Source organism: Chlorocebus sabaeus, chromosome 24, assembly GCF_047675955.1.
Source record: "Chlorocebus sabaeus isolate Y175 chromosome 24, mChlSab1.0.hap1, whole genome shotgun sequence".
Taxonomy (NCBI): Eukaryota; Metazoa; Chordata; class Mammalia; order Primates; family Cercopithecidae; genus Chlorocebus; species Chlorocebus sabaeus.
In genome coordinates this window covers 3,857,632-3,929,720 of record NC_132927.1, presented here as the reverse complement: position 1 = coordinate 3,929,720, position 72,089 = coordinate 3,857,632, and the positions used below count along the sequence as shown (strand labels likewise).

General features: G+C 34.6%; 1 long non-coding RNA gene across 1 annotated transcript; it reads right to left on the bottom strand.

The window, feature by feature from the left end:
- Window positions 1-28,582: 28,582 nt before the first annotated feature.
- Window positions 28,583-53,936, bottom strand: LOC140710025 (uncharacterized). The gene is made up of 5 exons (XR_012090900.1): window positions 53,850-53,936; window positions 53,034-53,109; window positions 49,398-49,448; window positions 33,823-33,923; window positions 28,583-31,785 (listed from the first exon to the last, which is right to left on the bottom strand). It is a non-coding gene; the product is annotated as an uncharacterized lncRNA (long non-coding RNA).
- Window positions 53,937-72,089: the final 18,153 nt, after the last annotated feature.

Below are 72,089 nucleotides of genomic sequence, written 5' to 3'. Positions count from 1 at the left end.
GAACTGGGTAACAGGCAGGGGTTGGAACAGTTTGGAGGGCTCAGCAGGAAAAAGGAAAATATGGGAAAGTTTGGAACTTCCTAGAGACTTGTTGAATAGCTTTGACCAAATGTTATTGGTGATACAGACAATAAAGTCCAGGCTGAGGTGGCCTGAGATGGAGATGAGAAACTTGTTGGGAAGTAGTGCAGAGGTGCCTCTTGTTATACTTTTGCAAACAGACTGGTGACATTTTGCCCCATCCTAGAAATCTGTGGAACTTTGAACTTGAGAGATGATTTGTGATATCTGGCAGAAGAAATTTCTAAGTGACAAAGCATTCAAGAGGAAGGAGAGCATATAAATTTGGAAAATTTGAAATCTGACAATGCAATAGAAAAGAAAAACCCATTTTACTGGAAGAAATTCAATCTGCTGCATAAATTTGCATAATTAATGAGGAGCCAAATATCGATCTCCAAGATAATAAGGAAAATGACTCCAAAGCATGTCAGAGACCCTTGAGGCAGCCCCTCCCATCACATGCCCGTGGGCCTACAAGGAAAAAATGGTTTAATTGGCCAGGCCAAGGGCCCCCCTGATGTGTACAGCCTAGGGACTTGGTGTCCTGCATCCCGGCCTCTCCAGCCATGGCTAAAATGGGTCATGATACAGCTCAGGCCAAGGCTTCAGAGGGTGCAAGCCCCAAACTATGGCACCTTACATGTGGTATTAAGCATGTGGGTACACAGAAGTCAAAAATTGAGGTAGGGGAACCTCTGTCTAGATTTCAGAGGATGTATGGAAATGCCTGGATATCAAGGCAGAAGTTTACTGCAGGGGTGGAGCCCTCATAGAGAACTTCCGTTAGGACAGTGTGGAAGGGAAATGTGGGGTGGAAACCACCACACAGTGTCACCACTGGGGCACTGCCTAGTGGAGCTGTGAGAAGGCGGCCATGGTCCTTCAGACCCCAGAATGGTAGAACTACTGGCAGCTTGCACCATGAGTCTGGAAAAACCACAGGCACTCAATGACAGACTATAAAAGCAGCCAGCTGGTGTAGGGGAGGGTGCCATATCCTGCAAAGCCACAGGGATGGAGCTGCCCAAGGCCAGGGGAGCCCACCTCTTGCCTCAGTGTGACTAGGAAGTGAGACATGGAGTCAAAAAAAGATGATTTTGGAGCTTTAAAATTTAATTACTGCCTCATTCAGTTTCAGACTTGTATGGGACCTGTAGCCCCTTTGCTTTGGCCAATTTCTTCCGTTTAGGAAGGGTGTATTTACCCATTGCCTATACCCTCACTGTATCTAGAAAGTAACTAACTTGCTTTTGATGTTACAGGCTCCTAGTCAGAAGGAACTTAATTTTGTGCCAGATGATACTTTGGACTTGACTTTTGGGTTAATGCTGAAATGAGTTAAGGCTTTGGGGGACTGTGGGGAAGACATAATTGTGTTTTGAAATGTGAGGACACGAGATTTGGGAGGGGCCATGGGCAGAATGATATGGTTTGGCTATGTCCCCACCCTAATGTCATCTCGAATTGTAGTTCCCATAATCCCCAGGTGTCATGGGAGGGACCCAGTGGGAGGTAATTGAATCATGGGGGTAGTTACCCACATGCTGCTGTTCTCATGATATTGAGTGAGTTCTCTTGAGATCCAATGGTTATATAAGGGACTTTTTTCTCTTTCTATGGCACTTCTCCTTCCTGCCATCATGATCTTGTGAAAAGGATATGTTTGCTTCCCTTCTACCATGATTGCCAGTTTCTTGAGGCTTCCTCAGCCATATAGAAATGTGAGTCGATTAAACCTCTTTTCTGTATAAATTACCCAGTCTCTAGAAGTTCTTTATAGCAGCATGAGAATGAACTAATACAGAGGCTTCATGTTTCCTGCCTTCAAACTTATAAAATTATATTATCAAAATATTGTGGTGCTGCCATGAACACATACGTATAAACTAATGAAAAAAAAAAAAAAAACAGAGAATACAAAAATAAACACTCACTTACGTGGTTAAAGAATTTTCAAGAGTGCAATTTAGTGGAGAAAGGACAGTCTCTTCAATACATGGTACTAGGAAAACTGGATATGCACTTGCAAGTAGAAAATGTGGTTAGAATTTTACCTTACAGAATATGCAAAAACTTAACTGAAAGTGAGTCAAAAATCTGATTGTAGATGCTAAGGCTAAAAATTATTATTATAATTTTTAATTTTTGTGGGTAAATAGGAGGTGTGTTTATGGGATACACAACCTATTATGATACAGGTATGGAATGCATAAAAACCATATCATGAAAAAATGAGGCATTCATCCTCTCAAGCACTTATCTTTTGTGTTAAAATCAATCCAATTACTCTTTTAGTTATTTTTAAATGTATAAGTAAATTATTTTATTAATTATAGTCTCCCTGTTGTGCTATCAAATAATACATCTTATTCATTCTTTCTAAATATTTTTCGTATCCATGAACCATTCCAACTGCCTTCCCTCCACCCCACCCCACCCCATAACCTTCCCAGCCTCTGGTAATCATCTTTCTACTCTCTATCTGCATGATGTCAATTATTTTGATTTGTAGATGCAGCAAATAAGTGCAAACATGTGATGTTTGTCATTCTCTGCCAGGCTTAATTCACTTAACATAGTGACCTCCAATTCCACCCACAGTGTTTCAAATAACAGAATCTCATTCTATTTTATGACTGAATAGTATTTCATTGTGTATATATACCACATTTTACTTATCTATTTATCTGTGAATGGACACTTAGTTTGTTTCCAAATCTTATCTATTGTGAACAGTACTGCAGAAAATATTGGAGTGCAGATATTTCTTTGATATGTTGATTTCCTTTCTTTTGAGTATATACCCAGCAGTGGGATGGCTGGGTTGTATGTTAGCTCCATTTTTACTGTTTTTAAAGAAACTCCAAACTACTCTTCATAGTGGTTGTACTAATGGACATACCTACCAAAAGTTGTACAAGGGTTCCCTTTTTTCCACATCCTCCTTAGCATTTGTCATTGCCTGTCTTTTGGATAAAGTCATTTTAACTGGGGTGAGATGATATCTCATTGTAGTTTTGATTTGCATTTCTCTGATGATCAATGATTTGGAGTACCTTTTCATACGCCTGTTTTCCATTTTTTAATATTTTTTCAAGAAATGTCTACTCAAAGCTTTTGCCCAATTTTTTATTTGATTATTATGGTTTTTTTTCCTATAGAGTTTTTAAGCCTGTTGTATATTCTGGTTATTAATCCCTTGTCAGGGGGTAGTTTATAAATATTTTCTCCCATTCTGTGGGTTGTCTTTTCACTTTGTGGATTTTATTTGTTGTGCAGAAGCTTTTTAACTTGATATGACCAAATTTGTTTATTTTGCTTTGGTTGCCTGTGCTTGTGTAGTAATACTTAAGACATTTTTGCCCAGTCTAAAATCCTGGAAAGCTTCCCCAATGATTTCTTTCTGTTGCATAGTATGAGGTCTTAAGTTTATGTCTTTAGCTTGAGTTTTGTGTATGGCAAGAGAGAGTGGTCCAGTTTCATTATTCTGCCTATGGATATCCAGTTTTCTCAGCCCTATTTATTGAAGAGACTACCTTTTCCCCAGTGTATATTTTTGGTAACTTTGTTTTAATTAATTCACTGTAGGTGTGTGGATTTCTTTCTTGGTTCTCTATTCTGTTCCAGTGGTGTATGTGTCTGTTTTTATGCCAGTAATATTCTTTTTTTGGTAACTGCAGCTCTGTAGTATAATTTGAAGTCAAGTAATGTGATTTCTCTAGTTTTGACCTTCTTTGTTCAGGATAACTTTGTCCATTTGGGGTCTTTTTTGGTTCCATATAAATTTTAGCATTGTTTTTCACATTTCAGTGGAGAATGTAATTGATAACCTGAGAGAGGTAGCACTGAATATGTAGATTTCTTCGGGAAGTGTGGACATTTCAACTATATTCATTCTTCCAGTCCATGAACATGGAATATATTTCCATTTTTTTGTCTTCTTCAATTTCATAGTTTTTATTGTAGGTATTTTTCACTTCTTTGATTAAGCTAATTCTAACTTATATGTGGGTATCGTATATGGAATTACTTTTTAAAATTCTTTTTCAGATTGTTCACTATTATCATATGGAAGTGTTGCTGAGTTTTGTATGTTGATTTTGGGTCCTGAAACTTTACCAAATTAGTTTATCCGTTCGACTAGTTTTTTGTTATTGTTGTTGGGGTCTTTAGGTTTTACTAATATAAAATCATATCATCTGCAAACAAGAGTAATTTGATTTCTTCCTTCCCAATTTAGATGCCTGTTATTTCTTTATCTTGCCTGATTGCTCTAGCTAGGTCTTCTAGATCTGCAGAGAAAACTCAAAGATACAATAATAGTAATTGATCAAATTTAGACACAGAAATACTAGACAAAATAAGAAATGAACAGAACCTTTGGCATATGTAGAGCTATGAAGAAAACTTCAAACATGTGTGTCTTTGGAAAGCTAGAAATAAAGCTAAAAGAGGGTGGAGCTGAAAAATTATTTTTAAAAATAATGGCTATCAAATTCCCATATTTGGAGAAACATATTAACCTTCAGTTTCAAAAACTGAGTAAGTACAAAGAGAATAAATTAAAAATAAAACTGATGCCAAGCTACATCACAGTCAAACTTCTGAAAACTAAAATTAAGAATATTTGGAAAGCAGACAGGGAAAAACAATGTATTACTAATAAGGGAAAACATTTGGAATGGCAGGGTCTTTTTTAATCAAAAATTCCAGAGACAAGAAGAAAGGTCCACAACATTTTTCTAGTGCCAAAACAAAACAAAACAACAAAAAGAAAATTAGCTATTCACAATTATTTATCCAGCAAAAGTTATCCTTCATATATAAATGAAAATCAATAAATAAACTTTTTCATTACATTTGTACCCTAAAAACTAGCCAAAGCGCATTTTAAATCAGAACAGAAATAAAATAGAATGAACCCTATGGTCAGGCATCATGGCTCATGCCTGTAATCCCAGAAGTTTGGGAGACTCAGGTGGGTGGATAACCTGAGGTCAGGAGTTTGAGAGCACCCTTGCTAACATGATGAATCCCTATCTCTACTAAAACTACAAAAAAATAGCCTGGTTTGGTGGCAGAGATCTGTAATCCCAGCTACTCAGGAGTCTGAGGCAGGAGAATTGCTTGAACCTTGGAGGCAGAGGTTGCAGTGAGCTGAGATCATGCCATTGCACTCCAGCCTGGGTGACAGAATGAGACTGTGCCTCAAAAAAAAAAAAAAAAAAAAAAAAGTAACATTGACAAAGAAGAAATAACAGAAGAAACAAAAATATAGGTAAATATAACAGATTTATCTTCTGTAGTTTTTAAAATTATGTTTGATAGTTGAAACAAAAATTTTAATGCTGTGTCATGTAATTATCAATGAATATAGAGTAAGTATTTAATGAATTGTATTATAAATAAAGAAGTACAAAATGACATAAAATGTTTAGGTTTTCTATACTTTATTTGCACTGGTAGATGCTATGCTGGCAAGTTATATTTAATATATAAATATATATTATATAACTATATATATTAACTAGAGCAGCTACTAAAAATGTTATACATAGAGATAAGTTCAAAAACACTATAGACAAACAAAAATAGAAATTTTAAAAAATTCCACAAAACCATAGGAAGGCAGAAAAAAGAAAACAGAAATAAAAATAGAGAATAAACAAAAAAAGGTAAACTTATATATAAACTTATCAATAAATACACTAAATATAAATTATCTAAATACATTATTTAAAAGATAGAGAGTAGTACAGTGGATAAAACAAAATGACCCAGCTATATGATGCTGTGCATTAGCTCTATAGGGATGCCAGAGCAAAGTACCACAAACTGGGTAGCTGAAAACAACAGACAGTTGTTCTCTCATGGTTCTGCAATGACGAAATCAACATTCAAGATGTAGGTAGGTCCATGCATATTTAGGAAAGAATGCATATTTTCCTCTACTAGCTTCCTGTGGTATTTGCCAATTGTTGGTGTTCTTTGACTTGCAGCAACAGCACTTCAAATTCTTATTCTTTAGTTTCATGACATTCTCCCCTCAAGTGTCTCTGTCCAAATTTCTCTCTTCTTACAAAGACACAAGTCATATTGGATTAGGGATCCATCATTCTTCAGTATGATCTCATCTTAACTAATTACACTGATGATGTCCTTATTTATAAATAGTATCACAATTTGTGTACTAGAGGTTAAGACATCAATGTATTTTGGAGTGGACAAAATTCAACTCATAACATATAGGAAGGCTAAAAGTTAAAGAACAACAAAAAAGATACAGTATGAAAACATCAATCAAAGGAAATTAGGCATGAGCACATTAGTATTAATAGACAAGGAAGATACCAGAGCAAAGTTAATTATTGGATAGATAGTTGTCAGTATGTAATGTTAAAGGGGTAAATCCACCAAGAAGACACAGCAATCCTAAAACTACGAAACAATTAAATCCAAAATATGTGAAGCAACATTGATAAAACTGAGAGAAGAAACAGACAAATCTACAATTTTGGTGATTGACAAATCAGCAAGATGCTAGAATAACTCAACACCATGAACTGATAGCATCTAAATGAGATTTACAAAATGCACCTTCCAACAACATAAGAATACACAATTTTTCTCAAGTCCTCATGGAACATATGCACTGAGAGACTATATCCTGGGCCATAAAATAACTTATAAAGAATTTGAATATAAGATATAAAAAGTGTTATTTAACCATAATGGAATTAGACTAGAATCAATAACAGAGAAACACCAGGAATGTTTTCAAACATTTGGAAAGTAGCTAGTGCATCTCTAAATAATCCAATGGTCACAGTCAAAGTCTAAAGAAATTTTATAGATAGATAGATAGACACATTACAGGTATAGATATATAATCAAAGGGAATATAAACACAAACAATTCATATATATCTAAATAAAACTGAAAACATAGCATATAAAAATTTGTAGAACACAACTAAAGTTATGCTGATAGTGAGGTTATAAACTGGATGCTTATAAAAGGAGAAAAGGTTTTAGATCAATAAGTTTCAACATCAAGAAATTATAAAAAGAACAAAATAAATCTAAGGGAAGAAGAAGAAGAAAGGAAATTGTAAAGAAAGAAGCACAAATCAGCAAGATTAAAATATAAAAATAGAGAAAGTCATTAAAACAAACATCAGGTTATTTCAAAAGATTATTAAAATAAATCTCTAGTAATTTGGACAAGGAAACACGGAGAAGATATAAATTACTAATATCAGTAAGAAAACAAGAGATGTCACTATAGTCGATGCAAATATCAGAATGAGTAATTATGAACAACTCTGTATAGATTAATTTGACCATTTGGAAGAATTGGACTAATTCCTTATGCAGTGAAAACTGGCAAAACTCCATGTGAAACAGAATATTTGAATAGTCCTATAACTATTAAGTGAACTGAATTTGTAATGGTAAACTTGAGGTAAAAGAAATCTCCAGGCCCAGGTAGTCTCACTGGAGAATTCTACCAAATGTTTAAAGAAAAATTAACACCAGTTAAAAAAAATATTTTACAGAAAATAGAAGAGTAATTTCTATCTCATTATATGGAGCAGAATAACCCTGATATCAAAACTAGATAATGAAATCTCTAGAGAAGAAAATTATATACCAATATTTCTCATGAATATTGATGACAAAATTCTTAATAAAATATTAGCAGATAGAATTCAACAATATCTAAGTACCATAACCAACTTGGATTTATTCCAAAGATAAAAGGCTGCTTCAATATTTGAAAATCAAACAATGTAATCTCTCTTTTTATCAGGCTAAAGAAAAATAAATCATATGATAATTGATGCAGAAGAAAATGAAAATATTCAACACCCATTAAAGACAAGAACTATCAGAAAAAAGGTAATAGTAATTTCCTCAGGTTGATAAAAACAATCTACTCCAAATCCCCATCTATATCTAAAGTCATATTTAATGGAAAGAAATTGAATGTTTTTCTTATGAGATTGGGAACAAGGCAAATACAGCTATTTTTGCCTTGCTATTCAATATAATACTGGAGGTTCTAGCCAGTACTACAAGACATACAAGGAAATGCAAGGCATAACAATTGGAAATAAAGAAATAAAATTATCTCTAGTAGCAGATGCTGGAATAGTCTATGCAGAAAATCTTGTGATGAGCAGGTGTACTTGTTCCCAAGGTCTTCAGTAATAAAGTGCCCAACTGGGTAGTTCAAAATAACAAAAATATATTGTCTCACAGTTCTGGAGTCTAGGAGTCTGAAATTAAGGTGTCACCAGAGCCGTGATCCCTCTGAAACCTGTCAGGCAGAGAATAGGCAGATACTTCTCTGCCTCTTATCCCTCTGGTGCTTGTTGGAAACCCTTCGTACTCCTTGGCTTGTAGGTACTTCACTTCAGTCTCTATCTGTTGTGGCATAGCCATCTTCTCTCTGGACATCTCCCTTCTCTTATAAAATCACAGGTCATATTGGAGTAAAGACTTACTCTATATCCAGTCATATTGGAGTAAAGACTTACTCTATATCCAATATGACCTCATCTTAGCTAATTACATTTAGAACAACTCTATTTTTTAAATAAGATCACATTGTGAGTTACTGGGAGTTAGGACTGCCACATACTATTTTGGGGGAACACAATTCAATGTTTAACTGCAGCAAAAGCCAAGTGAGGGATAGCTATTCAGAGAGCCAAGAAAAGAGAAAAACAGAGTTTAAAGAAGGAGGTAGTACCTTTATAGTTTTTAGTTTTGTTTATGTTTTCATTTTTGGGTCTCTCTCTGTCGCCCAGGCTGGACTGCAGTGGTTTGATGTCAGCTCACTGCAACTTCCGTCTACCTGGTGCAACCTCTGCCTCCCGGGCTCAAGCGATTCTCCTGTTTCCGCCTCCCAAGTAGCTGGGACTACAGGTATGCACCACCACAACCCGCTAATTCTCATATTTTTAATAAAGGCAGCCTTTCACCATGTTGCCCAGGCTGCTCTTGATCGCCTGGCCTCAAAGGATCTGCCTGTCTCAGCCTCTCAAAGTGCTGGAATTACACGCGTGAGCTACCATACCCAGCCTTTCACACTGTTTTAAGAGACTACCAATATTCTTTGTTTATTTATTTATTTATTTTTGCATAGCTGTATAGTCTCTGACTTACAGTGGTTTGGTTTATGACTTTTTTTTTGTTTGTTTTGCTTTTAGGATGTGTTTCTCAGGAGGTAATTCCATCATAAGTTGAGGCGCATCTGGATTTACAATGATTCAATTTATGTTTCTTAACTTTACGGTGGGTTTTGGGGTATCAATTGCATTTTCAATTTAGGAATTTTTTACTTATGATGAGATTATTGGGACCTAACCCTATCAAAAGTTTAAGAGAATCTGTGTTTATTTTTCTCTTAGACTCCCCATGGAATAGAAGTGTTGTTCAGTAGAAATAATCAGGAGTTGAAATCATACCAGGTAAAAAATAGAAGCAGTAATTTTGAAGGTGCTGTCAGGAGAGTTATTGAAGTGGTCATGAACTCTAAAGTTATAGAGGCAACTATGTAAAGATAAGAGATAAATGTATGTAGTATAAAATAGAGGATTCAAAGCGTTCATGAATGTAATGAGGTCAAAGACCAAGTCAGTGTAACTGAGAACTGGAAAATGAGGAAGTTGTGGTCCAGGAAGAGAGTGTTTGACTTTAATGCCTAACAGCTAGAATAGTTCTGTGATTATGGGCTCAGGACATGCATAGGAGGATCAGTATGTGAAAACAGCAGAGTTGCTTATTTTTATATCTGTGAAATGAAAGAATTTAGAGACAAGGGGAGTGGATTTATCATCTTTGTTATAGCATCACCTATGATGATGACACAACTTGACCTGAAAAAAGTGTTTCAGTCATATTCCAAAGTCTCCTTTAAAAAAGAGAATGACCAAGTAATCAGTATATAATAATAGACCAAGAAGGGTTAAATATGGTATGACTTGGATATATGAGCCCTTGTAATGGGTAAAAAAAAAAAAAGGGTTTGGAAAAAGCATTAGGGAACACTACACAAATGTGAATTACATGGAGTATGGAGCAATAATTAATGTTGAGTTGAATATTGCTGGTAATGTTAAGAAGCACAGGTAAGGAATTGAGGCTTGAGAAAGAAATCAATATGATGGGACTTTGAATAGCCCTTCTCTAATGCTTTAATTCTACATCCAATCTAGAGTCTTGAGATGTTCCTTTCTAATAAATATTAACATATTATTTTATTACTTAGGATGGAAGTTTTTCTCTACTTGGTTATATACTTCCCTGGCCATTTTCTAAAGTACACTACAAATATTTTAATAGTTTCTTGATAACCACTTATACATACCAAATTTACTTTCCCAGAATAAAATGCTAACCTAAGGATTTAGCTATTTGTATCAAATAGCACTTTCTGGGAAAGTGCTAACCTAAGGATTTAGCTATTTGATACAAACTGTATACTACAGTTTATTATTGGCATACTATTCCTTCAGAGTTAGTTTTTGTTATAGACTGCTGAGAAAGATGATACTTTTAATTTGTTGTAGCTTTAATTTCAATAAAGAAATATTAGTAAAACCTTACCTGTTTTACTGCTACCCATTTCCCAAATATCTGTTGATATGTTTGAAACTACTTGCCCTTGCACGAATGGCATTAAATCCAGCCTTTTTTAAAAAATTTCTTTTGATTGTGTGGATTTCAAAGGAGTATGGACATACAATCAATCCCCTACTAAGTACACAGAAAAAGAAAACTGGAATATTTAGGAACAAACTAGTAATCACTACATATAGTACTAATAAATCTGTAGAAAGAAATTTCTTAATAGGACCCATAAATCCCTAGGAAGTCTAGTAAATTACAGGTCTGTATAAACTCTTTGAAAATGTTATAAAATGATAAGTTTTGGGATATATCCATTGCCTTCGTCATATCATCAAAGGTTCATGAAGTTTTTTCATTAAAAAAGCATGTAGAAATCATATTATGTATCCAGAAAGTAAAAATATACTTGTAAATAGGAAAAGTACTGAAAATAACTGTGTAGCACTTTACCCATAAAAAGTAACTATATTTGAAGTATTCTAGAGTATTTTAGTTTGGACCATATTTCTTATCCCAAAATTTCTGTGTAATAATAGGCAATATTACTTCTTAGGAATTCTAGGTTGTTCCATCTCATCTTTGCAGCAGTAAAATCAGGACATATGCTGATTAAGGGAATTGCTTTAAATTCACTGGAACAAATACCATCTTGTCTTGTAACATTAATTTTAGAATGATTCTCTTTTTCCATTTAGCACATCTAGTTCTAGGTTAAATGATGTATCTGTGATCTCGGAAAAAAACCAAGGTAGATGAAGAGTTATATTCCATACTAAATTGAAAGTTTCATTCTCTTTTTTCAGGCTTTTAAAGCACAGGGCAAGTTTATATTGCTCTTTGCTATTTCTTCTCTTCAAGAAATAATCCACTTTGCCATCAAAATAGAGTAGATGAATCTGGCTCATTAAAAATGTTGTTATAAAAGTGGTTATGATGATGCAGATTAATTTCCAACCATTCAGTGCTTTAAAAACTTTAAAACGTTTATTATTGCCATGTTTATGTGCTGTGCTATTCAGTAAAATGACAGCAACATTTTATCTCAAGCAGATAGAGAATAATGTATTTTAAAAATACATTTATTGGACATTTTACTGAAAATACAGGGTTGTAATAATGCATACAACAGCATTATCATAAATAGTAGCTATAATAAACAGCAGTTAAAAAGATTTTATGGGAAAAATAGCTAAAAAACCGCTTTCTCTCCCAGTCTAGGATATGTATTTTGAAACTGTTAGAGAATTCTCCTAAGTCTATAGTTAATGGGATGTTTGCATTTTACTAACATAAGAAAAAAGTTGATAAAAAATTCTCACTGCGATTTTTGAATGTCAGAGGTTCATATATTTTTTCTAGCTTAATTTTGTAAGCAGCGCCTATACATTCAAATTAAAGTAAGAAATCAAAGACATTACCTAGAGTAAAACAAATCCTGTTATTTTTCCCTTAATTGCCTAGATTGTTTATGTACAGAAGTGTTCAGGCTTTAAAAAAATCTAGATTGTTGTGTGAATTTCTCACTCCCCATATTGTTAGTGAGATTGATTAATTTTTGATTACATAAACACGGTGGGATTAAACTGGAATTTTTGACCGGAAATGCATTATAAAACATAAGATTAGTTTCGTAAAGAACACAAAGAATTTGGAGAAGATTTTTTTAATTGAATGGATTTTTTAAATAAAAAGGATTGAGTAAACATTTATGTATTAGCAAATGTGAGTTTACAATCTTTCTTTTTATATTTCTTATAAAATAGACAAGAGATATTAACGTCACCTGTTATAAAGGGCAATCAGAAAAGCCACAAGGTTTAGGCTGGGAGAGAAGATATGTACTTCACAGCTCCCATGAGATTTATGCCACATAAAATAGACTTTTATGACCCTGGATGAGATTGTGTTTTAGTCTCAGACATATCCATTTTTTATGATCATTAAAAGTTATTGAGTTAACTGCTCATTATACAGTTTAATCTGCACCCTTACTTTTGATCTACTTTCAGGACATCTGAAGTATTTAAGTTAAATTAAGAGCTCTTCCAAAACTTTAAAAATGTGTACAATTTGACTTCAGGTATAAACGTGGTTGAAATTCAGAGAGATTTTGCTGACTTGATGAAGTGATCCTTCAGTTACATACATTACAAATATATTTTCCCAATCCATTGCTTCCATATTTATTATCCCTAATAATTTTTTGAGAAAAAGTTTCTAATTTAAAAGCAGTCCAGTATATTAATTCATTTACTTTATGAATTGTGTTTTATACATCCTTTTTAACAAAATTTTCTGTACCACAATTCAGGAATGTATTCTCTTAGTATTTTTTGGAAGCACTGGGGATCTATATTTCTTGTATATTTGTATCAGTGATCCACTTGGAATTGATGTTAGGTATAGGATTATGGTATGGTGGGGTCAAACTTCACTGAGGTAAATTCATAACAGAATTCTAATATTAAATAAACGTGTAATTAATGAACATATCAAAATTAAATTACAGAATATCTTGATAAAAATGTCCAATGTTGAGGCTACCTGTGTATTCTAGAGATGTCAAAGCCTTGATATGTATAATTCATTATGAAGAAAGGAATAAATTTTATACAATATGCTTTTCAGAATGGCCAGACAGTATGTAGCTAATTGAAACAAAAATTAAAATTAAAAAACCCCTTGACATCTAAAATGATTAACATGGAAGTTTGATGTTTAAAGTAAGTAATTCCCTCATTCCTTATGTTGGATTCAAATTTTGTGAAATGAAGAGGGCCTAACTGAATTCTGACTATCATGATTTGTTTTATATGCCATATTTCCTTACCGAACCTTCCTAGTGAATCCAAAATATTAAAGTGGATTTTGATAATTCTTCTGGATAGCAATTATTTCAGATTTGCTTAGGGCCTCCACTGATGCCTCCACACTATTTCTCTTCGTCTTTCGTGTAAAAACTCACTTGCATTTTGATCTTGTCATTTCTAGATTAGCTGTATTCAATTTCTAATTGTGTCTATCTCATATAATAATCACTTGATCACTCATTTTTTTTACTAAAAAAAGTTTGTATCTATCTTAAGACTTATTGTCAAAGGACAGTTGCATCACGTGAATATAATGACAATCTTTTTTTCTTCCTTCTATTTTTCTTCCTTCTGTCTCTTTCCTTCTGTCTTCCTTCTCCTTATTGCACTGTGAGTACAGTGTTAATTGATGTGGTGATAAACAAGCATCTTTTTCTCATTCCTAATCACAGGAGAAACTTCCAATATTTCAAAATTGAGTATGATTTTTGCAGAGATTTCTAGGTGCTGTTTATTGAATAAGAAACTTTTATTTCTGATTACTAGCTTCTGCAATGAATAGACATATAACTTTGAAAATTACTGTATTTTCCTGAATTTGAGTACATAAAACTTTCCTTTCTTATACTTTTAATATGGTAAATTACAGACATTTAATTTCTATTGTTAAGCCAATTCTAAAATCCTAGATTAAGTGTATTTGGTCTTGATTTTCATGTGTTACTGGATTTGTTTTACTAATATTTTGTTTGGGATTTTATTTTTCTGTATTCTTGATAGAAGTCGACTTAGAATTTATCTGGTTCACTGACTGTATCCTAGTCTGGTTTTGTTGTTAAAATAATAATGACCTGATTTTTTTTTTTAAGATGAGATTTATTTCTTATCTTATTGTTATTCTAACAATTTTATTTGAATAGTTTTATTTTTTCTTTAACTATTTGGAAGAAATTGCTGATAAAGTCAACCTAGACCTATAGATTACTTTTTTGAAATATTTAAAAATATGAATTCAATTTCTTTTACAAATACAGAACTGCTTAACTATACTATTTGTGTCAACTTTGAAAATTCTACTTTCTAGGAATTTTCTTTTATCTTCCAAAATATATGGGCAGTAAATTACTCAATGTCGAGTCCAGTTCCCGGTGACAAACCTATGAGTGATCTCTCAGACCTCACCATAGATAATTTCAGAGGTTTTAAATGAAAGGCAGGTAAAGCTAGGAAAGCTGCCCTTCCCACACCACAACTGGTGCAGCTAGTGCACTGCAACCTCTAAAGGAAGCTACAGTCAAGATATCAGCACCCTGGCCGATCACGGTCTTTCACATATTTACCTTCCTGGTCTGGTGGTGCTCTGATACCTAGGGCTCTTTATCCGAGGTATTTCTCAGGCTCTTCTGAGCAGGCCTCCTGATAGTAGGAGGAGAGGAAAACGTAAAAGGCGCTTTTTCTCACTGATGCAATCTCCAGTAGTTTTTTCACTCCTATTGCCCCCTGCACTCCAACGTACCTGCCATAGTCCATAATAGTGCTAGAGATTTTTCCTTGAAGATCTCCCCACAGTGAGACAAACTCCACATCTGCTCTCATCCACCCTATCCTGGAGTATGCATCATTTCATGTGGGAAGATGGAAATGGGGAAGTTGGAGCTTTCACTGGATTTAGGGTGTTGCTTATACCACCGCAGTAAGTGATAAAGGGCTTAACCCATTCACTTTTGGCTTATTGCTTTGTTGTGGTGGTTTTTTTTTTTTTTTTTTTTTGTATTATTTTTGTTTATTTTTTAAGTTGTACATTTATTTTTTATATTTTTATTTTTTTAAATTTTACTTTAAGTTCTGGGGTACATGTGCAGAACATGCAGGTTTGTTACATAGGTATACATATTCCATGCTGGTGTGCCGCACCTATGAACCCGTCATCTATGTGTTAAGCCTCTCATGCATTAGGTATTTGTCCTAGTGCTCTCCCTCCCTTGCTCCCCACCTCCCGACAGGCCCCAGTGTGTGATATTCCCCTCCCTGTGTCCATGTGTTCTCGAGTTCAACTCCTACTTATGAGTGAGAATATGGCAGTGTTTGGTTTTCTGTTCCTGTGTTAGTCCATGTCCCTGTGAAGGACATGAATTCGTCGTTTTTTATGGCTGCATAGTATTCTGTGGTATATATGTGCCACATTTTCTTTATTCAGTCTGTCATTGATGGGCATTTAGGTTGGTTCCAAGTCTTTGCTATTGTGAATAGTGCTGCAATAAATATATGCATTCATTTGTTTTTATAGTAGAATGATTTATAATCCTTTGGGTATATATCTAGTAATGGCATTGCTGGGTCAGATGGTATTTCTGGTTCTAGATCCTTGAGGAATTGCCACACTGTCTTCCACAATGGTTGAACTAATTTACACTCCCACCAAGAGCGTAAAAGCATTCCAGTTTCTCCGCAGTCTTGTCAGCATCTGTTGTTTCCTGACTTTTTAATAATCACCATTCTAACTGGTGTGAGGCAGTATCTCATTGTGATTTGATTTGCATTTCTCTAATGACCAGTGATGATGAGTTTTTTTTCATATGTTGACCTCATAAATGTCTTCTTTTGAGAAGTGTCTGTTCATATCCTTTGCCCACTTTTTGATAAGATTGTTTGTTTTTTCTTGTAAATTTTTTTAAGTTCCTTATAGATTCTGGATATTAGACCTTTGTCAGATGGGTAGATTACAAAAATTTTCTCCCATGGTGTAGGTTGCCTGTTCACTCTGATGATAGTTTCTTTTGATGTGCAGAAGCTCTTTCATTTGATTAGATCCCATTTGTCAATTTTGGCTTTTGGTACTGGTACCAAAACAGATATATAGCCCAATGGAACAGATCAGAGGCCTCAGAAATAACACCACACATTTACAACCATCTGATCTTCAACAAACCTGAGAAAAAAACAATCACTGGGGAGATAATTTCCTATTTAATAAATGGTGCTGGGAAAACTGGCTAGCCATATGCAGAAAACAGAACCTGGACTCCTTCCTTACACCTTAATACAAAAATTAACTCAAGATGGATTAAAGACTTAAATGTAAACCCAAAACCATAAAAACCCTAGAAGAAAACCTAGGCAATACCATTCAGAACATAGACATAGGCAAAGACTTCATGACTAAAACACTAAAAGCAATTACAACATAAGCTGTACATTTATTCTTTAAATTTTATTTGTATAAATTTATGGGGTACATGTGCCCTTTAGGCTTACTGCTGCAATGAGCTATTTCAGTCACCTGAGTTAGAGCTTAGCTGTAACTCTCCCAGCTCAACTGAACTCATGACAAATATATTAATAACATGTAATTACCATTATATATCATATAATCTATAATTATCATTATATATCATATAATCTATTGTATAATAAATAGATTAATAATAGTATTATTTGTTTGACGCCTCTAGAAGCCACAATACTTTTTTTGCATTAATGACATCCTCCTTTGAATCTTCTCTCTCACCCTTTCTCTTTCTAGATGAGTCTTTCTAGAGATTGCATTAATTTTTCAAATCCAAATTTGTTATCTATTTTCTCTTTTACACATTTGTTTTATTCACTTTTTTGATAATGATTTGCTTGACAGTTTTATCAATTTCTGTTACAATTCCATTACTATCTTCTGCCTGTTTCCTCTAGATGCATTCTTAACTCCTAAGGATGAATACATAATTGATTTTCAGCAAATTTTTTTCTTGATACACGTAGGAAAGGGTATAAATTTATCTTCTGAATGCCTTTGTCTGCATGACATCATTTATTATGCTTTATTTGTATAACTATCCAACTCAATTTTTCTTTCTTTTTTTTTTTTTTTTAAGAGGGAGTCTTGCTCTGTCGCCCAGGTTGGAGTGCAGAGGGGTGATCTCAGCTCACTGCAAGCTCCGCCTTCTGGGTTCACACCTTTCTCCTGCCTCAGCCTCCCGAGTAGCTGGGACTACAGGCGCCCGCTACCACGCCTGGCTAATTTTTGTATTTTTAGTGGGGACGGGGTTTCACTGTGTTAGCCAGGATGGTCTCGATCTCCTGACCTCGTGATCTGACCACCTCGGTCTCCCAAAGTGCTGGGATTACAGGCGTGAGCCACCGTGCCCGGTCTCAGCTCAATTTTTCTAATTTGTATTTTTTTTTATTTTGATCCATGGATTACGTCAAATGTTGCTACTTACATTTCAAATATCTGGAGGATTTTTAATTTTTTTATTTTTCTGTTTCTGTTTGTATTCTAGTTTAATTTTATTGTAGTCAAATAATTGCCTTTATTATTTAAAATTTAAAAATCTTGTTGAAGCTTTTTTATGGCCAAATATATGGTCAGCTCTGCTAAATGTTTGACGTGTAGACCAGAAAAAAAATGTGGATTCTGCATTGTCTTACATATATCAACAGTTTAATTTTGAACTGTATTCTGATTATTTTCTGTTTAGTTTTGTATCATTTATAGCCTACTTGTTCCTACAACTAGGAGGTGGTATCTCATTATAGATTTTATTTGCATTTACCTAATGTCTATGATGTTGAGCATCTATGTGTTTATTGTCCATTTGCATATCTTCCTTAGAAAATATCTTTCATGTCCTTTGTTCATTTTTAGATTGAGTTTTTGGTGGTTGTTGTGGAAATGTAAGAGATTTTAAAATATATATTCTAGATACTAGACCCTTATCAGAAATATAATTCATAATTTTTTCCATTCTGTTGTTGATTAATTGACTAGTTAGCTCAGGATATTAACATTTTATTCTATTTTTTAAGTCATAGTACCTGGAAAATAGTAGTCACTCAATAAATATTTGTTTAATTGATGTAATTAATTAGATGGTGACACTTTAGTAATCTTTTGATATGCATTATGACATGTGTGTTTTACTTTGCCCATTACCAGATATTTTGCCTTTCAAAATATATTTGGAGTTATATATTTTAAATATTTAAATACTTAATTGAAATATTTTAAAAGACACTTTAAGTCAGTAAAATCCATTGTTTGAGAATAATGACTTAAATTTCTACAAATCGTAGTATGCTTAGGTAGCATTTAACTTATAAATATCACCTACTAGGGAAAAATAATTTTTAAAATATAAAATTTTCCCGAGTTTCTCATCACACAGCTATGAGCTAAAAAAAGCTATTGTATTTGTCTTTAAATATAGTTGCTTTATTATTTCTTAAGTATCCTGTCATATTTCAATAATCACTTGCTAAAAACATATGAAACAAAATAAGGGAGTCAAAACAGGAAAGAAAATGAGACATTTTTCATAGATTGTACAGCTTAGATATTTCATTATTTGACCTAGTTAAAAAGTTGGAATAAGTCAGATAGGCATTATCTCATTAATTTCTACTGTTATATTTCATATATTCACAGAACAATAAATTCACTTTTTTTTATGTATTTCCTTTCAAACATACGAGATAATATCTAAACCAATTAAGTCAGTAATAATTGGACTCGTGTTTCTTAGAAAACGACAGATTGAAAATATGAACATTGATATTTGTAGATATAAAAAGTATAAAATACATAGTATAATGATGCCCTTTGAATTTTAGCTTTAGAGATAATTATTTCTTTAGCTTTATTTCTTGTCTTTTGTTTGTTTGCTTTTGATAAGAGGAATGAAGTATGAGAGCTTAAGAGACTTGTCCAAATTGACCCAATTAGAAAATAATGAAAGCCACAAAATAGAAAAGCATTTCCATGAATTTTGTCTTGTAAAGTGTATCTGACGAACCTCTGAACCAGCAATTCTAAGCCCAATAAGTTAAATATGCCATGCAAGATAATTATGTTCTCATGTGCCGAAATAAACTAATTATTCAGTGAAAATAAAATAGTCAAGAGTTTATAACAAAGAACAGAAGAAATAATCAAGTTGGTATTCAAATGAATAGAATACCATAGAATATGGTATATTGAAGGAATATATAGAAGGAACAATGTTAAATCACTTAGGTATTAGAAATATCTAATGACAATGTGGTTTTAATTTGTGGCTAATATTTCATGAGATAACTTTTTCAAGGTTCCGACAACATATTTATAAAGACTCAGAAGTAAATAAATAAATGCTCAGACAAATTTTTAAAAGATAGTTTACAAATCTACCTCTTGCCAATATCTTGAAGACATTTTGATAATTTGGCCAAGCCTAATTTATTATACTTGCTTTATTTTTGTAAAAGCTATCAATACTGATTTGAAGGACAGAAGTCCCAGTAAGCAACAATGAATGGAGAATAACTCCAACAAACAAGTGCGTAGCATTAATACAATTTATCTATGATGTCAAATAATATACTGATATATGCTGTGTTAAAAACATGGAAAACCTTATTGGTAGTGTATCATGTATATTTGAATTCTACATATACCCCACTTATTTCAGTTGTCAGGCAAGTATCAATAAAACTATGAGAAGATGCTTTTCAAATTCCCAGTGCTAGTGAATAGCCATATCATGAAACTCAAATAGTATCTTTGTTTCCTTCTCTCCCTCATCCCTTGCACACACACATAAATTCACACACACAAAGTTGGCAAGTACTAACAATTCTATAGTCTAAATAGTTGTAAAATCTCTTATGTCTGACCCTGCATCAGTTTTTACGTAAATTATGCTCACCTCCCAATGATCACCCTTCTCCAGTACTGTCAGTTTGAACAGGATAATTTACATAAAACATTAATTTGATTATATCACTCCCTTAGCTAACCTATTATTAAAAGGAGTTCTATTTATTTATTTTATTTATTTTATTTATTTATTATTATTATTATACTTTAAGTTCTAGGGTACATGTGCATAACGTGCAGGTTAGTTACATATGTATACTTGTGCCATGTTGCTGTGCTGCACCCATCAACTCGTCAGCACCCATCAACTCCTCATTTACATCAGGTATAACTCCCAATGCAATCCCTCCCCCCTCCCCCCTCCCCATGATAGGCCCCCGTGTGTGATGTTCCCCTTCCCGAGTCCAAGTGATCTCATTGTTCAGTTCCCACCTATGAGTGAGAACATGCGGTGTTTGGTTTTCTGTTCTTGTGATAGTTTGCTAAGAATGATGGTTTCCAGCTGCATCCATGTCCCTACAAAGGACACAAACTCATCCTTTCTTATGGCTGCATAGTATTCCATGGTGTATATGTGCCACATTTTCTTAATCCAGTCTGTCACTAATGGACATTTGGGTTGATTCCAAGTCTTTGCTATTGTGAATAGTGCCGCAATAAACATACGTGTGCATGTGTCTTTATAGCAGCATGATTTATAATCCTTTGGGTATATACCCAGTAATGGGATGGCTGGGTCATATGGTACATCTAGTTCTAGATCCTTGAGGACTCGCCATACTGTTTTCCATAATGGTTGAACTAGTTTACAATCCCACCAACAGTGTAAAAGAGTTCCTATTTCTCCACATCCTCTCCAGCACCTGTTGTTTCCTGACTTTTTAATGATCACCATTCTAACTGGTGTGAGATGGTATCTCATTGTGGTTTTGATTTGCATTTCTCTGATGGCCAGTGATGATGAGCATTTTTTCATGTGTCTGTTGGCTGTATGAATGTCTTCTTTTGAGAAATGTCTGTTCATATCCTTTGCCCACTTTTGGATGGGGTTGTTTGTTTTTTTCTTGTAAATTTGTTTGAGTTCTTTGTAGGTTCTGGATATTAGCCCTTTGTCAGATGAGTAGATTGCAAACATTTTCTCCCATTCTGTAGGTTGCCTGTTCACTCTGATGGCAGTTTCTTTTGCTGTGCAGAAGCTCTTTAGTTTAATGAGATCCCATTTGTCAATTTTGGATTTTGCTGCCGTTGCTTTTGGTGTTTTAGACATGAAGTCTTTGCCCATGCCTATGTCCTGAATGGTACTACCTAGGTTTTCCTCTAGGGTTTTTATGGTATTAGGTCTAACATTTAAGTCTCTAATCCATCTTGAATTAATTTTCGTATAAGGAGTAAGGAAAGGATCCAGTTTCAGCTTTCTACTTATGGCTAGCCAATTTTCCCAGCACCATTTATTAAATAGGGAATCCTTTCCCCATTTCTTGTTTCTCTCAGGTTTGTCAAAGATCAGATGGCTGTAGATGTGTGGTATTATTTCTGAGGACTCTGTTCTGTTCCATTGGTCTATATCTCTGTTTTGGTACCAGTACCATGCTGTTTTGGTTACTGTAGCCTTGTAGTAGAGTTTGAAGTCAGGTAGCGTGATGCCTCCAGCTTTGCTCTTTTGACTGAGGATTGTCTTGGAGATGCGGGCTCTTTTTTGGTTCCATATGAACCTTAAAGCAGTTTTTTCCAATTCTGTGAAGAAACTCATTGGTAGCTTGATGGGGATGGCATTGAATCTATAAATAACCTTGGGCAGTATGGCCATTTTCACGATATTGATTCTTCCTATCCATGAGCATGGTATGTTCTTCCATTTGTTCGTGTCCTCTTTTATTTCACTGAGCAGTGGTTTGTAGTTCTCCTTGAAGAGGTCCTTTACATCCCTTGTAAGTTGGATTCCTAGGTATTTTATTCTCTTTGAAGCAATTGTGAATGGAAGTTCATTCCTGATTTGGCACTCTGTTTGTCTGTTACTGGTGTATACAAATGCTTGTGATTTTTGCACATTAATTTTGTATCCTGAGACTTTGCTGAAGTTGCTTATCAGCTTAAGGAGATTTTGGGCTGAGACAATGGGGTTTTCTAAATATACAATCATGTTATCTGCAAAGAGGGACAATTTGACTTCTTCTTTTCCTAACTGAATCCCCTTGATTAATTTCTCTTGCCTGATTGCCCTAGGCAGAACTTCCAACACTATGTTGAATAGGAGTGGTGAGAGAGGGCATCCCTGTCCTGTGCCAGTTTTCACAGGGAATTTTTCCAGTTTTTGCCCATTCAGTATGATATTGGCTGTGGGTTTGTCATAAATAGCTCTTATTATTTTGAGGTACATTCCATCAATACCGAATTTATTGAGCTTTTTTAGCATGAAGGGCTGTTGAATTTTGTCAAAAGCCTTTTCTGCATCTATTGAGATAATGATGTGGTTCTTGTCTTTGGTTCTGTTTATATGCTGGATTATGTTTATTGATTTGCGAATGTTGAACCAGCCTTGCATCCCAGGGATGAAGCCCACTTGATCATGGTGGATAAGCTTTTTGATGTGCTGCTGAATGTGGTTTGCCAGTATTTGACTGAGGATTTTTGCATCGATGTTCATCAGGGACATTGGTCTAAAATTCTCTTTTTTGTTGTGTCTCTGCCAGGCTTTGGTATCAGGATGATGTTGGCCTCATAAAATGAGTTAGGGAGGATTCCCTCTTTTTCTATCGATTGGAATAGTTTCAGAAGGAATGGTACCAGCTCCTCCTTGTACCTCTGGTAGAATTCAGCTGTGAATCCATCTGGTCCTGGACTTTTTATCTTTGAGTTGTTTTACCTTATATCTTGTGATCTGACCTACTTGCTATATCTTCCTGACCTACTTGCTATATCTTTCTTTACTGTGAATTTTGACCCCATACTCCTCATAAGTCATTAAATAATTTATTCAAAATTATTTAAGAATGGATTATTTATTATTTATTGACTTCTATATCTTCATTAACTAAAATTATCTAATGACTTCTCATAGGTCATTAGATCATTTATTCGAAATTATTTAAGGAACAACTACTTTGCACATGGCACCATGCAGGAACTGGAAAGAAACTATGAGACAAATATTTAAATGAGAATATTTGGATATTTATATACAGGCGTATCTCATTTTACCGTACTTTGCAAACAGCACTTTTTAAATTGATAATTGTGGCAAGCCTACATTAAGCAAGACTTTTAGCATCATTTTACCAACAGCATGTGCTCACTTTGAGTCTCCTAGTCACATTTTGTTAATTTTCATAATATTTCAAACTTTTTAATTAGTATTATATCTGGCAGAGTGGTCTTGATTACTTATCTTTGTTATTCATATTGTAATTGTTTTAGGGCACCATGAAACATGTCTGTACGATACGGCAAACTTCATAAATGTTTTGTCTGCTCTGATTGCTCTTCAATCGGCCTTTTTTCTGTCTCTCTCTGCATTTCCTCATGATTCTGTATTTCCAGAGACACAGCAATATTTAAATTCAGGCAATTTAATTATTCCACAATGGCATCTAAGGATTCGAGTGAAAGAAAGAGTTGCATGTCTCAGTTTAAATCAAAAGCTGGAAATGATTGAGCTTAGTGAGGAAGGCATGTTGAAAGATGAGATAAGCCAAAAGCTAGGCCACTTGTTCCAAACATTTAACTAAGTTGTGAATGCAAGAAAATAGCTCATGAAGGAAATTAAATGTGATATTCCAGTTAACACATAAGTGATAAGAATGTGAAACATCCTTATTGCTGTTATGGGGAAAGTTTTAGTGGTCTGGATAGAGGATCAGTCAGTCACAACATTCTGTTAAGCCAATGCCTAGTCTAGAGCAAAGCCTTAAGTGTAACTTTATGAAGGCTGAGAGAGGTGAAGTAGCTGCAGAAGAAAAATCGGAGGTTAGCAGAGGTACATTCCTGAGGCTTAATCAAAGAAGTGATCTCCATAACATAAAGGTGCAAGGTGACATAGCGGGTGCTGATGTAAAGCTGCAGCAAGTTATTCACAGTATTTTACTAATATCATCATAACAGCGGCTACACTAACCAACAGATTTTCCATGTAGATAAAACATTCTCATACTGGAAGAAACTGCCGTCTAGAACTTTCATAGCTTGGAAGTAGAAGTCCATGCCTGGCTTCAGAGATTCAAAGGACAGTCTGACTCTTTGTTTATGGAATAATGCAGCTTTATTGACTTTAAAGCCAATGCTCATTAACCGTTCTGAAGTTCCTAAGGCCCTTAAGAATTACAATAAATCTTCTCTACCTATGCTCCATAAATGAAACAACAAGCCTAGATGACAGTACATCTGTTTGCAACATGGTTTACTGAATATTTTATGCTCTCTATTGAGACCTACTGTTCAGGAAAAAAGATTTCTTTAAAAATATTACTGCTCATTGACATGACCATCAGTGCACCTGGTCATCCAAGAGCTCTGATGTGAAAGTACAGATTAAGGTTGTTTTCATGCCTGCTAACAGAACACTCATCTGCAGTTCATGGATCAGGGAGTAATTTTCAACTTCAAGTCTTATAACTGTAGCCATGGATAAAGGATAAATTTCAAGTCTTGTTTTATTTAAGAAATATGTCCTGCAAGGCTATAGTTGCCATAGATTTTAATTTATCTGATAGATGTGGGAAAAGAAAATTGAAATCCTTCTGAAAAGGATTAATCATTTTTAGATGTCATTGAGAGCATTCAAGATTAATTGGTGGAGGACAGGATATTAACATAAATGGGAGTTTAGAAGAAGTCGACTCCAACCTTCATGGAGGACATTGAGGGATTCAAGACTTCAGCAGAGAAAGTAACTGCAAACATGGTAAAAATAAAAAGAGAACGATAATTAAATGGCATCTGAAGATATGACTAAATTAGTGCAATCTTATGAAATTTAAATGGATAAGGAGTTATTTTGAATGAACAAAAAACGTGGTATCTTGAAATGAAATCTATTCCTAGTAAAGATGTTATAAACATTGTCCAAATGAGAACAAAAGGTTTAGAACATGCCATAAACTTAGTTAATAAAGCTGTAGCAGGGTTTGAGAAGATTGACTCCCAATTTTGAAAGTTCGATTGTGGATGAAAATGTGATCAAACAGCATCATAAACTACACAAAAATCTCTCACAAAAAAAAGATGCAATCAATGCAGCAAACTGCATTGTTGTTTAAAGAAATTGCCACAGCCACCCAAAATTTAACAATCATCACCCTAATCAGTCAGCAGTCATGAACAAGGCAAAATCTGCCATCAACAAAAAAGATTATGACTCATTGAAGGCTCTGGTGATTAGTAGCATTTTTTTTTAAGCAATAAAGTAGTTTTAAATTATATACATTTTTAAGATAAAATGTTATTGCACACTTAATAGACTACATTATAGGGTAAATGTAACATTTATTGAACTGAGAAACCAAAAATACTGTGTGACTCACTTCATTACAATATTGACTTCAGTGGTCTTGAAGCAAACCCATAATATGCCTGCAATATGACAGTATTAATATTCCATATGGACAAAAGGGAAAATATAGTAACCCTTAACCCTATCTATTATAAAATATGCTCAGTATGGTATCATATTTTTAATTTCAGAAAATGATAACAGAAATACTAAAATGACATTAACCACAAAAATAAATGCCCACATTATATATATGTATATATATGTGTATATATATGATTTCTAAAATTTTGTGACAATATTAGACATATTTTTATTACCCAGAAAAAATATTGTGAAAATATTTTATCACAAATATATTATTTTACCAAACTTTTTAATAATTAAATGTTATATAAAGTATGTGGCCTCAACTTGGAGCAGAAAACACAGGAAAAACATAAAAACAAATAAAAAAGTAATGTTGACTTACATCAGAAATAATTTCAAGATAGTATAACAATTTTTATTGAAGAATTAAAATTTATGACTCTGTAACAGAAACCAGAATGAACAAAGTAAAATAAATTTAAAAGTGGTCCTACTGGAAAAGCACCAGTGGTAAATAAATACAAATTTCTTTGCTCCTAGGTAAATAAATGGAAAGGTGAAATGGATTTTAGTGCTTTATTTTTATTTTTTTTTAGGTCTCCCTAAAAGGTCTCCCTCTGTCACCCAGGCTGGAGTGTTGTGGTATGATCATAACTCTTAGAGCCTCAAACTTATGGGGTCAAGTGATCCTCCTGCATCAGTCTCCCAAGTGACTAGGAATACTACTTGCCTGCATGTATTATTGACACTATGTGCATGACACTATGCAAAGCCAATTTTTAAAAATTATTTTATTGTAGAGACAAGGTCTTGCTATGTTGCCCAGGCTGGTATTGAACCACTGGCCTCAAGCCATTCTCCCACCTTGGCCTTTCAAAGTACTGGTATTACAGCATAAGTTTCCACACCTGGTCTTCCTTTTTGAAAGGATAAAATAATGTAGAAATATGATGTAACGTATGATTTATAAAATATAAACCATGTTATATAAAACTTATGGTAATAGACTGAAATGTAATAGAATAATAAGGAATTAGAGAAAAACATGAAGAAAATAGTATGAAATTCTTTGTGAAAAATCACATTTTTTCATATGCTATTTTTTCATATGCTATTTTTAAAAAAAGAGATAATAAAATAAGTGGAAAACATACCAGAAACATTAAAATGTGCACAGTAAAAGGAAGAATACAGTAAGAAAGCATTAGCAAACTAACACAAGAACAAAACCAAATAGCACATGTTCTCACTCATAAGTTGGAGTTGAACAATGAGAACACATGGACATAGGGAGGGGAACATCACATACCGAGGCCTGTTAGGTGTGGGGGTCTAGGGGAGGGATAGCATTAGGAGAAATACCTAATGTAGGTGATGAGTTGATGGGTGCAGCAAACCACCATGGCACATGTATGCCTATGTAGTAGAAATACCTAATGTAGGTGACGGGTTGATGGGTGCAGCAAACCACCATGGCATGTGTATACCTATGTAACAAAACTGCACATTCTGTACATGTACCCCAGAACTTAAAGTATAATAAATAAATAAATAAGATAATTAAAACCAAAGTTAGCCTCATAACTATAAATGTAAATGGTTTAAATTATTTCAAAAGTAAATGACACTCAAAATTTGTGTGTGTGATGTGTTAAATAACCGTATGCTATTAAGATGAGGAAAATCTAAACTAAGCACATAAAATGCCTTATTGTCATCTACATCAAGATTTTCCAGATCAATATTCTTTGGTCCTTCGTAAGATATAGTTTCCCTTTTTCGTGTTAAAAACAAAACTATTGGTAGAATAAGCTGTATATTATCTTTTCAGGAAAAAAGCCTAAATTTCATATGCTCACCAAATTCAGCCATAATTTTGTGTTAATATAATGAGGCCATTATTATTTTTCCTGTTAATTTTTTATGTTACCACTCTTAAACATTTTTGAAAATTGTTGAAAAATAAAATGAGCACAGCCAACCAAAAGTACAGTATGAAATGTTTTTTAGTTTGCACTCTAAAGCAATTTCAAGTAAATTAAACTGAACTGAAATAGTAAGGAGAAAAATCACATAATGAAAATTCAAATTTTCCATATTTATTCTTGATGGGTGCAAACATATAACTATAGTGTGAAATCAATAAAAGAAAATATAGCAATAACATCACCTTGGTATAATACAATAATAAAATCTTAACATCTGATGTAAAAAGTTAGCTCCTTATGGCAATATCCACAGAGACATTAGGAAGCATAACTTAAAATTATATTTCTTGGGTATCAAATGCTTGAGGTCCCAGAATATGCCGATTTTCTGTCAATATCTGCAACCCAAAGATCTATTACTTACTTGGGAGAGCATCTCATCTTTCTACAGATCTCACTGTCACCCAGGCTGGAGTGCAGTGGCAAGAATTTGGCTCACTGGAGCCTCAACCCATCTGGGCGCAAGTGATGTTCTCTTCTCCATTCAGCCTCTGAGTAGCTGGGACCACAGGCACATGCCACCACATCCAACTAATTTTTTTTTTTGTATCTTTTGTAAAGATGAGTTCTATTTTGTCTAGGCTGAGAGAATTGCCTTTTTAAAAATGATAAATATTTTCATATAGGAGAATTGGAGCAAAATTCACCCCTAGTTATCTAAAAGATTATATCCTATAATCTAGTTATCAACTAGATTATAAAAATAAATTAAACGAATGTATCTCTTAAGAAAGGTTAAGTATATGGACATCACAGGCAATTGTACTTTTTAGATTGCATAGCGTGTGTATAAAATTAAAATAATGTTTATATAAAATAAAATATAGTAGAGGAAAATGAATTGGCTTTATAGAAAATACAGAAAAAATGTGCCCTTGTTCAACTGTTTATTACTTCGATATTTGTCAAAGTATATCACATATTTTAATTATTTCAAATTAGAAATTAGATTAATCTGAATAGAATACGATGTAGCTTGAGTAAAAAAGTCACCCATCATTCATCCTGAGTGAAAAAAAAGACAGTTATATAGGCCAGTCAAGTGAGTTTATTTTATACACAAGCCCACACATGCACACATACCTCATTTGCTTATCACAAAATGTCTGTAAAATGCATATTATACTTCAGTGTTTTGAGAAAATATTTCTCAGAGTTGTTAAGTAACCTGCTCCATTTTAAATGACTAACTGATGACAGTCTGAGATCCAAAACTAATTCTGTCCGATTCAGATATCTGTCTTTTGTTTATTTTGTTTTTGCTTGTAATTTTTTGGTTTGTTTTCAAAATACTTGAAGGTATGTACAGTTCCATTACCAGATGGGTTTTAGTGGGAAGCAGAGATGGGGAGAGAATGTCAGTTTTGGAGTGACCTTAACAGCTGCTACTAGATGCATAACCGTAAGTTATAAAGGAATGTAAAGGAGAATGCTTACAATCATATCCATGTCCAAATAAGGCCTTCATTCCCAAACTCAGGCCATTTTGAAAATAGTTGGGGATGTGAGACCGTATGATATTTCAGAGACCATATGACATTTGAGAGACCATATAACATTTATTTTTGTTTCCTAAAACAAAACACAGAAAGCATCTCATGAATAACTCAATTTAAAAACAGGTAAAATGAGGGTTTACATGGGTAGCCTGGGAGACACCTAATAATTCCCACAAAAATTAACTATTTCTTTTAAAAATGGGAAAATGGTTAAGGCTTATTGTTTTGATGTCTGTAACTTGAAAAGAAAGCAGAGGGGAAAAGAGGCACCATCATAAACACTCTTAAATTTATGTCTTGGCATAATGTAGAGAAAAAAGAAAATCCATAAAACTTTGAGTAAATACATTGTTTCAGTACACAAGATAAGACACCATATACTCCTTTACAGCCAAATATTGATTCCTCACTCAGTCTTAGAGTGAGGAATAGAGGGAGAAAGTGCCAGGAAAAGACTGGTGAAATGGGGGATGAAGGTACATGAGATGGCTCACTGATACAAGCAAAGCCTTGGTGGCTCCGTGCTGAGTTAAGGAAGAGATTTGAAAGCAAGGATATTTCCCTGGAGGCAGTAAAACTGCCTCCTGGAAAGAGAGCAAGCTATGGGGTTAGACGTTTAATAAAATTTTAGGTGAGAGAAAGAGTCCAAGTCTTTCACCTAAATTGCACACCAGTTGAGCTCATCTGCTTATTGTCCACATACTCAGGCTAGGGAAAAAGTGAGCATATTTCAAAACTCAATCCTTAAACTGTAGCTTGATGTGAAAAAGTAGAGACAAATTCGCCCATGCTACATCAAAGTGTAAGAAGTGTCCATCTTAAGCTGGGAAACCTGAAAGTCATGGCAAGTATAAAATCACTTTTTAGTAGTAAGACAAGGAAAAAAATAGCATAAAAGAACATGCAAACAAAGTATTAGGAATCCATCCTATGAAATGCAAGTTTTAAAAATGACACAGTGTCCAAGAATAATTATACAGAAAGATGCAATTAAAACAAAAATTCAAAGAATCCATCAAGGACAGACACACAAAATTAAAATGAAATGAGAAATTCAGAGCCAAAAAATACATATGTGGCTAAAATAACAGTTTACAAAATAACATAATTAGAAATAGCAAAGAAAAGAAAAGTATCTGTAATGTAAATAATTTTAAACCATTTTATAGAGTCAATGTTTGGCAAGGTTGTCCACAAGTAAATACTTTTTACTTTTGTTTGTGGCAACCCTACATTAAGGAAGTCTGTTAACATCATTTTACCAACAACATGTGCTCACTTTGAGTTTCCTAGTCATATTTTGTTAGTTGTCATTGTATTCAAACTTTTAAAAATTAGTATTATATCTGGCATGTGCTCTGTGATTACTTATCTTTGTTATTAACATTGTAATTGTTTTAGGGTACCATGAAACACATCTATACAATATGGCATTGTAAATTGGTGTCACTTTTGCACAGGAATGTGGTAATACGGAGCAAAATTTAAAGTGTTCGTATGATTTGACTCCACCATAATCTCAAAATTTAATCTAGAATATACTAACAAAAACATGTCAAGTTATGAATAAGAAGGCTTCTCATAACACTACTTGTTTAGCATCAAATTTCCAGTTTACAACAAATTGGAAACAACCAGGATGTCTCTAGCTAGTAACCTAGAAAAATATGTAACCGATTAAAAATTTAGATAAAACTATATCTTTTGTGTGTATTGGGGATATATGAATAATAGTCACACTTCTGAAGAAATAGATACAGATACCATAAATATGAACAGCTTTCTTATTGACAAAGATGACGCTAACAATGTGGCATAATCACTAGTCAGTTTAACTACTTTATTCCCAGAATTAAACATATCCATGTATCATTAAGGATCTCCACAGGGTAATAGTGAACCCTGCTTTAGTAAACTCATTAAATTGTGAAACAGAATTAAAATAAACTGAGAACAGCGTGCTCCCAAAAGAGGTAGCGACTTGAGACACAGGTTCAGACCTTTATTTCCTCTCTCTCACGAATCTGATAACTTTCTGCTTCCTGAGGGAGAAGGACACAGATGATAATGAAAAAAAAAGTTATCCTCTTGTTAACTATACTGTCTGAAGGAATGAGTGGAAGTTTTTTTTCCTTGAGCCGTGGCCAGAAACAACTAGAGGAATAAAATATTTCCTCTAATGATGTGAATAAAGCAAAGTGTGGAGCAATGTTATCTTACAAGCATCTTTATGCAAATTAATGCATTTTTTTGTTGTTATTTGACATCTCACTTCGTAAATGAAATTCAACCTGCATGTAGGAAATGAAAAAGATGATCTTGACTTAAAGAAAACTAACATTTCATCCATAAAAGTAATTTTTGATTTATGGGCTGAACTTGCCCATAAAAACGTTGTGAAAAAGAAAGTTTATCTTCAACTTTCTTCACCTTCCTGTTTCCTTTTCTATGTTTCCTTTTTGCTTCCAGATCCCACTATTTTTTTCTAACAATATTCTTTAGGCTATATGTGTCCATACATTTCCTGGATCTTCATCTCTTACCACAGAATGTGGAGTTAGTATCTTAAGTCATTACGTATCCTTAAAAAAACCAGGTAGATCCATATTAAACAGGGTTTCATAGAAAGGTATGGATTTGAATTCTCTTTCTTTCCTTAGTGTTCTAGGTATAATTTATTGAGCAAGTTACTTTAGGTCCATTAGCGCCGTTGTTTTTGTTTTTTCCCATACTTAAAATACAAATATCTATAATTAACTACAGTTTTTCTTATTAAGAAATTCCTAGATGAGTGGACATTTAATTAGATTTTAATTATTAAGCAAAAGCAGAAAATACCATGACATTTTTCCAATGGTGGCTATCAGGATTTAGAAATAGTCCATTAAAAGGCTTATTTTTAAGTGAATTTCTCTTCCTGGAATCCATGGGCTATGTATCTTTTTATATATATATATATATATATCTCACAGTTGTATGACTATAGACCTGACCACGTCATAATCAGGAGACCACAAGGTGAATTGGAGACATACTCAGTTAACATACGCAGTTCTAAAGTATTTTTAAATATCTGTATGATCGTTTGGTTTATTTGCCTAAAAACAACCATTAACACATGAAAGAATTTTGTGAAAAATCCCTTGTCAATGTGAATTAATTATTCTTGACCATTTAAGAGAAATACCTATATAATAGCTACCAAAACTGTTAGACTAAACCAATTAGTTGGAGTAAGGATGCTACATAAAAAGATTAATTCAGTTATAAATTAATTGGCCTAATACCAGTTAATATGGAATTTCCTTTATATAGAAACAGCCTAGAGTTCCAAATGAAAATGCACTATACTGTGCCAGAAAGAAAATAAAATGAATGCATAAAGTATTAGCAAAAATTGTTTTAAAATATGTAGTAACAGTTTATGACAGACTATCAGTAAGAGAATTGTAAATTTGGAAATAAAATCTCATTCTTCTCCACTTAATCTCTTCTTTTTCTTTTATTTTTTATTAAAATATTTCAAACATCTGGAACTTTAACATTTAGGAACTTTGTGGTTAATTTACCTGGTAAAGCACATTGATATGTAACTCTCAAAATTATTTGTTGTGAACTATGTCTGAAACCGTGCATTGCTGTTCTTGTATCTCTCTACTTCATAATCCTTTCACTCTCTCCCCTAAAATGTGCTGATAAAGCTAGCATTATGTAAATGTCACTAGTTACTATAATCAAAGAAATGCTTCTACGCAGGCATTTTCCCTTTCCATTCTATGAACACCCACATACAGTATGTGTGTATATGAACACACATATACATATGTGCACACACACATATTATTCATTTTTAGAAATGAGCCTAATCATATATAATATATATATATAATATATGCAAGAGACACAGCTTTAAATTATACAGAAAGACTAAGTTGTCATAGAGCCTGCTATCTGAGTGGAAGACTATCTCTTGGATTCTTTTTATAGCCCACCAAAAAAATAAAAACCAAAAAACAGCCCCTCCCTCCAATGTTTGTCATTTAAGTCCCAACTGTGCTGTAGCCTTTAACTGTGTAAGACAGCAAGACAGCACATTTTGTAGATTAAACCAATAAACTCACAAACATAAAAGAAACAAATCTCATAATTGCGGATTTCAATTAAAGGAAGGGGGATCAAAGCAAACATTCTGCTGGAAATTACACAGCTGCTATCTATACAAAATGAGAAAAACGTCTAGAGCCAGCCATAATTTTACAGAGGCAAAAAAAAAAAACCATGCAGCAAACCCTGCAGTAGGACAGATTGTCTATGCTCCTCACGTCCCAATCAGTAATACAGAAATATTGAGTAATAAATTCCTTGCCTCTCTCCATCTGAAAAGCTCCCACCATCTGTGAAAGACAATTTGTAACAGCCTCAATATTAAGATTCAGTAAACAGACAATCACTCCCCTTGTGCCAAGCCGTGGCTACATTTGGAGAAAAGCATAAAGCAAAACAATTAGTAACACCGAGACCCCTCTATTACAAATTATCCAGCCACCAAAACAACTAGTTTCAATTGCGGTTTCCCTTCAACTGGAGAGGAATGCAGGAGATCCTGCATATTTGGCTACCTCCGTGGCCCATGCGTAGGCCTCATTCTAATGCGTTGAATTATTATTGATGGCTGAGGCAGTTCTGCTCTGTTGGTGAACCAATAATGTCAAGGCACTACCTGCAAGATTAATTATAGGAGAGAATAGGCTGAGGTTTCTTGGGACTGAGACATTAATATAGACTGAGCATTAGTTTCAGGGGATTCAACAGACAGCTGAACTAACGCCTCAAACAACGTGACTCGCACTAAATCCCGGTAGCTGTATCTTAGCGGCATGTGGAAGCTTAGAACAATTGTTTTTAGCTATGAGGTACAGCGCATTCTGTATAATAATAATAATAATAATAATAATAAACCCTAAAATACAAAATCAACAGTTCTACCTGAGTTACAAATTCAACCTGAGCTTTGCAGAGAGCATAGATGATACTATTTATTTCACCACAAAGAAAAGGTGACACCACTTTCCTCATGCGTTTGTCCTTGGAACATGGAAAATATGTTCTTATTTACTGCATTTTCTAGGGTTTTGAGTAGGGTGACAAATCTTCCTGGTTTTCTTGAAAAAATCTCAATTCCCACTTGGTATCCTGGAGTGATTATTAAAAACACACACATTTTATTCTTAAACTGTCGTGGTTTGGATGATAAGTTATACAGTCACTTTAGTTCTAAGGCATATGGAGCCTGAAGCATTTTCTCACTGTGGCTATAGCCATCTTTTATGTAAATATTTTATTTGCTTATCATATGCAGGTATTTGTACACTTTCTTGGAAATAAAAATTTTAAAGAAGCTGAAGTGTGAAGTTAAATCGAAGGATATGCTACAGTTGTAATCTTAGTGAAATTTAACTTGGGGCTTCTGCTTCATTTTGCCAAATTCAAAGTTGTATGATATAAAATTATATTATATATGTGTGTGTGTATACATAAATGTATGTACAAATATTTAAATATATGTATATACCCATATGATATCAGGTAACATTCATTTGATTCTTAATTCTTAATCTGTACTAGACACTCATCAAATGATTTTATATATTGTAATTCTTGCTTTATAGATAAATAGATATGTGTGTGTAAATATTTATGCATATATATAGATGTATGGAATCTGTATATATCTATATGTATGTGTATATAAATATTCCATAAATCTATATATGTATGTGTATATATGTGTATGTATACATATACAACATATATGTGTATATATACATATATACATATACACCATATATGTGTATATATACACGCACATATATACACGTGTGTGTATATACATATATGTATGTATACATATATACACATATAAAATATGTATGGAATCTATACTCTCTATATTCTCTCTATATATTTTATTAATATTTTCAACTGAAAAAAGTGAGGCACGGATGGATGAATGATCATGTTCGTGGTTGCAGAGTGAGCAAATAGTAATGTTCAGATTCAAATTAAAGAGCTCTGTCCTTAGTGTACAGTCTGTAACCAGTTAACAAGCTCTTATAATTCATATGTGTATGCATTTAATACATGCATTGCGGAGGTTTCTGTATCAGTCTCACTATTTAAATCATCTGGAGTATACCAGAGAAAACAAACTATGGTAGCAAAACTAGTAAGGCTAAAGAATTACAACCATGCACTGCTGAATTTGTTATTGTAATTAGGAGGCCATTTTGTATTCTAACATGGAATAGTTATCTCGAAATAATTTATTTTACTTTGCAAGTTAATGCTATTCTCGACTATCTCTCTATTTTCCTCCCAGCAGCAATCAAAAGGAAATTGAAAAAAAAAAAAAATCCACGATAGATTTGATCTATTGTCTTAAAATGTCATGACTGTGGAGCGTATGATAGTTAGAAATAAGTTATCAGGCATCTCCACACGAGTAAAGACAAATGTCTTTGTCAGTTTTAAATAGACAGGGAGGAACACTCTGCTTGCGAAGGAAACTAAATTCCAAGTAACTGGAAGGACTGCCTTTATATATATGTATACATCACCTATCACCTGCACTTCTGTTTAGAGTGTTTCAATAGAAAATTTATAATTAAAAAGTCTTGTAATCTGAATACACTATATACAGTTATTCATGTTAAGAGTCTGTCTAATTTTATTGGTGTTATTACACATGAGGAAAACACAAGAATAGAGACAACACATTTTGCTAACCAGAGAGGATGAGGAGCAAGGGTCAACCTGTCTGTAAGATTCTTTCCATAGTGCCTCAGATCACATTTAAAAGACTAAGTTAAACAAAGTTTAGAAAGATTCTCTAGCTTTTCTAGCATTCCATAGTTCTACCTGCCTCCAGGAGATTTTCATGCTAGTTGATAAAATGGTCCTCTTTCTATGGCTGTCCATCCTAAATATACTCTTTAGTTATTAAATAAACATTATGTTTCAGGCACAGTTCAACACTGGGGTAGATGCTTGAGCAGTGAGGTGAATGAGACACACAAGGAATCTGCCCTCATAATGTGTAAAACCTTGTGGACAAGGTAAGTAATGAATATAGAAATGAAAAGAACTGGAATATTTGCTCACTCTTCTTTTTGCTGATAAAACCTTTAACACTTTTCTTCGTTTTATTTCAGTGTCACCTCTGACTTGTCTTATTTCTGTTATCAGTAACTCGCCAAATTCTTTTGATTTGATATTTCAGGGAATTTCCTTCTTGTTCCTCTTTTCCTTTCCATTCTTATGAGATCTTCAACCATAAAAGGCATGTTTAAAATTTATGATAGCAGCTATGAAGTCTTTAGCATTATTTCCTTGGGTTTATTGATTTTCTGTAATTATCTTTCTAAAATGAACTGCATCTTCTTTTCTTATATATTGTTTGGCTTGCTTGTCTTTAGTATTGAACATATATTATGTGTTTATATTTGTGACTGTCATAGATTTATTTAAAGTTTTTAGCTCAGAATTCTCCGTTTGAATTTTATTATTAAAATATGATTTATTATTAATTCATTATTAAAATGTGGAATTTGGGTGCCGTGTGTTGAATTCATAAAACTCCTTAGTTAATGGCACATCATCGTCACTGATCTGTGCCACAAAACTCTTGAAAAATGTTACTTACTTCATTCTGTATTCTTTATTCCTATTTTCCTCTCCCTTATACCACATGGAAAGACATTTTATAATATTTAACATGGGAAAAATTTTGGTATACTTTTTTTTAAAGTAGACATTTATATGCAGTGCTTGAATTTTAAGTTGCATAATAAAAGTGTTGGATATACGATTTTAGAGATTCGTCCATGTTGTTGTTTTCATATCTAGTCTTTTAACAGCTGGCCAGGGTTTCATGGTGCATGCTCATCAAAGCAAACTGCACACTTGCCTGCTGATGTTCAACTTGCCACAACAAATCTCACTGTAATACCATACTTGAATATATTCCCTTATACTTACCTATGAAATAAGGTCTTTGGTTATATACCAAGTCGATTTTCTGCATCATAGTTTATGAAAGGAAAGAGTTAACAGCAGGCCTGTGATCTGTTTTTTCCACCTCTTCTTTAGGAATGGAACAGGATGAAAGACTTCCCCGTCAAACCATCTTTTAAACATATGAATGTCAAGACTTCTACAAAACATATGTTGATATTTTCTAGTGGGTGAGTCCTTATCTTTGAAATATTGTGGCCAACTCTATGAGTTTGCCAGAACTACCACAACAGAATACCATAGACTGAGTGGCTTCGACAATAGAAATTTATTTTTTCACAGTTCTAGGGGCAAGAATTACAATACTGAGGTACCAACAGGTTTGATTTTCTCTGGTGTCTCTCTCCTTGGCTTGTGGATGTCCACTTTCATGCTGTGTGTTCACATGGTTTTTCCTCTGTGTAGGTACATCACTGGTGTCTCTTTGTATGTCAAAGTTTCCTCTTATGAGTACACAAATCCAATTGAATGAAGGTCCACTTTAACAGTCTCTTTTTAACTTAATTATCTCTTTAAAGGCCCTGTCTTCAAATACAGATACATTCTGGGATACTGGGGATTACAGCTTTGACATATGAATTTTGGGAGAACATGATTCAGCCTATGTACCTGGTTGGTCTGTGTTGCTTATTGTAAATTAACCTAGAATATCCCCTTAGAAAATGTCTTATAGACCAGATAATTTTCAGATCATAACATAAAAATATTTCATGACTTGCATAGCTCCCTTTTGTGTAAGTTATATCCTTCTAGCATAGGTGAGACCTGTATGTTAAATCTGTGTCTGACACACTGTAAAATAAAAACTTAGGACTCAAGAACAGTCCTGGATTTCTCCATGCCTCTTCTAGGCTTCGCAATTACCCAAGAGTTCTGTAAAAGGGCCATATATGCAAAGTGGCCTCCAAGTGCCAAAGGAGCAAAGAAGCTGCAGAAGGAGGCAGACAAATTCAGTTTGTTGGTTTTGAGTGATTTATTAAGGGAACTTGCAGAAAGAATAGTGGCCTTGGGCAACCACAACACAGGTAGATTTTTACACTGTGAACTCTCAGACCCACGGCTTATACCTTGGGGAAAAAGCCTATGTACGCTGGAGGAATGTGTAAGTCGTTGCAGACATTTCAGCCTATAATTTCCGGGACTATAAGGGTTGTTTCGGAGGAAACTTGCTGTGAATAGGTGTTCTTACATAGGAGCAATAATACATCAACTAGACATTTTGGCGGCATTCCTGAACTGGGGTTAGTCAGATGTTATATGGCAGATTAGCATTTAATAAAGTCACTCTTTTCCTTATACCATGGTCCTGAAATTATTAGTACATTTTGATATTTAATAAGATCTCAGATTCATGTGTGTCTTACTGAACAACTAACACTTTTTGTTGTGATATGCAGTTTTAGAAACTGATAGGGTTTTTTGTTCCTATGTCTACACATTATCAGTTCTTCTATCACTCTATTCATAAGGACTTTAGAATCATAACACTTAATTCACATTTTTAATTTTAAAACATATTGAGGATCTATTGATCATATTTTTCTACCATGTTATTAAACAACTCATTACTATGTATTGTTTTTCTATTAAAAAATGTTGAAAGGTATTCAAAAAGAGAAGCCAAAATACCTTGTAGTATAAGAAGGAATAAAAAAAATACAAAAATATATGATGACATGTATCTACCATTTTATTATCATCTTGAGTAAATTTATTGCCCCCAAAATTTTGTGTTCTGTTTATCCTTCCCTCTTGCAACTCCTGTCAACCACTAATCTCACTATTTCCATGGTTTTGCCTTTCCTACATGTCATATAGTTGAAATTATACAGTATACAGTCTTTCTAAATTGACCTCTTTCACTTAATAATATATGTTTAAGGCCCCTCCATGTCTTTTTGTAGCTTTATAGCTCTTTTTTTTTTAGGAGTGAATGATATTCTATTGTTTTAACACAGTTTATTTATCTATTCATATACCGAAAAACATCTTGATGGCTTCCAAGTTTTTGACAGTTATGAATAAAGTTGCTATAAACGTGTGTGTGTAAGTTTTTATAGACATAAGTTTTTAACTCCTTTGGGTGAATACCAAGAAATGTGATTACTGAATAGTATGAAAGGAGTATGTTTAGTTTTGCAAGAAACTGCCAAATTTTGTTCCAAAGAAACTGCACAATTTGCATTTTCACTAGCAATAAATGAGATTTCCTATTGCTCCATATCCTTGTCAGCATTTGATGTTGTCAATGTTTTAGACTGTGGCCAATTCTAATATGTATGTAGTAGTTTTTTATTATTGTTTTAATTTTCATTTTCCTCATGACATATAATGTGAAACATATTTTCATATGCTTATTTGCCATCTGTATGTTTTCTCTGGTGAGGTTCTGTTTAGGTCTTTCACTGATTTAAAACTCTAGTGTTTTTTTATTGTTGAGTTTTAAGGGTTCTTTGAATATTTTACCTAATAGGTTTTTTTTTTTTTAAATCAAATGTGTGTCCTGAAAATATCTTCTCTCATGCTTGTGTTTTCATTCTCTTGACAGTGTCTTTTTCAGGACAGACATTTTTAATTTGAATAACATCTATTTTATTAATTTTTTCTTTCATCAATCATGCCTTTGGTGTTGTATCTAAAATGTCATCACCAAATCAAAGGTCATCTATTTTTCCTTATGTAATCTGTAAGTGTTTTATGGTTTTTCAATTTAACATTTTAGGTCTGTAATTCATTTTCAGTTAATTTTTGTGAATGGAATGATCTGTGTCTAGAGTCATCTTTTTGAATGTGGATGTCCAAGTGTACAAGGACTGTTTGCTGAAAAGACTACAAAGGATCTTCAAACAGTTCATAAAAATTTTCTAAATTTTCCATGAATTTCAACTTTTCTCACAAAAATAAACTTGCATTGTCTTGTTGTAACATGTCTAAACAAGACCTAGTTTGAGGTACTAAGAAAAATATCACACCAGTTTGAAAATAACACCTATCAGAGCAACATGAATTCTGATAAAATGAAGCAAGAACAAGCATCAAATTTATGGTAAGGCTTGAGCAGAAACATAGAGAAATAATTGACCAAAAGCCTATGGGGACAATATCCAAAATAAATCGGCAGTTTACAAATTATAACTGATGTTAAGAAGGGATGAGATAATGTTGAAGCTGAAAGCTCAAAAGAGCAGACCATCCACATCAGTTTATGAGAAAAGAAAACAACAACAACAACAACAACAACAAAAACTTGTTTGTGCCCTAATTGAAGAGCAACAAAAATTAACAGCACAAATAGGTAACAATCTGGATATGTCAATTGGTCCAGTCTACAAAATTCTGATTGTAAAATCAAAGGTGAGCAAACTTTCCACTTTATGGGTGCCAAAACCATTGCACAGAGATGAGCTACAGATAAGAGTAGAGCTTTCAATTGAAATTTTAAACAAGTGGAATCAATATCATGAAACATTTCTTTGAAGAATTGTAACAAAAGATGGAACACGGCTTTAACAGCATGATCTTGAAGACAAAGAAGATTCAAAGCAATGGTACCAATATGTGGAAGTGGACTAGTCAAAGTAAAAGCAGATCAATCAAGAGCAAATATTATGGCAACAGTTTTTTAAGGATACTCAAAGGAATTTCGATTGTTGACTTTCTGGAGGGCCAAATAATGATAACATCTGCTTATTATAAGAGTGTTTTGAGAAAGCCACAGCTTTAGCGGAAAACACCTGAGAAAGCTTCACTAGAGTCTTTTCTCCACCATGACAAGGTTCCTGATCATGCCTCTCAAACAAGAGCAATTTTGCAAGAGTTTCAATGGAAAATCATTAGGCATCCCCCTTGCAGTTTTAATTTGGTTTCTTTTGATTTCTTTTTCTTCCTGATGTTAAAAAATCTAAAAAGGGCGGCCAGTTTTCTTCAGTTGATTATGTAAAAAAACATTGACATCATTAAATTCCCAAGACTCTCAGTTCTTTAGGGATTGACTCAATAATTGGTACCATCTCTTACATAATTGTCTTGAATTTGGTGGAGTTAATGTTAAAAGTTTTTATCTTTAATTTTTATCTTTAAATTCCAGTTTTCTACATATTTTTAAAATTTCCCTCATATCTTTCGGGCATCGTATTGCCTTTGTCCTTTGTGAAAGATCAATTGGCTATATTTATATGGGTTTATTCCTTCACTCTCTATTATTTTCCAATACACCTATTTGTGTATTTCTTTGTCAATACAACCCTGAATTGATTATCCTAGCTTTATAGAAAGTCTCAAAGCAGGGTAGTATCAGTCCTCCAACGTTATTCTTTTTCTTTAATATTGTGTTTGCTATTCTGCGTCTTTTGCCTATTCATATCAATATTAAAATCAATTTGTCATTATCCATAAGATAACTTGTTGGGATTTTATATTGGAGATTATATTGAACCTGTAGATTAAGTTGGAAAGAATAATATCTTTACAGTATTGAATCTTCCTGTTTATGAACATGAAATGTCTCTCCAAGTTTTTAGCTCTTCTTTAATTTCTTTCATCAGAGTTTTGTACTTTACTTCATATAAATCTTGAACATAGTTTGTTAGATTTATACATAAATATTTCTTTTCTGGGTGCTAATTAATGTAAAGGTTATTGCATTTTTTAATATGCAAAAGTTATCAATGTAAAACACAACAAAAAAGTGCTTGCATCATAAATACATTAGTTGCAAATAACAAAAAGCCCAAATATCAATGGCTTTAACATAAAATAGATTTACTGTTTCCTTATACTTACAAGATGCTCCTTCACGTAACAGACTGTATTCCAGGTACACAGAAGAAGGAATAAAAACCAAAGAAATTTATGAGACTTTTTTTTTAATCAAGAAGATACTAAAACTCTCACTGAAGCCTTTTATCAAATTCCTCTTACATATTATTGGCTAGAATTTTATCTCGTGATCAAATTTTGCTGCAAGAGAATATAAAAAGGTGTGTATTTTGAGCATTACATGTTGAAACTTCAATATGGATATTTTTACAGTGGGAAAAAAAAGTACAACAGATATTGAATAGACAACTAAGAGTTAGGGCTAAATTAATACTTCAGAAACTTACGTGTAGAACAGCTGAATATTTGAAAGAACAGGACAGCAAACATATTAGACTTGAGTTCTCTAATTTATGTATTTATTTTAAATTAATATAAAAATAACCATCTGTTTCTCTAAAGCATATGGTTGTTAAATAGATATTCAATAATAAAGTTTGCTTTGTTTATGAAAGAAATAGTTGCTTGGATTTTTTACAAGAGACATTAGCAAATGATGCTAGGAGTAAAAATTTTTTCATAATGTATCTATTTTGCAATACTGTGAACAAATAATCACCATTAGAAAATGTAAAAGGGACCTGGGGTTTTAGTAAATCTCTGACATATCCCTTGCCATGATCACAGAATCTGTATGTATATCATCTTCTTGTATAATCTGGCCAATCACTACTCTTTGAAGTAATCATTCCTTTGATTGAAATTGTAGCTTCTTTTGTTGCATGAAACTATTTTTAACAGATTGTATATTTACTTGAGAAGTTGCATTTTTTATATGACTACACTATACATATCAGAAATATGACTTATTCATTTATATATCCTTGTATTATCTAACCAATTTTTAGCAAAGTGGGTTCCTCACATACACTTGTAGAACAAACATTAATAAATTGAACGAATACTGATGGCCTCATGATTCCACAAATTTGTTGTGTTTAACAAATTTGTCTGAAACATAATTTCAGCCCTAAACAACATACAAACTAAACTTTATGCTCCTGAAGAGAGTGTGTGTGTGTGTGTGTGTGTGATTTTCACATTTTAGTAACAATCTATAAGCTAGGGATGCTGTGCAAAGTTCAGTAGATGTTTTTATGGGTTTCTGTTGTTGCTATTGGTGTATTTTATACCTTCATAATGTCATGAGAAAATTTATGAATTCACACATGTTGATTGATGTGATTTGGATGTGTCCCCACCCAAGTCTCACCTTGAATTGTAGCTCCCATAATTTCCATGTGTCATAGGAGAAACCTGCTGGGATGGAATTGAATCATGGGGATGGGTCTTTCATGTGCTGTTGTCATGATAGTGAGTTAATTTTCACAAGATCTGATGATTGTATAAGTGGCTTTTCCCCCTTTTGCACTGGAATTCTCTATTGCCTGCTGTCATTTAAGACACGACTTTGCTCCTCATTTGCCTATTGCCATAATTGTGAGGCCTCCCCAGCCATGTGGAACTGTGAGTGAATTAAACCTCTTTCCTTTGTAAATTACGCTGTCTTGGGTATGTCTTTATTAGCAGTGTGAGAATTAATAATACAATAAATTGTTACTGGGAGTGGGGTGCTGTTGTATAGATACCCAAAAATGTGAAAATGACTTTGGAACTGGGTCACAGTCAGAGGTTGGAACAGTTTGGAGGACTCAGAAGAAGATAGGGAAATGTGGGAAAGTTTGGAACTTCTGAGAGACTTCTTGATTGGCTTTGACCAAAAGGCTGATAGTGATATGGACAATAAAATCCAGGCTGAAATGGACTCAGATGGAGATGAAGAACTTGTTGAGAACTAGAGTAAAGGTCACTGTTGCTATACAAAGAGACTGGTGGCATTTTGCCCCTGCCCTGGAGATCTATGGAACTTTGAACTTGAGAGAGATGATTTGGGGTATCTTGTAGAAGAAATTTATAAGCAGCAAAGCATTCAAGAGGTGACAGAGCATAAAAGTTTGAAAAATTTGCAGCCTGATTCAGTAGAAAATAAAAAACTATTTTTTCTGCAAAGATATGCAAGCCAGCTACAGAAATTCATGTAATTAACAAGGAGCCAGATGCTAATTTCCAAAGCAATGGTGAAAATGTCTCCAGGGCATGTCAGAGACCTTCATGGCAGCCCCTGATATCACAGGCCTGAGGCCTAAGAGGAAAAAATGGTTTTGTGGACTGGGCCCAGAGTCCCCTTGCCTGCCCTGTGTAGTCTCCAAACATGGTGTTCTGCATCCCAGCTGTTTCAGCTCCAGTTGTGACTAAAAGGGGCTATCACACAGCTCAGTTTGTTCCTTCAGAGGATGCAAACTCCAAGCCTTGACAGCTTACATGTGATGTCGGGTCTGTGGGTGCACAGAAGTCAAGAATTGAGGTTTTGGAACCTGCATCTAGATTTCAGAGGATGTATGGAAATGCCTGGGTGTCCAAGCAGAAGTTTGCTGCAGGGTGGGGCCCTCATAAACAACCTCTGCTAGGGTAGTTCAGAAGGGAAATGTGGAGTTTGAGCCACCACACAGAGTCCCCACTGGAGCACTGCCTAGTAGAGCTGTGAGAAGAGGGCCACTGTCCCCTAGACCCCAGATGGTAGATCCATTCACAGCTTGCTCCACGTGCCTGGAAAAGCCACAGGAACAGAACTTCCCATGCCGTGGGAGCACACCTTTTGCTTTAGCATGAACCGAATATGAGACATGGAGTAAAAAGGAGATTATTTTGGAACTTTAAAGTTTAATGACTGCCCTATTGAATTTCAGACTTGCATGGGGCCTATAGCCCCTTTGTTTCTTCCATTGGATATTTACCCAATGCCTGTACCCCCATCATATCTGGGAAATAACTTGCTTTTGATTTTACATGCTCATAGGTGGAAGGGATTTGCTTTGTCTCAGATGAGAATTTTGACTGAGGACTTTTGAGTTAATACTGAAATAAGTTAAGACTTTGGACTATTGAGAAGGCATATTTGGTTTTGAAATGTGAGGACATGAGATTTGGGAGAAGCCAGGGGTAGAATGATATGGTTTGGCTCTGTCCCCACCCAAAAGTCTCATCTTGAATTGGGAGGAATCTGGTTGGAGGGAATTGAGTCATGGGGGTGGGTCTTTCCTGTGCTGTTCTCATGATAGTGAGTTAGTTCTCATGAGATCTGATAGTTTTATAAGGGGAATTTTCCCTCTTTTGCACTGCACTTCTCTTCTGCCTGTTGCCATGTAAGACATTACTGCTCCTCATTTGCTTCTTTCATAATTGTGAGGCCTCCCCAGTCATATGGTACTGTGAGTCCATTAAGCATCTTTTTCTTTATAAATTACCCAGTCTTGGGTACATCTTTATTAGGAGCATGAGAATGGACCAACATGTAGTTTCTCTATTTTATAAGATTTGTCTCATTTTTGCCTATTTTTTATAAGAAATTGTGTTTTGTATATATTTAATTTATTCCAACTTCAACACTTGTGGGAACCATTATAAGGTTCTTCCCTCAAAGTTGCTCATGTTTCATGCTGAGAACCTGTGAATATGTCAAGAGGGACTTTACAGATGCAGGTATGATTAAATTAAACATCTTGAGATGGAAGGATTATCCTGTATTATTTAATGGAACTAATATAATCACAAGGATGCTTATAAGACAGAGGCAGGAGAGCCAACCTCTGAGAGAGAGAGAGAGAGAGAGAGACTTCAAGATGTTACACTGTTGGCTTTGAAAATGGAACAAAGAGCCATGAGGAAACAAATGAAGGTGGCACCAGGAAGCTTGAAACACAGAGAGAGATTCTCCTCTAGAGCCTTCAGACTCTTTAGCCCAGTCAGACTCATCCTGGACTTCTCTCCTCCCAAAATTATGCTATTTTAAGCTACTATATTTTAGGTAACTGTAACAGCAGTAATAGGACACTAATACAACTCCCTACCACAATTAATGAAAACAGTCTCTTTTGGATGACACTTAAGAGTCTCTTTAAGTAAAATGTTCAATCCCTATGAATCCTGCTTAATCCTTCTTACGTACTCAAAATATAGGCAGTGACTTACAGTGTTTTTATATTACAGAGTTAAAGGGGACCCCAAAACTATGCAGAGACCATGGCTCCTATGTCTTCAGTCAACTTTGTTCTTTTCTGATTATGCTGCAAGTATTGATTTATCGGTCAGTCTTTTACCATTAAGTATAATTTTAGATGTAGGGTTTTTTGTAGATTATCTTTACCAAGCTGAAGGAGGATACCTCTCTATTCCTGTTTTCCTGAGAGTTTTTATAATAAATTATGTTGACATGTTTCACATTTTTTTCTGCATAGATTGTAATAATCAAGTGATTTTCATCTTCTAGGCTAAAATAATGTGTCGTGGAATTAATTAATTTGTGACCCTTGAACTAGTCATATGTTCCTAGTGTAACCTTTATTGGTCATGGTATATGACTGTTATTACTAAATTAGACTTGGTAATATTTAAAAAGTGATTTTGTGTTTATATTCACAAGTGATAGACTCCGTAATTTTTGTGCTTTTTTTTTTTGATATCAGATATCAGCACAATAGTAGTCTTATAAAATAAATTAAAGATTGTTATTGTGAATAGTGCCGCAATAAACATACGTGTGCATGTGTCTTTATAGCAGCATGATTTATAATCCTTTGGGTATATACCCAGTAATGGGATGACTGGGTCATATGGTACATCTAGTTCTAGATCCTTGAGGAATCGCCATACTGTTTTCCATAATGGTTGAACTAGTTTACAATCCCACCAACAGTGTAAAAGTGTTCCTATTTCTCCACATCCTCTCCAGCACCTGTTGTTTCCTGACTTTTGAATGATCGCCATTCTAACTGGTGTGAGATGGTATCTCATTGTGGTTTTGATTTGCATTTCTCTGATGGCCAGTGATGATGAGCATTTTTTCATGTGTCTGTTGGCTGTATGAATGTCTTCTTTTGAGAAATGTCTGTTCATATCCTTTGCCCACTTTTTAATGGGGTTGTTTGTTTTTTTCTTGTAAATTTGTTTGAGTTCTTTGTAGGTTCTGGATATTAGCCCTTTGTCAGATGAGTAGATTGCAAAAATTTTCTCCCATTCTGTAGGTTGCCTGTTCACTCTGATGGTAGTTTCTTTTGCTGTGCAGCAAAGACTTGGAATCAACCCAAATGTCCATCAGTGACAGACTGGATTAAGAAAATGTGGCACATATACACCATGGAATACTATGCAGCCATAAGAAAGGATGAGTTTGTGTCCTTTGTAGGGACATGGATGCAGCTGGAAACCATCATTCTTAGCAAACTATCACAAGAACAGAAAACCAAACACCGCATGTTCTCACTCATAGGTGGGAACTGAACAATGAGATCACTTGGACTCGGGAAGGGGAACATCACACACCGGGGCCTATCATGGGGAGAGGGGAGGGGGGAGGGATTACATTGGGAGTTATACCAGATGTAAATGACGAGTTGATGGGTGCTGATGAGTTGATAGGTGCAGCACAGTAACATGGCACAAGTATACATATGTAACAAACCTGCACGTTATGCACATGTACCCTAGAACTTAAAGTATACTAATAATAAAAAAAAAGATTGTTGCTTCCTCTTTACTTATCTGAAAGAGTTTGTAAACTCATATTAATACTTCAAAAGTTTGATATAATTCTTGATGAAAACCATTTGGGCATATAACTTTCTTTTTCAGGAGGTTTATAATTTAAAAATCCACTTGCTTAATAGCTTTAAGATTATTCGAATTACCTATTTCATCTTGGATGAGTTGTGAAAATATTTTCAAGACTTGGTCCAAGTTGTCTAAGTTGTCAAATTTATGTGTTTTAGAGTTGTATATAGTATTCTTTTTCGCCTTTTTTAATCTATAGGATTTATAATTGTATCCTATTTTTTCCTGATATTTATACTAATAATTTGGTTATTCTTTTTTCCTTACTCTTACTAGATACATATTAATATTATTGATTTTATCAAAGAATAAACTCAGTTGTTTTCCAATATTTATGTTTTTATTTTTTTATTTTATTCACTTATAGTCTTATTATTTTCTTTCTTATGCTTACTTTGCATTCATTTTACAGCTTTTTATATATGTTCTTTAAGTGGGAGAGTAGATGATTTATTTGATTCTTTTAATTTTTTTGGAAGTCTTTATTTATAGCTTTACATTTCTTTCTCAAAACTGATTTAGCTGTCTCCTACAAATTTTGGTAGGTTGTCTATTCCATTTTTTTATTTCAATGTATTTTCACAAATTCCTCTGAGACTCTTTTGACCCATAGATTATTCACAAGTGTCTAGATAATTTTCAAGGGTTTGAATATTTTTCTGTTATCTTTTTGTTGTTGATTTTTAGTTTGATACCTTTGTGATTAGAGAACATACTCTGTATGGTTTCTAGGGTTTTACATTTTTGAATTTTTTTTTTTAATGTTCCAGAACATTATCTTTCTTTGGTTATGTTCTGTGTGGGCATTTAAAATTAATGTGTATTCTCCTGTTGTTGCTTGGCATGTTCTAGAAATGTTGATTATATCTTGGTGGTTGATGGTGTTGCTGAGTTTTACTGAAATTCTGTTTAGTTGCTCTACTAATTCTTCAGAGAAGGGTGTTGAAGTCTCTGATCATTATTGTGGATTTGTCTATTTCTTCTTCAGTTTTTTCAGTTTTCACTTCACATATTTTATGGCTCTGGTGTTCAGTGCATGAGCTTTAAAATTGCCATGTCTTTTTGGTAGATTGCCCTTTCTATAATTATATAATGTCCCTCTCTGTCTCTAGTAATTGTCTTTGCTCTGAAGTCTACTTTATCTAATCTTTTATTCAGGCTTGTTTTCAAGTTAATATGATTCACATTTTCATGATTTGTCTTTATCCATCCTTTTACTGTCAACCTGCCTATAACATTATACTTGAAGTGAATTTCTTGTTGACCAAAAATAATAGAGTCATGTTATTTAATCCACTCTGCCAATATTTTTATTGGACAATTCAGATTATTTCCATTTAATATAAATATTGATGTTAGGTTTAAAGCCTATCATTTTATTTTTATTTTAGTTTATCACTTTTTCATTTTTTTTTATTTTTTCTGCTTTTATAATGAGTAGTTTAACTGTTTTTTGACTTGCATTTCTCTGTGTGTGTGTTTTTATGTATGTATCTATTTCCTTTTTTTATAAGCTTTGTTGGTGGTTGTGCCAAGTATTTATATATATATACACATATATACACACACACATAATTTATCATGGTATACTGGTGTTATCATTTTTATCAGTTCAAGTGAAATATAGAAATCTTACCTCTATTTACATTGTTACTGCTCCCTGCTATAACTGTCTTAAATACTTCCTCTACATATAATAAGAACAAAATAAATCAGTGATATAATTTTTGACTCAATGTCAGTAATAATTTAGATAATTCAAGAGGAGAAGAGTGTTTCATGTTAGCTGATTTTTTTCATTTGTTTCTTCATTTTTTGCTTTATTTTAAAATAATTTTTCCCTTTTATTTACTTTTTTTTTTTTCAATTTTTATAGATACATAACAGCTGTACATGTTTATGGGGTAAAAGTGGAATTTTGATCCAAGCATACAATGTGTAATAATCAAATCATGGTAATTGGGATATCCATTACTTAAAGGACTTTTTTTTTGTTAGAAACATTCCAGTTTCTTACTCTTACTAGATATATGTTAATATTAACAGTTTCACTTGTTTAGTTATTTTGAAATATACTGTAAGTTATTATTAACTATAGTCATTCTGTTGTGCTACTAAACACTAGATCTTATTCCTTCTACCTATATTTTTTATACCAATTAAGAATTCCCACTTATTCTGCCCCTACTCACCCTTACAATAGATTTACTGGCAACAAATTATCTTAATTCTCACTCCTGTGAGATCATCTTGATTTTCCTTTCATTCTTGAAGGCTATTTTCACTGTTTATAGGATTCTGAGCTTTCCTGGCCTTCATTGTTTGTGAAGAAAAATTTCTGTCATTATAATAGTTTTTTTTTTTTCCCCATAGTTTCAAAAGTATAATGAAGATGTATCTTAGTGACATCGATTTATTTAGTCTTACTCTGTTTGGTGTTCATTCAACTTCTTGAATTTGTATCTTTTATGTTTTTTGCCAAATTTAATTCCCCTATTATTACTTCAGGTAATTTTTTACCCCAGTCTTTTGTCTTATTCCAGTGCTTTGATGACAGAAAATGTAGATATTTCACTATATGATAGTTTGCTATGTAATGATATTTTGGTCAATGATGGGTCATATATGTTATGGTAGTCCCATAAGATCATAATAGCATGATTTAACTGTACCATTTCTATGTTTAGATAAGTTTAGATAAACAAAGACTTACCGTTTTGTTACAGTTGCCTACAGTATTACGTGTTGTACCAGTTTAGCCCAGGAGCAATAGGCTTTGTGGTATGGTAGGTTATACCACTGAGATGTGTGTAAATATACTCTATGATGTTTGCACAATGACAAAATCACCCGAGGATGTATTTCTCAGAATATATCCTCATTGTTAAATGATACATGGCTGTATTTTCACAGGTTGCTGGAGAATTTGTGTGTAATTTTCTCAGTTTTGCAGATTGTTTAATTTCTGCCTGCAGTCTCTCATTCGGTTTTTTTTTTTTCCCCCTCCCCTCTATTCTACCCATTCACTGAACTTTATATTTTGGTAATTGAATGTTTTAATTCTAAAATTCAATTTGGCTCCTGTTGATATGTTCTATTTCTCTGCTAAGATGTTTCAACTCTTTGTTGACATATCCTTTTATTTTTTAAGGACATTTGTTTGTAATTGCTTACTGAAGCATAATTATTATAACTGTTTAAAATATTTTTAGATGGTATGAACATCTCTGTCATCTCATTGTTGGCATCTATTGCTCACCTTTTTAATCAAGTCTGGTATCTTCCTACTTCTTGGTATGATAAGTGATTTATTATTGAAGACTTGACATTTTTGTGTTATTTTGTGGAACACTAAATTTTCTTTAAACTTTCTGTTTTAACTGGCTTTCTGTGACACTGCTCCAGCCGAGGAAGAAAAGTAGCTGGTTATAAATACAAGTCCGGGTTCCTTACTCATCCTTCATTGAAACCCAAGGGGAGTGGTCTTTTGATGCACTAGGTGAGTGCTGATGTGTTGGTGTCGCACATGAAATCTACTGATATTGTGGTGAGAGTGGGTTTGTTATCACTGGGTAATGGTGAAATTCCTGATTCTCCAGTAAGCTTTCTCTGATGCCACCTAGGCATCGAGGAGGAGGGGCACTACATTGCTGATGAGTGGGGTGAAAGTCCATGTTCTTCATGTGGTTTTCACTGACATTGCTGGACAGAGGACTTGTTACAGGCTGATGGTGATGTATTGGTTTCCTATTTGACTTTCTCTACCATCAGGACAGCAGTTATTTTTTAACAAACTTGTGATTGTGAAAATCAAGATTTCTAATTCAGTCTTTGCTGACTCAATTTGGAATGGGGCCACCATTTTTGTTGATGTTGTTTTCTTGATTTGTTTTTTGGTGTTTGCCAGGAGTAGAGTGGTTCTTAGGTAAAAGTTTTCTCTCTAGCTAGGCGGCTTTTCTCCTAATCCTTTCACTAGAGAAAACAGTCATTTTCTGGAGATTTTTTTGTCTGTGCCCATTGGCATTTTCAAGCAGACAGCTTTTTCGGCTCCAAGTCTAGTATACATGAAACAAAAACCAAACCCAGGAAACTATCATTATGTTGTTTTTTATTCCTGAGGTCCCTTGCTGGTCTGCTGTCTTCTTTATACCTATATAGATCTTTTTACGTTTATTTTATGTGTAATGTACAAGGTTTTAGCTATGATTAGTGAGAGGAATAGGAAAAAGTATTTCTCCTCCATCTTCCCAAAAGTGGAAGTCACTCCTAAAAATGTGGTTTCAAGTTTCTAATGTTAGGAATTTTATAGATGTCTGTTTTTCTTATTTCTGACTATATTCCACAGGAATAACAAAGCCAGATTATTTTATTCCTTTTAAACCAATTAAATCATACACACATCTTAATGAACATTCCATTTTCATCTGGAAAGAATGCATGCTCTTCTGTTTTGAAGTAGAATGTTCTATAAATGTAATTTAGAAAAAACTGGTTAACAATATAAACCTGCGCCTGTAGTCCCAGCTACTCGGGAGGCTGAGGCGGGAGAATGGCGGGAACCCGGGAGGCGGAGCTTGCAGTGAGCTGAGATTCGGCCACTGCACTCCAGCCTGGGCGACAGAGCGAGACTCCGTCTCACATAATAGCTCAGAAAACGAAGTCCTTTGTTTTACTAGCCATTTAGGCGTATTTGTACCCATCTTTGATTTGGAGTGTCTGACCTTGATCTACTTCTATCCCTCAAAACCAGCCCTTACAATCTTATGTGCCAACCTCTTCCATGATAGTCTCTGGGCCTAGAGGGAGGGGCTTCTGTAGCCTTAAACAGCAGGGCATTTGCAGTGAAAAACAGATCAGGCCCAGTGGAATGCCAAATGAGGCAAATTTACATCTTTCATGATTCAATCTGCACTCAAAAACAAAAGTCAGGGCTGAAATATAGTAAAAAGTGTTACAGTTTTACTTTGAAACAATTTCTTCCTCTCTCTAGCCCTCCTTTCCCATTGAAGAGAAATTATAGTAAGACAAATTTATGTGCAAAATAAGTTTTAGGCTTATTGTACTTTGCGTGATTATTTGCATAGATTGCAGCAAGAATTGATTGCCATATAGGCTCCTTTTAAGTTGGCTTTCTGAAACTTTACATAAAAATATATTATTCTAGTCAAACCTTGGTAAAATAACCAGTGTCTCAAATTGTCCTGTTTTAAAAGAAAAGACTCTTACTAAACTTATGTAAATAACTATATTTTCATAAAATCAGAATACTCACAGTTTCTGAATTTTGGAGAATTCAGAGAGAAAGGTAAATTTGCTCACAAAAACATACTTCGTCCAATTGCTCTAAACTATACAAAAACAGAAAAGAAAAAGATTTTCTAGAATTTTCCTTGGAGCAGCACAGTTCCAAACATCATGATGTTTGTTCACCTTGGAACTGCTATTCACATGCTAGTGGCTCTTCTTAGATGAGAGTTGTTTATTAGGTACTATAGAATCTAGCAGCTCCTTACATAAAGTTACTTCTAGGGCAAATGGAGGCTCTCTGCTCATGAGAATTTCCTTCTGCCATCTCTAGGTAGTAAGATTCTATTTAAACCATTTTTATTTTATTATAGAACTCTTTGGGGCACCATTACTTCCATTAGCATAGGGGTAGCTTCAGTTAACATTTCATAGCAAGGTGGTAAATGCCCCTCAGGTGGAAATTCTCTAGTCCAGTAGTTGTCATTGGGAAGTGCTCACAGTCTTTTGTCATAAGCTCCAATAAATGTTCCACAAAGGACTATGAAGTGGAGGATTTTTCCTGACTAGCACTCCAGCTTTTGCCCTATAGTCTGTGGGCTCAGGCAATCTTATTAGTTCCTATGTGTTTAGCATGTCCATGTTCTGTGCGGGGAACGCATGAGGGGAGAAGAAAAGACACACACACAATACCTTTAAGAGTAAACAAACTTTATCCCATGTAAATGGCAATATAGATGTAATAAGCAAATGATATAATAATAAGCAAATAATATAATAAGCAGATTGACATAATAAGCAAACTGAATGGGAAGGGGAGAAGGGAAAAGATTTTTACACTCACTAGACTATGGAGGATTCACCACCAGACTGGATAGCAACAGCCTGGGCTCCAGAGTCAGCTACTCGTCCATCCACAGAGGAGAAGTCTCATGACTTCAGCGCAGTCCAGGACCCTAACTCTTTTTGTAACAAGTTATTTGGCATGAGGCCCGGTCACGAGGGCCCTTATGACTGGGCTCAACAAACACAAAAATGTCAATTTGTTTTCCCGATTGTCTATTGTTTTTCAATAACTAACATATAGGAATAGATCAAAATAGAGATTTCTCTAAAATAGCACTGGAGAAACGCCTCAAGGGGTTCACACAACCTGTTCCAAGACTTGGTGACCATTGTTTGTGTCCATGTTCAATTGAGTTCAAATTCAATATTTAACTTTTTCTCCACAGTCCAATGAACACGTCTCATAGGATAGACTTACATGCCTTCGGCTTTATGGTACTAGATAGGGAAACCTTCCCACGTCAGATACAATAACTATTTTCATAGCCATTTATGTAAAGGAGTCACAACTACCTTTTATGAAATCTGTTTAAACATCTCAAATTTTATAACTCTAGTAATTTATACATTTTTATGCTTTGGTCCCAGAACCTTTTTTTTTTTTTTTCTTCCTACCCACAGTCTATTTTACCTTTTCCCTTGAAAGAGGATCTGGGTCCCCAGCCATGGGTTGAGCCAAGGAACTCAGTCTCTTTTGTCAATCTTTATCATAATTTGCCTTAGCCTTGCTTCACGAAATATTAGCTTCTTATTATAACCTTTGCCTTTTGATATTTCTTAAATTTCCCCAATTTGGGGTAAATGCAGAAAATGGATGCGGGGTCTTTTAATGTTAGAGAATGAACAGGATTCATAATGAACAGGATCATTATGATGCCAGAATGAACTGGCATCATAAAGCCAGTCCCACCGGGCTTTCAAATATGAAGCATATTAACTGCTTCATCTGGGGTGCTCTACTTGACATTTTTAGGGAGAGTTAGGCAGTTTCCTTCTTAGGGTAAACAGACCTTACAGTGGCATTTATCTGGTCACTGGGCTGGTTGTTTTCTCAGGAATAACCTCCTGTGCATTTGTTTTACATATACTCATCAGTAAATGTTTAATAGTAAGCTATGGGCCTTGCGTCAACTTAAACAAGCCCTTTCATTCTGTAGCATTTAAATTAAAGATTCTGTCCTTAAAGTAGTTATTTGTACAATTCACTACAGTAAAGATTTCTCAGGAAACTGATGATACCAATCTACAAAATGGAACAATTCCTTTACGTTATACACTCTTTTTAATAGTTGCTTGGTCTTGCCCTTCCCCTGCATTGACTAACTTCTTGGTAACCACAGGTCTAAGAGGTAAGTTTTATTGCCCTGGCTTAATTTTTCATTTTGTGTGTAGCTTTCAGGCTGGTGGCCTGACCTGAGACAGACCCACATCTAAGCTTGGCCCATCCTTAAGGCCAAACCCAGCACTCTTTTACTTTCAGTTAGCTGTTACAGATAACAATAACCAAGAGATTTAATATTTTGCTTTTTTCTTATTAATTTGCATTTCTGTAATTAATTAGTTCGGTGAACTAATTCCCTGGGACTATGAGTATGATCCATCTCTAAATTCCACTGTAGCTTTTACCTTTAGTAATTGAATGCAGCCCAGCTGCAGCTCTTTAAGATGGGTAACCACGTGGCCACTCAATAATCAAGTTTTCACGTCACCTGCCTTTTCATTTTTGTCTTTACTCATTTAGTTGTATTTATACGATCTTTTTCTTTATTTTAAAGCAACTCTGAAACAGTCTCCAAACTAGGAAAAAGAATTACATTTTCCTTAGCAAAAACCACATCATTGTGTTTTTACAAACTTCACCAAAAACACCTTTTATTGGCTATTATTTTAACTCTTAATAATCCAAATTGCCAGTGAAAAAAACTGAAGTTATGTAATGTAGCATAATATAACTTTAAATTTTAAACTACTAGAGATAATTTTGAGATTAAATTTATCAAATTAAGCTTACCAAAGATTACCAAGGTCATGTGAACTAAAAAGGATCTGAACTAGCTTCTATCAGTCTGATAGGCACTTTCTTTTCTTTAAACGAATTGATTAGAGCACTTTCATATAGTTTGGTAGTGAAATATCACTTCTACATGACACATACAAACATATAGATATAGCAGACATACCACAAGAGAAGATCCAAAAGATTTTTCTTTTGCTTATTTTCAAAAATTCTCTCCCTTACTTTAGATAATTAATTTAAAAAGTTACAGGAACCAACAAAAGGTGAAAGAGAGAGTTAACCATCCCAGGCCTTGCAAAAGAGAGAAAGAACTGAAGCAACAGGTTGTAGTTTCTGAGATATTAATCTGAATAATTTCAAAAAGAAACATTATAGAATTTAAAAATTAAAAACTTCTCACCGTAAGAGTAACTCAATATTTTTAATAAAATCTTCTAATCGGTTTTTTAGTTTTATATTTTACCGTTTTATATCAAATTTCAATTTTTGGAAAACCAATTATAATTTTAATTATAGTCAACTTAATCATATAACATTTCTATAATTTCCTTTTTTATTAGTATTATTATGACTTACACAGACCATTCACAACATTTTTGGACTTTCTGGTTTGTCTCAAATAGCCCTCTTTTTCAAACAATGAATCATTTCATTTTAGGACAAAAATTCGTCATGCAAGATTTTTTCTCATATGATATTGCTTTCAAGATTTCTTAGCAAAAATATCTCTTCATATCTGTAACTTTCTTTACATCTCTCTTATTTCTTGGTTTCTTTCATCTTGTTTTATATATAACCTTTAACCTTTGGATTAGACAAAATTTTACCTTTTAATAAAAATATATTTTAAAAATGTTTTTTCTATAATTTTTAATTTGGTAATTGCCCACTTAACTAATTAAAAATATTAATGAAAAGTAGCATCAGATATAAACCTGGCAGAAAAATATCTATTATTTAATATAAACTTAGATTCTAAATTATATGACAAGTTTGTTTACAAGCATTTTTTCTAGTACATTTACCTGGCTATTTAATAGTTTACCTAGATTATTTATAAAACTCTGCATATTATCATTTGAAATTATTTTGCTGTTAACCATGTTTAAACCTACGAATTTCAGTTGTTCACCTAAGTAAAACCTTAAGATTAAAAATACAGGTATTTTACCCATAACTCAGAATTTATCTGTTTTCATTAAACCAAAAAATAAATGTTTTTTTTTTATTAAAAATTACGCATGGAAAGACCATTCTGTTTTGGGATGGGATTATAATTTTATAAATGTTTTGGCAAATTTTGAAACCTTATAATAGTATTCTGCACCCATAAGTATAAAATAACTTGATTAATTAATGAAAATAAAAATGCTAACAATTCTTAAGACATTTCTAATACTACTTAACTAATATTTTTAAAGCCACCTTATTTACTAAAGATTTTACTTAAGTCACATGAACTTGAAAAGCATTTGGGCTTCTTATTTATGTGTACTCTTTAACTTTAAGCCAATTTGGTATCTAGTGGCCAAAAACACATAACGAAATACGTGTATGTACACATAAAACACACATATACATTCATACAAACAGAGATCCTATAGCTTTTGCTTCAGAACCATAGCTATGAGATATTCATAGAAACACACCAGTTTGGGGGTGGCGTGGAAAAGGTTGTTTCTAAACTGGTTTTTATCTCAATAGAAAAGTAACATCAGATGTAAAGCAGGCAGAAAAGAAATAAATAGAGAACTTAAGAACTTTATAGTTGCAGGTGGACTTTGGGGCTCTGAATTTTTTCTTGATGTAATTTGTCCACCAGTTTTAAATGTACACAAAGATTATAATATATAGAACAGCTGGAGTACTAGAAAAACATGACATGCCTTTGAAATTTCTCATTTTACACAAACACTTGCAAGTATAGGCGCCGTAAAACTAACGGGGTACCCAAAAGGAAGCCATTCTCTTCTGACTTTTCTCATTCTTAGACTATTTGTCTCCTTCTTCTTCTCCTTCTTCTTCTCTTCTTCTTCTTCTTCTTCTTCTTCTTCTTCTTCTTCTTCTTCTTCTTCTTCTTCTTCTGCTTCTGCTTCTGCTTCTGCTTCTGCTTCTGCTTCTGCTTCTGCTTCTGCTTCTGCTTCTGCTTCTGCTTCTGCTTCTGCTTCTGCCTCTGCTGCTTCTCCTGCGTCTGCTTCTGCTTCTGCTTCTGCCTCTGCTTCTTCTCCTGCGTCTGCTTCTGCTTCTGCTTCTGCTTCTGCTTCTGCCACTGCTTCTTCTCCTGCGTCTGCTTCTGCTTCTGCCTCTGCTTCTTCTCCTGTGTCTGCTTCTGCTTCATTTTTCCAACTGTGACCTAGGGTTTAGTATAGTAGATTGAAATGTGCTGGTTGTAGGTGGGACTCCACATTGTGTCACCATTGAGTTGCTTCTGTCCTCTTACATGTCTCAGTTATTCTCTATAGAGGTATTGCACTTTCAAAAAACCTCAAAATATTGAGCACCCAGCTCCTATATGCATTACTTGACTGATCCCTTTTAAACTAATGTTGTTTAGGGCTCCCTGTAGGACTGCTGTATATCATGGGGTGTCAAACCCCCAGACATTTCCAGTTGGCCCTTGATCACCCAGGGACACCTTTTGGCTGAGAAGTGCAAAATGCCTTGCCTCTTTGGAGCTGAGGAAACTCAGTCTCTCATTTAACTATAAAAATGATAGTTCAGTTTCTCACGCAAATGCAAATACAAGCCAAACAAGCTTAATTTGGAGAGAAAAAGTGATGGAGAAAATCCTCCAGAATGCACTTCCAAATTGGAATTAAGATCCTAAATGACGACTTCTTAGTGGGGAGGGGGGAACCCACAGCTAAGACCACTTTAGCTAGACTGTCCTCAGCCACCCCTAACTCTCTTTTGCCAAAGTCAAATCTTCTTACATTACAAGGTGATCTCTGGTACCCAAAAGCCAAAGAGGTCAGGTAATGTGATACAAGAAAGCAGGGCTGTAGACCCAAGAGGAATCTGTCCATGACTCTTGAAACTCAACAAACTAAAAAGAACACCCCCTAAAGGAGTGAGCAGTGCCTTTGTTCTGTGTTCTTTAAGGGGTTTGAGTCATTAGAAGCCTTCTCTAGATTTTCCTTGGTACCAAAGATGGCAAAGGGGGAAGGCGGAATAAAGTGGAGGAAAAGGAAACAGAACAATGTTTTTAAGACAAGAAGCAAACACAGAAACCAAATGCGTGTCTTCGTTGTTGTCACTGCTGTTGTTGTTGCAGCTGTGAGGAATTTTAGCCAATTCAGAGGTCTTGTTCCCTACAATTCGAAATTCTTACTCGGATTAGATCAAGTCAGGTAACGTTGGTCAAATTTGATGAGAGAAAGACTGGAACAACAACAAAAAACCCAACAATATGATTAATGAGCACTCTAAATTAAGACCAGTTGGTTGTCAATTTTAACTTTTAGTCATTGAGGACAATTTCTAAGACAAAAATCCCCAATTCAGCTACTTACCTAGAAATGGGGCCCCAGCTTAAGATTGCTCTTTACCATCTTAGAAGCAAGAAGTAGAAAACCTCTCAAAATCACCTTCCCTGATGGAAATTAGCTGAAACTCTGGAAAGGAGTTATTTGCTTTCCATTGTCATTTAAGCAGAAAAACTAGCCTTTCTTGTTGGTAGCAAGTAAAACTTCAGAAAAGGAGTTGTACAGCAAAATAAACCACTGATCTCAATCAAATTTGGAAAGACCACGAATTCTCTGGAGGTAGGGGAGCTCCCAGACCTCAGCAAATTGTCCTATTGGTTTGAGCTTTAAGGATAACTCAAGCTGGTACCAAGTACCAGTAGGAGATTTGTTAAAAGTCAGGGACACCTCTACTCAGAATTCTTCTGTGGTTACCAATTTGTAAACACAAAATTACCTGAGACAGGTCTCAATCAATTTTAAAAGTTTATTTTTCCAAGGTTAAGAGTGTGCCCATCACACAGCTTCAGGAGGTCTTGATGGTATGTGTCCAAGGTGGTCAGAGAACAGCTTGCTTTTATACATTTTAGGGAGACATAATGCATCAATTAATACATGTAAGATTTACATTGGTTGTATCTGAAAGGATGGAACAAATAGAAAGGGAGGGGGCTTCCACGTCATAGGTGGATTTAAAAATTGTCTGATTGGCAATTGGTTAAAAGAGTTATTATCAATAGAAATAAATGTCTGGGTAATAATAAGAGGTAGTGGAGGCCAAGGTTTCATCATGCAGATGAGACCTCCAGGTAGCAAGCTTCAGAGAGAATAGATTGCAAATATTTCTTATCAGACTTAAAGTCTATGTTGATACTAATGCTGGTTGGCTTTTCCTGAATTCCAAAAGGGAGAAGGGGTCCATTCATATATTTGGGGAGACCTAATTTTATTTTGGTTTAAAAACTGACATTCCGTTTTGTATATTTATGATGTTTTAAGAAACTAATTTTAAAGTTTGAATGGGTTAAGACTAATAGGGAGTCAAAACACATAAGTAATCACAGAGAAACTAATATATGAATTAATAGCTATAATTTGAGATTAGAGTAATGAAGAATTAGCAAAGGTAACACAAAAAGAATAGACAAAAGAGGCAGTAGATGAAGCACGTAAATAAGACTCCTCTTGAGGCTGAGTTCCAGACCCTGTTGCAGATGGCTTGACTGTTGATCAATAAGTGGCAAGGAAATTGCTGTAATCTTGTGCCAGTGGAATTTATTTTTGTTCCAATGCTGCATATCATTTATTAGCATCTATAGTAAAAGATAAGTACTTGGGTATTATCTTGCACCTACTCCAACTAACATACAAATAATAATTTTCCTCCCCATTGTTCAAATATAGGTATAAATAAATTTTTGATTCTCATAATTTGATGTTTATATTATACATCAACATAAAAGTTAGGCCAAGCCTTGTAGTACACGATTAATATTTCTTATTTCTTTGGAAAATTTTACTTTTTTAAGAGTTAATCATTAATGTTTTCATTTGCTTTGTTTTCTGTAAGCTCAATGGATCAATTTTCTAAAAAATCTTTTAACTGTTTTCATACAACATAATTTTTTTTATATTAATTATTTTTTCCTGGAAGATATCAGTGCTGCATCATTATGACCTTGGCATCACCACCAACCCTTCAACATTTTCTTCTGCAGTTTAGAAGAGAATGTAGCACCTACAATTCTCAACATATATTTACTGTTACAGTTTTAAATTAGAGTTAGCTTGTGAGAGACACTGCTGAAGATTTAAAAGGCAGATGAAAAGGTGAAGATTTTAACTGGAGAAGGTGGTTGTAGCCAGATGCTTGGGTCTGTCTGAAAAAAACAGTAGTGTCCATAAAACCAGCATTCCTGCAGCTGTAGCTGAAACTGGAAAGAACTTCCTTGAGTTTCTAGAAAATTTCAGTTGTTTCCTGTTTAGGCAGTATTTCAAAACCACTTGCCCTGGTGCCTCAGGCTATCACTTTAAGTGGTAATTTCCCTGACTGGAATTCCTTCCTTCTCATCTTGGGAAATCCCTTTCTGTCTCTAAATATTTGAGTCCCCTTTTCCTTGCTTTACACATTTAAGTACTTTCCTGTATACTCAATCTGTTTTATTGCAGTACATTCGCCAGTATCGTTCTGGAAATTAGTGAACGGGAACTTCTTTTGGTCTTTGTTGTTGTTGTTGTTTGTTTTTGCCCTTTGCAAGCCAGGAAGCACATACAGTTTGTATTTATACTGATAAATCATTCAGTTACTAAATTCAATGTAGAAAACGTATTGCTGCACAGCATTCTAAATTTTTGTTTATGCAGTGCCTTGTATGGCTCCCTTTTACTTTGTTTCTCGTTCCGGAAGTTTTTTGGCATTTTCTCTTTGTTCCTAGAATTCTAAGATTGCACAGTGACATGTCTTGGTGCATATTCACTTTTTTGAGGTGAAATGTATATTTAGTAAAATTCTCTACTTTTAATTAAATAATTGATGAGATTAGGGAAATGTGTAAATTAATGTAACTACCCCTGCAATCAACAGCTAGAATATTTCAATCATCCTGTTACATAGTTTAGACTTCTCTAGAATTTCATATAAGCACACAGTCTTTAGTGTCTTTTTTCTTTAACTTAGCATACTACTTTTGAGATTCATCCATACTGTTGTTTTGTCAGTACTTTATTTCTTGTTGTTGATGAGTAGTATTACATTTTATGAAGATACCATAATTTGCTTATTTATTTTAGTTGATGTATCTTTGGGTGTGTTTGGAGAAAACACTTAGACTGTGTTTTTTCTCTGCTCTCACACCACCACAACAATAATCAACACAGAAGACTTCTGTGACCAGATGTGGGTGGTGGTTCTCTCTACCACTAAGCAAGCAGTCTGTGCTGCAATGGACACGAATAGGTGTCCTTCAATACAATTGTGACACTGTCTACCCAGAGATAGTGTCAGATCCTGCACATTTGTTAGAGGCGTTAGAACCAGAGCAACTCCATTTTGAATAGGAGCTGGGTGAAATGAGGCTGAGACCTACAGGGCTGCATTCACAGGCGGTTAAGGCATTCTAAGTCACAACATGAGATAGGAGGTTGGCACAAGACGCAGGTCATAAAGACCTTCCTGATAAAAACAGGTTGCAGTAAAGAAGCCAGCCAAAACCAAGATGGCAATGAGACTGACCTCTGGTCGTCCTCACTGTTACACTCCCACCAGTGCAATGGTAGTTTACAAATGCCATGGCAATGTCAGGAAGTTGATGTTTAGCTCTATCTGGTAAAGAAAATGAGAGGCATGAATAATCCACCTCTTGTTTAGCATAGTATCAAGAAATAACCATAAAAATGGGCAACCAGCAGTCCTTGGTGCATCTCTGTCTATGGAGTAGCCATTCTTTTATTCCCGTTACTTTCCTAATAAACTTGCCTTCACTTTATGGACTCACCCTGAATTGTTTCTTGTCCAAGATCCAAGAATTCTCTTGGGGTCTGGACTCCAGACACGACACACTGAGGGCTCAGTCTTACCAAATTGTTCCTCTTTTCCACCAGTTGCAAATCCAGGCCCCTGGAACTTCTCACTACTAACTTCAAGTTCAGATTCCCATGATCCTCTCTTCAGGTTTGACTAATTTGCTGGAGTGGTTCACAGAACTTGGGGTTGCACTTAACATTTACTGATTTATTACAAAAGATAACAGATGAAGCGATGCATAGGGAAAGTCATCTGAGAAGGGGAATAGAGCTTCCGTCTTCCCCTCTCCCCACCACCAGGCTCATCACTCTCCAGGAATTCCCACTGACTCAACTATTCTGAGCTTCTCAGAACCCTGCTCTCTTGGGTTTTTATGGAGACTTCATTAAGTAGACATGATTAACTAAACTACTTACCATTGGTGAACAACTTGGCTTTAGGCCCCGTCTGAGAGTTGTAACCCTCTAATCCTACCTTTGTCTTTCTCCTGAGAAGCTCCATTCTGAATCTATCAGTCAACATTTGGATATGAAAAGACAGTACTTTGGAGATTCCAAGGATTTTAGGAATTGTATGCCAGGAAACAGGAAAGAACACTAAATATATATTTCACAATATCACATGGTGGTTTGGGATATTTGTCATTTTGAATACAGTTGCCATGAACATTTACAAACATGTCTTTGTGCAGACATATATTTCCCTTTCTATTGCATAGTTACCCAGGAGTGGATGGATTACCTAGGAGTGGACTTAATAAGATGCTGCCATTCAGTTTTCTAATGTTGTGGTATAATTTTTATTCCCACCATTGTGCTGGTAACCGATGGTGGAAACCCATGCCATTTTATTTTTGGGAGTTTTGTTATAGCATGTCTTTGATAATTTCTTTCTCTTTTTGCCAAAATCATTAATTACGTTTAAGATATTCTGTGTAGAGATTTTAATTTTATAAATTTTATGATAAAGCAGAAATCCATAATATTTTTCCTGCTTTGGGGCCAAAAAGAGTGAGACTAACGTGTGTCAAATCTAAATTTTTCCTTTTTTGTAAAGACGACATTAAGTCTCCAGAGCACAAAAATTCTACAAAATGAAAGAAAACAAAACATACTATTTTGATGTTTGTAGTGACATGAATATGTTAGTATTGAGCGATACACAAACATACATTTGCAAGTAACATCTTTATTATATTTTATTGGATCTTCAACATTCTAATTGTTATTCTATAATGGTATTTGCTTTTCTTGATGTTTTTCTTTAAAGACATTTGCTTAAAATGTGACTAGAATGGCTATGCTCTGCTTCTTCAGAATGAATAAAAACAACTTAGTAGGAAAGTCATTTTCAAAGAAGAAATATCAAACTTCAAAAACAATTAAATAGATTAAAGCATTTTCTTAAAAGATGTACTTATTGAGAGCTTGGGAAGTTAAACACAGAATTTTCATTAGAATGACTGAGAAATTGTGCATGAATTTTCTTACTTGCTTTGATGAGCATTCTGCTTTTCCTATTGAATTTGAAGAAAGCAAGTAATTCCATAGTTTAAAGGGTACCTGGCAATCTTCTCAACACAGACATTCTCTCATTTTAAGTATAAAGTATTTATGAGTGTTTTTGAAGTTCAAGCTGAATAACAGGTATACCTGTTTTACATTTCACTCCTATATGCCTTCTTACTCTAGTGCAAAATATTACATCTATTTCTATTTTTTAAATATAATTCTGACCATTCTATTATAATAAAACTTAACCCTAAGAATTTTTAAATTAAATTTTAAAAAATTCAGTTGAGATATTCAACATTGAATTTTTTACTTCCTTCGTGAAAAGAGTCAAGGTTTTCTAACACAAAGATGATTTCTGGCAAATGATGTGCTAGACACTTATAACACAAAAAGAATTAGGGACAAACATTTACTTGTATTCATTTTTTTCTTTAGCTTTTTTGTAAGAACATTTAAAAATTTCTGGCACCCCAGTCTCACAGAGCAGCATTTACTGGATCCACAAATTTATCCAAGACTACTCTGTATACCTTGCATTTCCAGGTCTGTTGTAATATGTGGTCAGATTATTTTTGACTTTTTGCCCACACAGTGATAAAAAAAAAAAATCCATACACTTAGTCAATTTATCACAGGTTTTATAGATGACATAATTAAATTAAACTATTTACATGAAGAAGCAAGATAGAGTATTTCTGACACTTGGTGACACTACATAGATCTAAAATGCAAATTCAAAATCATCAATTGCAGCAGATCCTGTTGATGCCCTGTCTGATATCCCCTTGGTCCATTTGCATAACCTGAAGTTGTGCCAGATCATTTCAGTATATTGGTGGCTTCCTATTCAAATGCCTGAATGGCTCAGCTTCTCTGCTAGGAATCTGGGCAGGGGCTTTCTCAGGTACTGCGTGAGATTGTTGAAGCCTAGAAGAGTGAAGAAGTAACTGTCCCTGGAGCAAACCTCACCACATACTCATCCATCCTTTTGTAGAACAATTCAGAGGTATGTTACAGATAGTCACTTAGGCTCCCAGTGTGTTTCATCCCTGTTTCTCACAAGGACGTTCCACTCATTAATACATGTTCCTGGCTTTTCTCCATTCCCTCTCTCATTTACTACTCTTTAACTGTACACCCTTAAATTACATTATAGATAAACTTCTTGTACCCAGTCCTTGTTTCAGTATTTGCTTTAGGAGGAACCAATTTAGAGCAACAGATAATTATTTCACGTTATTATCCCCAACTACTAAAACAGAAAAAAATCTTCCTAATAGAAATAATATGATTTTTTTGAGTAGAAGAAATTTGAAATATCTGGATATTCATTTCAATCTTTTATTTTTACATGATAATATCATAGATTATTAATTTTAATGACATTATCCATACATTTCGTGTTTTGTGGAAGACAGTATCGAAGAATCTGTGTAAAAATGTCCTAAACATCATTTTTTTCTAGATCCACACATTTATCCAAGGCTATTCTGTGTATCTTGCATTTCCAGGTCTATTGTTATTTCCTTCTTATTCATTATGTTCAATCCATATGTTCTAAATTAATTTTCTCAGCTGTTTTACATTTAATTCTACTACCAAACCTTACATTTTCATATATAAAACTTCTTAAGGCTAGATTGTATTCTATAAATTGGTCTTTAGTATGTGTCTGATATATCACTGTTTCCAGCAAATAGAAATGAAGTAACATGTATTCTCAATTGAAATCCAGGCCTTCAAAAGCATGTTGCTAAATTTGCATTCAATAAAATGTTTATGAATGTATTTCCATTTATTTATTTATTTATTTATTTATTTATTTATTTTTTGAGAGGGAGTCTCACTCTGTTGCCTAGGCTGGAGTGCAGTGGCCAGATCTTGGCTCACTGCCACCTCCACCCTCCAAGTTCAAGTGATTCTCTTGCCTCAGCCTCCCGAGTAGCTGGGACTACAGGCACCTGCCACTGCGCCCGGCTAATTTTTGTATTTTTAATACAGACGGGGTTTCACCATCTTGGCCAGGCTGGGCTTGAACTCCTGATCTTATAATTCACCCACCTCGGCCTCCCAAAGTGCTGGGATTACAGGCGTGAGCCACTGCGCCCGAACATGAATGTATTTCTTTTGGTAACATTCTAAACTTGTTTGTAAATGTTACATTGGTAACTAATATCTTATAACTACTGCCTCCCACAAAGTTCATTTATTTAATAATAAACATCATGATGGAAAATATTATAAAATTTAACTTGGTCTATTGAGGGGCCTGTAGTGCATTACCAATTAGACAATAAAAACAAGCAGAAGAGAAGTTGACAACTTTTAAAGGGTTTCAGTTTCCACATAGGTGGCATTTATATCTTTTATTCTTTAGGTATTAAAAAAAGTAATATCACAGTTTTGATGGAAGTAATCACGAGATACGTGACATCTCGGTGCGTAGGTGCTGCTATAAGAAAATACCACAGACTGGAAAATTTGTAAACAATAGAAATTGACTTCTCACACTTCTGAATGTGGGAAAGTCTAGTACACCAATCACAGGTCGATTGTGAATTTACATGTTAAAGGCAAGTTTATATAGACATTTAAGAGTTTAAGATCAGTACTTAGTAGAGAGTATATCGGGGTACATCAAGAACATACCTACATTATGCTTTAAGTATAATATTTTAGAAAAAATTTAGCATTCTTTGTAAAATAAATTTTTGTTATAAAGAAATATCTTTAGCTATGTTCTCAAGTTTTAAAAAATACAATTTTCTATAGCAATTGAGCTTACTAAAGTTACAGCAATCAAAGTCTTGAAGTTATTTTCCTTATGGAATCAAAGAGAAGAAAATCAAAGTTCTTGTAAGTATAGATTACATCGTTGAGTCCAAATAATGTCTGTAACACCCTCATTAATTTAGTCTGTATAAAAATGTTTAATATCTGAGTCATAAGTTCAAAATCCTTGTATATATTAGGGTTTGTTGTTTCAAATCAACTGTGCAATGTGCCAAAAATATCCTTTGTTTATAGGGATCTTCCTTATCAAATGGAAGCTGTTATTTATAGCCTAAAACCTCTATTACCTTTCTATTCAGTGCCAAAGAGATGTGCAATTTATAATTTTATGTTTCTATAAGTATAAATTCCAGATATATCGACAATAAATAATACATAAATACAATGTCTAAATGCAAACTATTAATAAGTGAATCTTAACTTCATTTTACAAATTCAATGTTTTAAAAATTTTTTGGTGAAATTTATAAGTATTATCACATTGTATATCTATTACAATATGTGAAGAGAAAAGAATAGTAGCTAAATTTTATGGAAATGTTAATTTATTTATCATGTTAGATTACAAACTAGCTTTATCTTTATATGGCTTAACATCTTACACTGTTTCTTAGAATTTTTCTTCCACTGTCACATAGTAATAAGTTATTATTTGGGAAATAAAACAAATTTCATTAGATCTCATAATTTAGTTTTCATAAGATAACACCTAATGAACTATTAAAATATAGAATTTGAGTTCTGGGGACCAGAAATAAAAGTTTTAATAGAGACCTAAATTGTTTCTAATATAAGTTGTTTATTAGTTCTTGCTCTCTTTTTGTTTCTCTTGTCAAACCTTTAGAGACACATTTCACAAACTGTAGTACAGTACAGTTGTGTACAGTTTTTACTATTGTTTGTGAAATGTGTTCCTAGAGGGTTGAGGGGAGGAAAAAAAAAAAAAGAGACCAGGGACTCCTACAGATCAGTTTGTGTAAGAAAAATACACAAACTGGCAAAGTGGAATGGAGTATGTCGATAAATATGCACAGGCGTAAACCTAAAAGCAGAAGAAGATGTAAAGAGAGTCAAATTCATTATGGGGGGAGGGGCGGAGCAAGATGGCCGAATAGGAACAGCTCCAGTCTCCAACTCCCAGCGCCAGCGACACAGAAGACCGGTGATTTCTGCATTTTCAACTGAGGTACTGGGTTCATCTCACTAGGGAGTGCCAGACAATCGGTGCTGGTCAGCTGCTGCAGCCCGACCAGCGAGAGCTGAAGCAGGGCGAGGCATCCCCTCACCTGGGAAGCGCAAGGGGGAAGGGAATCCCTTTTCCTAGCCAGAGGAACTGAGACACACAACACCTGGAAAATCGGGCAACTCCCACTCCAATACTGCGCACGTGGACACACCAGGAGATTATATCCCACACCTGGCCGGGTGGGTCCCACGCCCATGGAGCCTCCCTCATTGCTAGCACAGCAGTCTGCGATCTAACCCCAAGGCAGCAGCCAGGCTGGGGGAGGAGCGCCTGCCATTGCTGAGGCTTAAGTAGGTAAACAAAGCCGCTGGGAAGCTCCAACTGGGTGGAGCTCACAGCAGCTCAAGGAAACCTGCCTGTCTCTGTAGACTCCACCTCTGGGGACAGGGCACAGATAAACAAAAGCAGCAGAAACCTCTGCAGATGCAAACGACTCTGTCTGACAGCTTTGAAGAGAGCAGTGGATCTCCCAACACAGAGGTTGAGATCTGAGAAGGGACAGACTGCCTGCTCAAGTGGGTCCCTGACCCCTGAGTAGCCTAACAGGGAGACATCCCCCACTAGGGGCAGTCTGACACCCCACACCTCACAGGGTGGAGTACACCTCTGAGAGGAAGCTTCCAAAGCAAGAATCAGACAGGTACACTCGCTGTTCAGAAATATTCTAGCTTCTGCAGCCTCTGCTGCTGATACCCAGGCAAACAGGGTCTGGAGTGGACCTCAAGCAATCTCCAACAGACCTACAGCTGAGGGTCCTGACTGTTAGAAGGAAAATTATCAAACAGGAAGGACACCTACACCAAAACTCCATCAGTACGTCACCATCATCAAAGACCAGAGGCAGATAAAACCACAAAGATGGGGAAAAAGCAGGGCAGAAAAGCTGGAAATTCAAAAAATAAGAGCGCATCTCCCCCGGCAAAGGAGCGCAGCTCATCGCCAGCAACAGTTCAAAGCTGGACAGAGAATGACTTTGACTAGATGAGAGAAGAAGGCTTCAGTCCATCAAACTTCTCAGAGCTAAAGGAGGAATTACGTACCCAGCGCAAAGAAACTAAAAATCTTGAAAAAAAAGTGGAAGAATTGATGGCTAGAGTAATTAATGCAGAGAAGGTCATAAACAAAATGAAAGAGATGAAAACCATGACACGAGAAATACGTGACAAATGCACAAGTATCAGTAACCGACTCGATCAACTGGAAGAAAGAGTATCAGCGATTGAGGATCAAATGAATGAAATGAAGCGAGAAGAGAAGCCAAAAGAAAAAAGAAGAAAAAGAAATGAACAAAGCCTGCAAGAAGTATGGGATTATGTAAAAAGACCAAATCTACGTCTGATTGGGGTGCCTGAAAGTGAGGGGGAAAATGGAACCAAGTTGGAAAACACTCTTCAGGATATCATCCAGGAGAACTTCCCCAACCTAGTAGGGCAGGCCAACATTCAAATCCAGGAAATACAGAGAATGCCACAAAGATACTCCTCGAGAAGAGCAACTCCAAGACACATAATTGCCAGATTCACCAAAGTTGAAATGAAGGAAAAAATCTTAAGGGCAGCCAGAGAGAAAGGTCGGGTTACCCACAAAGGGAAGCCCATCAGACTAACAGCAGATCTCTCAGCAGAAACTCTCCAAGCCAGAAGAGAGTGGGGGCCAATATTCAACATTCTTAAAGAAAAGAATTTTCAACCTAGAATTTCATATCCAGCCAAACTAAGTTTCATAAGTGAAGGAGAAATAAAATCCTTTACAGATAAGCAAATGCTTAGAGATTTTGTCACCACTAGGCCTGCCTTACAAGAGACCCTGAAGGAAGCACTAAACATGGAAAGGAACAACCGGTACCAGCCATTGCAAAAACATGCCAAAATGTAAAGACCATCGAGGCTAGGAAGAAACTGCATCAACTAACGAGCAAAATAACCAGTTAATATCATAATGGCAGGATCAAGTTCACACATAACAATCTTAACCTTAAATGTAAATGGACTAAATGATACAATTAAAAGACACAGACTGGCAAACTGGATAAAGAGTCAAGACCTATCAGTCTGCTGTATTCAGGAGACCCATCTCACATGCAGAGACATACATAGGCTCAAAATAAAGGGGTGGAGGAAGATTTACCAAGCAAATGGAGAACAAAAAAAAGCAGGGGTTGCAATACTAGTCTCTGATAAAACAGACTTTCAACCGACAAAGATCAAAAGAGACAAAGAAGGCCATTACATAATGGGAAAGGGATCAATTCAACAGGAAGAGCTAACTATCCTAAATATATATGCACCCCATACAGGAGCACCCAGATTCATAAAGCAAGTTCTTAGAGACTTACAAAGAGACTTAGACTCCCATACAATAATAATGGGAGACTTCAACACTCCACTGTCAACATTAGACAGATCAACGAGACAGAAAGTTAACAAGGATATCCAGGAATTGAACTCATCTCTGCAGCAAGCAGACCTAATAGACATCTATAGAACTCTCCACCCCAAATCAACAGAATATACATTCTTCTCAGCACCACATCACACTTACTCCAAAATTGACCACATAATTGGAAGTAAAGCACTCCTCAGCAAATGTACAAGAACAGAAATTATAACAAAGTGTCTCTCAGACCACAGTGCAATCAAACTAGAACTCAGGACTAAGAAACTCAATCAAAACCACTCAACTACATGGAAACTGAACAACCTGCTCCTGAATGACTACTGGGTACATAACGAAATGAAGGCAGAAATAAAGATGTTCTTTGAAACCAATGAGAGCAAAGATACAACACACCAGAATCTCTGGGACACATTTAAAGCAGTGTGTAGAGGGAAATTTATAGCACTAAATGCCCACAAGAGAAAGCAGGAAAGATCTAAAATTGACACTCTAACATCACAATTGAAAGAACTAGAGAAGCAAGAGCAAACACATTCGAAAGCTAGCAGAAGGCAAGAAATAATTAAGATCAGAGCAGAACTGAAGGAGATAGAGACACAAAAAACCCTCCAAAAAATCAATGAATCCAGGAGTTGGTTTTTTGAAAAGATCAACAAAATTGACAGACTGCTAGCAAGACTAATAAAGAAGAAAAGAGAGAAGAATCAAATAGACGCAATAAAAAATGATAAAGGGGATATCACCACCGACCCCAGAGAAATACAAACTACCATCAGAGAATACTATAAACACCTCTACACAAATAAACTAGAAAATCTAGAAGAAATGGATAATTTCCTGGACACTTACACTCTTCCAAGACTAAACCAGGAAGAAGTTGACTCCCTGAATAGACCAATAGCAGGCTCTGAAATTGAGGCAATAATTAATAGCCTACCAACCAAAAAAAGTCCAGGACCAGATGGATTCACAGCTGAATTCTACCAGAGGTACAAGGAGGAGCTGGTACCATTCCTTCTGAAACTATTCCAATCAATAGAAAAAGAGGGAATCCTCCCTAACTCATTTTATGAGGCCAACATCATCCTGATACCAAAGCCTGGCAGAGACACAACAAAAAAAGAGAATTTTAGACCAATATCCCTGATTCAACAGCCCTTCATGCTAAAAACTCTCAATAAATTCGGTATTGATGGAATGTACCTCAAAATAATAAGAGCTATTTATGACAAACCCACAGCCAATATCATACTGAATGGGCAAAAACTGGAAAAATTCCCTTTG